At 43.9% G+C, this 72,089-nt stretch overlaps 2 protein-coding genes across 12 annotated transcripts; both read left to right on the plus strand.

The window, feature by feature from the left end:
• The first annotated feature begins 5,827 nt into the window (after window positions 1–5,827).
• On the plus strand, window positions 5,828–25,688 carry LOC118363482 (fibrous sheath CABYR-binding protein-like). 9 transcript variants are annotated; one of them, XM_052488355.1, is made up of 10 exons: window positions 5,828–6,376; window positions 9,659–9,759; window positions 10,393–10,498; window positions 15,787–15,807; window positions 18,166–18,341; window positions 18,522–18,804; window positions 21,536–21,978; window positions 22,020–22,481; window positions 22,775–22,823; window positions 23,060–25,688. In XM_052488355.1, the coding sequence occupies exons 1-9, from the start codon at window positions 6,301–6,303 to the stop codon at window positions 22,808–22,810; spliced, it is 1,704 nt and encodes a 567-aa protein (XP_052344315.1). In that variant the 5' UTR covers window positions 5,828–6,300; the 3' UTR covers window positions 22,811–22,823; window positions 23,060–25,688. The 9 variants fall into 9 exon arrangements, with proteins under 9 accessions (XP_052344315.1, XP_052344314.1, XP_052344310.1 ...); XM_052488354.1 differs by having other exon boundaries at window positions 5,830–6,376; window positions 18,166–18,804; window positions 21,536–21,672; window positions 21,715–21,978; XM_052488350.1 differs by having other exon boundaries at window positions 5,831–6,376; window positions 18,166–18,804.
• A 3,668-nt stretch (window positions 25,689–29,356) lies between these two features.
• Window positions 29,357–36,764, plus strand: LOC118363484 (ETS-related transcription factor Elf-2-like). 3 transcript variants are annotated; one of them, XM_035744387.2, is made up of 9 exons: window positions 29,357–29,788; window positions 30,398–30,481; window positions 31,919–32,126; window positions 32,858–32,971; window positions 33,163–33,279; window positions 34,232–34,321; window positions 34,503–34,695; window positions 34,994–35,230; window positions 35,357–36,764. In XM_035744387.2, exons 2-9 carry the CDS (start codon window positions 30,407–30,409, stop codon window positions 36,060–36,062), a joined length of 1,740 nt encoding a protein of 579 aa, XP_035600280.1. In that variant the 5' UTR covers window positions 29,357–29,788; window positions 30,398–30,406; the 3' UTR covers window positions 36,063–36,764. The 3 variants fall into 3 exon arrangements, with proteins under 3 accessions (XP_035600280.1, XP_035600281.1, XP_035600282.1); XM_035744388.2 differs by having other exon boundaries at window positions 29,357–29,575; XM_035744389.2 differs by having other exon boundaries at window positions 29,362–29,788; window positions 32,861–32,971.
• Window positions 36,765–72,089: the final 35,325 nt, after the last annotated feature.

The following is a 72,089-nucleotide window of genomic DNA, read 5'->3' on the forward strand; positions in this document are numbered from 1 at the left end:
TTTACCTGAGTGGGCCTGCAGTGGTGTAAAGTTACTAAGTAAAAATACTTTGATGAAGTACTACTTAAGTAGATTTTTGGGGTATCTGTACTTTACTTGAGTATTTATGTTTTTGAATACTTTTACTTTGACTCCACTACATTCCTAAAGAAAACATGTACTTTTTTACATTTTCCCTGACACCTAAAAGTACTCATTACATTTTGAATGCTCAGTCAGGGCAGTAATATGGTCCAATTTACACACTTATCAATATAATGGGTTGTCATCCCTACCACATCTGATCTAGTGGACTCTAAACACAAATACTGCATTTGTAAATGATGTCAGAGTATTAGAGTGTGCCCCTGGCTGTCCGTTAAAAAACATTTTTACAAGAACATCATGCGGTCTGGTTTGCTTAATATAAGAAATTACATTTATAGAATTTACTTTGTACTTTTACTGGTAATTGAATACTTTTCCCACCACTGTACATAAGTACATTTAAAACCATATACTTTTAGACTTTTACTCGGATAGTATTTTACTGTCACTTTTACTTCAGTCATATTCCATTACGGTATTTTTTATTTTTGCTCAAGTATGATTATGAGTACTTTTTCCACCACTGTGGGCCTGCAAAACTAGTTTTTTGTTGTTGTGCAAAACAAGTCACAAGCTTTTATGTCGTAGGTGCAGGATACATACATACAGTATACACCGTCCAACTAAATGCTTACTTGCAGGTTCCTTCTCGACAATGAAACAACAATAAGAAATAAAAGGTAAGAATATGAACATAAAGCAAATGGCTCAGTAGAATGGAATAAAAAAATAGCATAAGTATAACACAGGAAGGCACAATTTATAGTCCAATATTTACACCTGTAAAATATAATTACATTTAAAACGATAATTATCTGGCTAATAATGGGGGCCTCAAGGGGAAAAAATGTGTCAGTGTGTTAGAAATACCAGAGACGATTTCTAGTCCCAGTACACGCCTGTCTTCGGACATTTCTAGAACATTCCAGCAATGAAGGAACTGTAGCATAGCCTGTGGTTTATGAAAAGCCACCTGCCCATCCTCTATAAATCAAATTGACAGCTTTGAACATATATAAAAGACCACTGCTAGACCAATGCTAAAGGTAAATGAGTTGATACTTCCCTGTGGATCATATTTAACCCACTGGGGTTTGGCACCCCATTTCCTACCTTAACCCTTTCTTGGGGTAATCTGCGCACATGGAGGAATCGATCGATTGTGGAACGTGCATTAAGCACGTGGTGAACAAACTCCCCTTCAGATAAAGTTGAAAAATGTCATTAAAAATACTACCATAAATTGTCTAGGCTATACGTTATTGATACATGTTTGCCAATGGTAGGCTATGTGCAGGGGTGCCGCCAGGAATGTTGGTCCCCATGAAAAGACACCACATTGGGCCCCACCAACACAGGCCACACCAACCCCGCGCAATTGCTGTAACCACACACCTCCAGAACCCAATCGACCCATTCAAAACTTTAAATATCTCTACCTTTGCAGGCTTTCAACTCTCTTGTAAGTCTAATATTTACTGTACAATATTCACTGACAGTGAGCTGTGAAGATATAACACTGTACAGACATGCATGCAGCATCTCTGCACAGGAATTCACTATTTGATGCAAGACTGACAACCTCTATAAGAAATATGCTAAGGGCCATCTTTTACAGTCTAAATGTAATTTTAATGGTCAAATTCTTGAATGGAAAATTCTCTTAACATCAATGTATAACTTAAAATAAATATTACTTAAATATACATTAACCTCTTCAATTAAAATAAATTAACATTATCATCTATAGAATGATATAACAAACAAAATAATAAAATCAGTAGCAGATTTTTGAACTAAGTACACATACCAACTGGAAAATAAGCAGCTGTAAAAGTGGAAATGGAAAACAAAATGGAAATGAAAAGGGCTGATGGTGGTGCTAGAGGAAAGGTCAAGAGGTCATCAAATCAATAGGTTTCTTCCACTTGGGGTCTTGATTGTGCACAAAAAATTTGATGGCAATCCAGCCATTACTTTGAGATATATATTGTTCTCAGTCTTGTGCTCAGCCTGTGGGCATCATGTGTGTAGTGATCCAATATCCAAAACAATGCCATTTAACAGTTATCACTGGCCCTTGCTCAGACTTACTCACCAAGAGCCCAGCTCCGAGCCTTCTTGCTAGCAAAGTCACTGATCAAGTCTTTGAAGTCCAGCTTTCTAGCTAACCGACTTTCAATGGACAGCATGGCAAGTATGCAAAGCCTGTCCTGGGACATAGTGGACCTCAAATAGTTTAACAAAATCAGTTTTAGCTTACTGAAAGCTCTATCGCCACCAGCAAACAGTCACAGGCAGTGTGCAAAATATACGTAAAGCAATGCACACTTCTCCAAAAATGCTCTGCAGCTGCATCTTACAAATTGTCTTCAGTAGACCAAGATGGGACAAGTTAGGGGGGAAAGTGGCAGCATATACAGTGTTCAGGTGTCTTACTTAATTTTGAACCTCAGGTGTAAGATCTCTGGAATACTTCATGATCAGTGGTTGGCACACAGAAGGGATTTTACCCTCACTAATCTGCCCAACTTTAAGAACAGCAGAAAATTATTCTACAATTTTTGCAGTGGTGTGGAACCTAGTGTCCAAGTCACTTATGATGTTGTCCATAGCAGTAAAAAACACTGTGTTCTGAAACACCATTGCTGCACTGTCCTGATCTGTCTCCTCTTGAGAGGTCTCGCCATGGAATCTCTTCCTTTTCCTCTGGCGGCTGTGTTCCTTGCTAAATTGAGGTGCAACATCCATTTTCGTAGCAATCAGTGTTGCCTCAGACAGGAGAGACTCCCATCCATCTCTAAGAGCCTGCATCTCTTAATTTAAGGCTGATATTGACTGCCTCTGTGTCAAGAGACATTTTTCCTCACTGGAGAATCACATTCTTGTCCTCAATGCATTGCAGTACCTGCAATTATGCCAACTAACATGTCATTCAACACAATGCTGCTCACCTCCTTCTTCAGTTGAGAGTAAAGGCTGGTTCAGGGGTATGGGGAATGGGAGACAGGGCTGGTTCAGGGGGATGGGGAGACAGGGCTGGTTCTGGGGGATGGGGATACAGGGCTGGTTCAGGGGGATGGGGATGGGGAGACAGGGCTGGTTCAGGGGTATGGGGATGGGGAGAGAGGGCTGGTTCAGGGGTATGGGGAAGGGGTCGACATCGACAGGGCTGCTATGCCTGAAGCTGCATCTGTTGGGCCTGGCACCAGGCAGGAGCAGGGACAACTGATTTAGTATCAATAGCTTGCTAAACGTTTGCCTGCATTGATTAAATGTCGGCTTAAAGATGAGCGAAATGTAAACACTCAGAATTGTCTGTGAAGATATTAAGTAACTAATGTTAGGGGAGCAAAAGTAGCCTATTTCACTATGGACTAAGCTAACAGATTAATTTCCTTCCTTTGTGAAAAATTGGGTGACATACTGTCGCATTTCCTTTTCTCTCTATCTTTTCTTTCTTTTTGTTTTTTGAAGACAGATTTTTCTTTAGGAACCTGAGACATGATGCTCCATCGGCACTCCTTACTCGCAATTTACTGCTAAAAAGTATCGTTCGGGCCTGGTTTGGGGGCAGGACCGAACCATTTAATGTAAATAGAGGGGGGGGGGGCTCTCTGGATGCTCACTTTTAGCCAAGAAAACAAGAAATACAACGTTAGTTGTATTAGTACTTTGCAAATAAAATATGATGATAGGTTAATAATTTAATATTGATTTTTTTTAACCTAATGTTCTAATAATTTTTTAGGGCCCCTGTCAGTCACAGGCCCTTAGAATCGTCCTCGCTTCCCTTATACGGCGCCCCTGGCAATGTGTAATGCAATGCCCAAATACCAAATCAAATCAAATTTTATTTGTCACATACACATGGTTAGCAGATGTTAATGCGAGTGTAGCGAAATGCAGCATTTGAATATTACAATTAAGTTTGTTAAAATACCTGAACAGAGTGTCTGCTTAAATTGGTTTAAAGTGTGGTTCTAAGCTGACATGGAATTGTTTTAACCCTCCTGTTGTGTTAGTTTCTTGTTAATTAATTATGTGTTCCCGGTCCAAAATGACCGCCACATTATAGCTGATTATAAATCCATAATAATACATATATTATCACCTAATGTTGTGTTAGATCTTTTTCTATCAACTTAAGTTCTTGTGAAAATTACACGTTTTTAACTTCTATTTGCTATTTATGGCCTGTGGGCTTCATTGGTCTGAGCTCATACAACTCGTTTTTAAGCAAAAAAGCATCATGTATGAATTAGTTTGACTATAACACATACTCAGATTAAACATATTGTGCTATTTGTCACAGACTACTCCACTGTCCGTTTCCTGGCCTCTCTCCTCCTCACCGGTGTCATGATCAAAGATATGATCAAGAGCCTAACAAACAGTATATCGTTTGGTCATTGTGCTGCCACATAATGAATTATTAGCAAGGCCTCAAAAAAAGCTTTATATACCAGATCAGTGAGAAATGTTCTATATATTATTGAAACAATGTTGCAATTGTTTGTGAGAATGCCAACAGGTGTGGTTCCCGTGGGAGAAAGATTATATTGGGGGAAAGGTTCCCATGGGGGTTGACATGGAAGCCAAGAAGGGGAGTGAGGTGTGTGTGTGTGTGCTTTAACACACATGCATGTGGGGGTCTGGGAGAGGAAGTGTGTCAATCTGATGAATGGGCATGTGCCTGAACTCAATTTTATACACTAATTGTAGTCTCACCCATTAATTTCTAATGACCGGTCATTTTTGACCATGAACACCACAGGAACACAAAAGTTAAATAAAACCCCCAGAATGTAATGAAAATCATCAACATGTCATGGAACCCTATGACAATCAGATTCAATTGACTACATTTTTCAGAGAGAAAACTTGTAAATCAGTCCAATTTGACCGGAACACAACAGGAAGGTTAAGATGTTCATACTATGGACCATTGAGATATTTGATTTTGAATTTTAGGACCGCTTTAGGTATAAACATTTAATTTGGCCTTTACTAGTATAGCCCAGAGGAAAGCATTGAATAACACATTCATAAATGGCAACAAAAAAAATAGAGTAAAAATATATCATAGATTTTTAAGTTGTTGTCCTATAACTATAAGATATAAGACAGTTAAGGAAAACTTCCTTCATACTTCGATTTTTTTTAAAAAGTCAGATGAGTCCTGACACTACTTGTGAGAGTCTCCCCTTTCCATAGAGTGGGCATAAGAGTTTGTTGGTCAAACCGTTCGAAAGCTACAGACGTTTTTGTGAGAAAACCCATTTTCGGGATGACTCATGGTTTGACAAACACCGCTCAAGTTCTGTCGCCTTTCACCGCCGATATGGAAGTACGACATCGACAGATTAAGATTTATCCAATGCAAAAAAAAACAGATTTTTTTTTCTTTTGGAAAAGTTTTATTATCGCATTTCCTTTAAACCAGCTAAAACATATGTTGTACCTAATTTTTTACACATAAAAACGGCATAAAATCATAAAAACAGCATTTGAATATTACAATTAAGTTTGTTAAAAATTACGTTGTTAAAACCAATAAAAACAACCATAAATAAAAGTAATTTTTCATGTAAAACATCCAATTCTGTAAAATCAATGTAAAATGTGTATAAATTATTTAACAAAAGTAAAACATTTTTAAGAGATGAAAAACATGTTAAAAAGGTACTTTGTTAAAAGGCTGTCTTCGGTCCTTTGTACAGGAATTGGGCGAGACCTTATCAGACTCGCCTCCTCCTGCTCCTCTGAATCCATTTCCGTCCTGTCAGATACGGTATCTCTACTTGAAATTTACGGATTTTGATCGGGAGTTTTAAAATTACGTTACTTAGGTTGATGTAAAGGTGTGTCAATCGACTAAGGGGTTTGGGTGCGTAAACTGAACTCGTAAAATGGATGCACTCATAACAAGCGTACAGGAAAGACATTCCAAAAATGAAAGACACACCGATAAAACAAAATATATGTTTATGTTTATGTTCCACGTGCTTGACATTTGACCGTTTCCCTTGTGCGTGAGAAAAGGGGGAGGTGAAGAACCGTTTGAGAAGACACACATCCAGCGCTGAGCGCAAGCTAGATAGGGCTCTCCTTCGCTCCTCTCACACACGACCAGCTTACGCCATTCATTCTGCCCTCCCTTGCTCCGGCACACGCTGCATTCCTACGGTAGTTTTTGGATAGCGAGCGGCGATGTTTCTCTGCAGAGCGGCTTGGCAAAGATATGGGCCTTTGGCAAGGAAGGTAGCCCAACAGTTATCTAGAGATGGTGAGTATTTACATGATGGGTTCAAAATATGGAGAGATCTAATTAAATTACATTTGTACATGATACAAGATGGCAAATGTGTATGCATGTTGGTTTCTCATTCCTCTGTAGGGTAGGATAGGCTTCGGGCAGAGGAATATGCGTGCATTTCAGAAGAGAACATTTTGTTCTCATGTGTTTTGGCTTTTGAAACCGTCGCATCCCACATATGAAAGATGGCACCGGTGTTACAGGACAAGGGAAGTGAAGGTCAATTGGAATGTTGACCAATGATGCTCTGAATCTTTTCATTGTATTTATGTTGATCATTTTATTGGAGCATTGCTACATTTTAAAGGGAAAGTCCTGTTTTCCCCATGTTCAAGTAATCTCATGCTCAAAGTATCCTAACAATTTTGTTCCGAAATTAATTCGGTGTTACTATACAGACTCAGCGATGGCCTACTGTGCCAATAAATCGTTGAAATCCTCTCCAATCATTAGATTATGGCAGCTTGTCACTTCGTATTAAGGGCGATTGCACGGCCTAGGTGTTCACATGATCCATTTTAACCATAGTTATGAAACACGCAATTTGAAAGGGAACGTATCAATTAAATGAAGCTCGTTACATAACATTTGTGTGTTTTAAACACTAATAATATGTGACCTTCATTATGTCAAAGATGGCATAGAAATAGGGTTCATGCTTTTGCTCACGTGGTGTGATCATGGTCTCGATGTATAAGACTGGACAGAGGCACGCGTTTCTCGCCATACAGCTGCTCCCACGGGAGCGCGCACCAATGAACCAAAAAATGGTTGACCTAATCGGTGTTTCAAAGCCGAAGTCAGCATTCATTTGAAATATTTACCATGGGCATAGTTCAGTAAACCATATGCTGTACTCACACATATATTTAGGCTGACATAACGTCAGCTTCTGAGAAGGTCCATTTTCATATTTTGACCTTTATTAAATTGTCAAAAGCTTTACCTTACACTATGTGCCTTCACATTTTAGTAGAATGTCCACACCTTTTGCTTACTTGGTATTGCTCGTAATTTGCTGTAGCTCCTACAGAACGTGGTTTTGCTGCTCTTAGACAAGTGCCCAAGGGCTAGGCAACGATGGCAACATGACGTGCCGTGAGCTTTTGGCACAGCGTTCTCTTCATTGACACACACACTCAAAGTCGAGCTTGTCCGGTGTCCTGCTGTCAGACACCATTGGTGGCCTCTTATGAGATTACGCAACAACACCGGCCCCTGCTTTGCGTCTGTGCAGTATACAACCACAGATGGAACAATGAGCCAGATGTTTAATCGGATGTGTAACTATGAAGCATCCGGTTGCCATTTCTATTTACCACCACATTTAGTGATGAGATGAAGCCCAGTGGCCGGGAGTGGGAGAAGATGGAGCGAGATGTATTTTGGCCGACATTCTGTTAATTTTCTTACCGATTAAACATTTGATCTCAATAGTTGTCTGTTCCCAAAACTAGAATCTGTTACAAACAAGGTGGATTAAGTTATGTAGACTTTACCCTTTGACAAAGTTTTTTCTTTAAAGTGCGATGTTTAGGATTGCAAGGGTAAATTTAGTTATTACACACACTTCAGTTCCCTAACAGAAATATACAGACACATACTAGAACATGCCAATAGGATCTCGCTAGCTCATGCTTGGCTCTGCCCCACCCCCTTGCTTGTTCTGCCCACTATTATCCATTTGCTCCCTTTGGAAACAACAGGCTGTGGTCTATTTTGGGTTAGTTATAAAAAAAACAAATATTTGATACATTTCTACATCTACATGCAAGAAGGGGCCTCTTCTCATGGCAGTGGGGCCCTCCCTGCCCACTCTCCTCCCTTGACCAGTACTTAGGCACACAGAGTATCATAGTTTAATCTTATGACCCACAACCCCTCATACTCTCTCAATCCCACACCACCTTAACCCTGCAACTCCTGTGAGGGTTTAACAGATTAGTTGGTATAAATAACAGGGTACAGTGACAATCCCTATGTTGATGTTTTGAATGGAGAAACTCACGTACTATGTAGTTAGAACCCATTTATAATCAGCGACACTGTTATTTCCTAATTATCAGGATCAAGAGGAAATTGACACAAACGGGGACTAGTTATGTCTAAAATAAAATTCTATTGCCTTTTCCCCCGTTAAATTGTCAACTTTATTTGGCCCTAAAATTACTGGTCCCCCACTTTGCACACTGATTGTTAAAGGCATGCAGGCTCTCCTGTTAGTTTAGACTGTGCTTGTTTACTGTACAAGTGAAACTGGACACTTGTGATTCGTGGTTTTCCACACTGTAGCTACTTGACAGATTTATTTGTACTGTGGCAAAGCCGGAAGTCCGTTTCTGTGACAGTCTGTCTGTACGGTAGATTTCTGTCTTTGTGAATTTTCGTGTGTTTTGAATCCTGTCTGTGTTCTAAACCTGCATGCTTGTTGTGTGGTAAGTGTGTGCGTATGATTGTGTCCGTCTTTGTGTGTTGTGCGTGTCTAGTTTTTGTGTGCCTGTCTGCAGTGAGGGCATGGCACAAACCTACAACAGCATTAGCAGGAATCTGTGACTATGGCCGAAGTCTTGAAGTTGTAAACAAAGTGCCTGGCTGCAGTGTTCTCCTGCTGATGTAATGGCACTCAGGCAAAACACAATGAAAGTGAAAGAACTATGTCAAATGACACAACACCACCTTGTGCGGAGTATCATCAAAAATAATATGCGTCTGGAGAGAGTGTTTAATTATTTATTTTTTTAAACTTGAATATTAGTGGTGGGTCATTTCACCTGCTTTTGAATGTTGCTATTGCGCTGACCTGCTAGGAAAATTGCTTTAGGTAGAATTAAATTCAATTTGTATTTGACTTTCTTTTCTTTTACAATAGACTATTTAAAAAAGCTGCCCATTGTTACTCTGGTTGAAGGTCTACCAGAGGATCACTGAAGTCTATTTCAGTTGGAGGCAAATGAGCTCTGACAGGCACATTCCTGGACACCTAAACGCATTCCACCCAATCCAATAAACAGCCAGGGATTGTGCTTCAACAAAGCCTCTGTCCTCACGCTTCTGTCTCGCTCTTTCTGAGGATTGTTTTGATGCATTAGCTCTACGTCAATCTAATAGGGAGTCAGGGATATAGGGCGGGATCAAGATCAAATGAATCAAATCGAATATCCTGTTTACATCTACCATGTTTCCTTCTCACTGATGACCACTCTGAAGGCCGGGTGAGTTGTGCTATGACCTTTTTTTTTGTTGTTGTTGTAGTGTTGCCACGACGACAAATGTCATCAGTCCCCGGTGGTACTGGTGATAACATCGTCTACGCCCTGCTGTGTGGCGGGGCCTTCGCTGGAGCCATCGCATACGTGAGTCTACGCCTGGCCATTTTAATTTGATCTGTCTGAGTTCAGATGACGTATTTTAGAGAAACTATAATAGCAGACTGGCTTATTTCATAAACCTTTACAACTCTAGAATGTGCTCTGTTTTATTATGTGACATGGCTAAAGTTATTATTATTATTTTCGGTCTACAAAAAATGTATTGTTTTTCTCCCCAATTTCATGGTATCCAATTGGTAGTAACTGTCTTGTCTCATCGCTGCAACTCCTGTACGGACTCAGGAGAGGCGAAGGTCGAGAGCCGTGCATCCTCCGAAACGCAACCAAGCCGCAGTCACTTAACCCGGAAGCCAGCCGCACCAATGTGTCGGAGGAAACACTGTGCACCTGGTGACTGTGTCAGTGTGCGCTGCGCCCAGGTCGCCACAGGAATCGCTAGTGCACGATGGGACAAGGACATCCCTGCTGGCAAAACCCTCCCCTAACCCGGGCGATGCTGCGCCAATTGTGCGCCGCCCCATGGGTCTCCCGGTCGCAGCCGGGCTGGGTCAACATGGCTAAAGTTGCCCTCCAAAATAATTTTATATATTTCTCTGGTAGAGGTGAAGATATTACTATTTTGAGCGTTTAAAATGTTCTTTGTGTTTCTTCCAACAGACATACAGCACTGTGACCACAGACCACGCCAGATTCAATGACCGTGTAGCGGATATCAACGCTCGTCCCAAGACTGCGTGGTCGCCCAAACCATGGCCTCCCAAGAGTCAGTCTCAGCTCACCCACCTTCTTACCGCACAACCTCACCCACCGTCTTACCGCACAACCTCACCCACCGTCTTACCGCACAACCTCACCCACCGTCTTACCGCACAACCTCACCCACCGTCTTACCGCACAACCTCACCCACCGTCTTACCGCACAACCTCACCCACCATCTTACCGCACAACCTCACCCACCATTTTACCTCACAACTTCACCTACCATCTTAACGCACAACCTCACCCACATTCTTACCTCCCAATCTCAACTAACCCATCATGTCATGACAGGTTGTTGAATAAGACACGGTTTGGGTTTGGTCCTGACACTAAGGACTGACACACTCACTGTAAATACAGTTGGAGTCGGAAGTTTACATACACCTTAGCCAAATACATTTAAACTTAGTTTTCACAATTCCTGACATTTAATCCAAGTAAAAATTCCCGGTCTTAGGTCAGTTAGGATCACTACTTTATTTTAAGAATGTTAAATGTCAGAGTAATAGCAGAGAGTGATTTCTTTCAGCTTTTATTTCTTTCATCACATTCTCAATGGGTCAGAAGTTTGCATACACTCATTTAGTATTTGTTAGCATTGCCTTTAAATTGTTTAACTTGGACCAAATGTTTCGGTGAGCCTTCCACAAGCTTCCCACAATAAATTGGGTGAATCTTGGCACATTCCTCCTGACAGAGCTGGTGTAACTGAGTCAGGTTTTTAGGCCTCCTTGCTTGCACACACTTTTTCACTTCTGCCCACAAATTTTCTATAGGATGAGGTCAGGGCTTTGTGATGGCCACTCCAATACCTTGACTTTGTTGTCCTTAAGCCATTTTCCACAACTTTGGAAGTATGCTTGGGGTCATTGTCCATTTGGAAGACCCATTTGTGACCAAGCTTTAACTTCTTGACTGGTGTCTTGAGATGTTGCTTCAATATATCCACATAATTTTCATTCCACATGATGCCATCAATTTTGTGAAGTGCACCAGTCCCTTCTGCAGCAAAGCACCCCCACAACATGATGCTGCCACCCCGTGCTTCATGGTTGGGATGGTGTTCTTCGGCTTGCAAGCCTCCCCCTTTTTCCTCCAAACATAACAATGGTCATTATGGGCAAACAGTTCTATTTTTGTTTCATCAGAGTAGAGGACATTTCTCCAAAAAGTATGATCTTTGTCCCCATGTGCAATTGCAAACCGTAGTCTGGCTTTTTTATGGTGGTTTTGGAGCAGTGGTTTCTTCCTTGCTGAGAGGCCTTTCAGGTTATGTCGATATAGGACTCATTTTACTGTGTATATAGATACTTTTGTACCTGTTTCCTCCAGCATCTTCACAAGGCCCTTTGCTGTTGTTCTGGGATTGATTTGCACTTTTCACACCAAAGTACGTTTATCTCTAGGAGACAGAACGCATCTCCTTCCTGAGCGGTATGACGGCTGCATTGTCCCATGGTGTTTATACTTGCGTACTATTGTTTGTACAGATGGAAATTGCTCCCAAGGATGAACCAGACTTCTGGAGGTCTACAATTTGTTTTCTGTTTTCTGAGGTTTTGGCTGATTTCCTTTGATTTTCCCATGATGTCAACCAAAGAGTCACTGAGTTTGAAGGTAGGCCTTGAAATACATCCTCAAGTACACCTCCAATTGACTCAAATAATGTAAATTAGCCTATCAGAAGCTTCTACAGCCATGACATCATTTTCTGGAATTTTCCAAGCTGTTTAAAGGCACAGTCAATTTAGTGTATGTATACTTCTGACCCACTGGAATTGTGATGGAGTAAATTATAAGTGAAATAATCTGTCTGTAAACAATTGTCGGAAAAATGACTTGTCATGCACAAAGCAGATGTCCTAACCGACTTGCCGAAACTACAGTTTGTAAACAAGATATTTGTGGAGTGGTCGAAAAACAAGTTTTAATGACTCCAACCCAAGTGTATATAAACTTCTGGCTTCAACTGTAACTATTCATTGTCCACTGTTGCAATGCATTTTCAATTGCCGCATAAAAAATAGAAACCTGCTACACTCCCACCAGCTGCCAACCCACCCCATAACCCCCCTCTCAGTACAGTGGCCTAAGCCCTCTATTCATGAGTCATGGTTGGCACAGTAGCTCTGTCCTGTCTGTGTGTGAGAGAAAGAGGGATGTGATCCACGCTAGAGATTGTGGGATAGGAGGCCTGGATAATCCTTGACTTATTTCACCATGTCCGAGGAATGTCACTGAAGGACCACACAGACACGCTCATGCGCCTAAAGCCGTAGCATGGCTATTCAGTGTGTGTGTGTGTGTGTGTGTGTCCTATTTTCTCCTCTGGGAGAGCCTTCCTTCTGCAGTGGAAATCCTGCTGAGTTCATTAGAATAGACACACACACACACACACACACTGAGGATGTCTCCTGTCATGATGTATTATTAACTCTGACACAGACAGGCCAGCCCGCGGGTCAGGACAGCCCAACAGTATGTGTGTGGTCAGTAGTTTTGGCCAGACCACCATGGACTTCTAGCCAAGCAGGCCAGCCCCCCCCTCACATTCTCTGGCCGAACCAAGTCATTGCTATTCAGTGTCCAGGCAGCTGTCGGAGACCTGCGTATCCCACTATCACTCCTTTTCGTCTCTGCCAAAATCACTTCCTGCTAACAAAAACACTCTCCCGTCCAAGACTATTCTATTTATGCTTGCAGCTATTATGTCATCCAACTGCGGCTAGGGAGTTGGTTATTTATTGACACTCCGGGAGGACCATATCGTTCTACTGGTGCTGTATAAACACGAGATTAGATATACAACTGGCTTTTATTGTCCACTTGTAATGGATGTTTATTTTGGCAGACTTCAACCGTGACGCTAAACTCCAACTACACAGATATCATCACACAAGCGCATGGCTATCTCACCCATAAACGCTCATGCACGCTCATACACGTGTGAAAAGATAAACAAGGAAACAATAAACATGTCGTCCCCCACGAATTATGCAGCGCCCCCATGGGGCCAACTGAGATTGCGTGTGACTAACACATTCCAGTTAACTGCTATAGCTCCCGACTTGGGCAAATCAGTGTAATTTTGTAAATGATGGATCTCTATGGCAAGACTCATCATTCACCCAAGTTTTGTCCAAATCGGCCCAGTGCTGTCTGAGATATCACGTGTGACTGACGAACGAATGGACGTATGGAGACAGATCCACAGTCCCCTCCCTGATATCATCGTGGGGGACAATAAAACGCCACGCCAATATCATAACTGAGTACAGATCAGTCAGATATATACTACGGCAACCTCATTCATATAAACTCAGCAAAAAAAGAAAAACTCCTCTCACTGTCAACTGTGTTTATTTTCAGCAAACTTAACATGTGTAAATATTTGTATGAACATAACAAGATTCCACAACTGAGACATAAACTGAACAAGTTCCACAGACATAACATAAATGGAATAATGTGTCCCTGAACAAAGGGGGGTCAAAAGTAACAGTCAGTATCTGGTGTGGCCACCCGCTGCATTAAGTACTGCAGTGCATCTCCTCATGGACTGCACCAGATTTGCCAGGTCTTGCTGTGAGATTTTACCCCAGTCTTCCACCAAGGCACCTGCAAGTTCCCGGACATTTCTGGGGGGAATGGCCCTAGTCCTCACCCTCCGATCCAACAGGTCCCAGACGTGCTCAATGGATTGAGATCCGGGCTCCTTGCTGGACATGGCAGAACACTGACATTCCTGTCTTGCAGGAAATCACGCACAGAACGAGCAGTATGGCTGGTGGCATTGTCATGCTGGAGGGTCATGTCAGGATGAGCCTGCAGGAAGTGTACCACATGAGGTAGGAGGATGTCTTCCCTATAACGCACAGCGTTGAGATTGCTGCAATGACAACAAGCTCAGTCCTATGATGCTGTGACACACCGCCCCAGACCCTCCACCTCCAAATCGATCCCACTCCAGAGTACAGGCCTCGGTGTAACGCTCATTCTTTCGATGATAAACGCGAATCCGACCATCACCCCTGGTGAGAGACAACCTGAAGAGCACGTTTTGTCAGTCCTTTCTGGTCCAGGGACGGTAGGTTTGTGCCCATGGGTGACGTTGTTGCCGGTGATGTCTGGTGAGGACCTGCCTTACAATAGGCCTACAAGCCATTAGTCCAGCCTCTCTCAGCACATTGTGGACAGTCTGAGCACTGATGGTGGGATTGTGCGTTCCTGGTGTAACTCAGGCAGTTGTTGTTGCCATCCTGTACCTGTCCTGCAGGTGTGATGTTCGGATGTACAGACCCTGTGCAGGTGTTGTTACACGTGGTCTGCCACTGCGAGGACGATCAGCTGTCCGTCCTGTCTCCTTGTAGCGTTGTCTTAGGCGTCTCACAGTACGGACATAGCAATTTATTGCCCTGGCCACATCTGCAGTCCTCATGCCTCCTTGCAGAATGTCTACGACACGTTCAAGCAGATAAGCAGGGATCCTGGGCATCTTTCTTTTGGTGTTTTTCAGAGTCAGTAGAAAGGCCTCTTTAGTATCGTAAGTTGTCATAACTGTGACCTTAATTGCCTACCGTCGGTGAGTTGTTCGTGTCTTAACGACCGTTCCACAGGTGCATGTTCATTAATTGTTTATGGTTCATTGAACAAGCATGGGAAATAGTATTTAATCCCTTTACAATGAAGATCTCTGATCTCTGAAATGTCCTGAAAAAGGGACATTTCTTTTTTTTGCTGATTTTACATGCAGCAGGATCATTGTGTAGATCTCTCATCCATATACTCCATAGCCTATATTACACTGAACAAAAATATAAACGCAACATGCATCAATTTCAACGATTTCACTGAGTTATAAGGAAATCAGCCAGTTGAAAAACATTTATTAGGCCCTAATCTATGGATTTCACATGGCTGGGCAGGGGTGCAGCCATGGGTGGGCCTGGGAGGGCGTAGGCCCACCCACTGGGGAGCCAAGGCCTTTTATTGTCCCCAGCACAAGGTGCACCTGTGTAATGATCATGCTGTTTAATCACCTTCTTGATATGCTAGACCTGTCAAGTGGATGGATTATCTTGGCAAAAGAGAAATGCTCACTAACAGGGATATAAACAAATTTGATAGAAATAAGCTTTGTATGCCAATGGAACATTTCTGGATTATTTTATTTCAGCTCATGAACCATGGGACCAACACTTTACATGTTGCGTTTATATTTTTGTTCAGTATCTAATCCATATAAAACCCTGTAAATCTGTGACACTGTGCTTCTCTGTGTCTGTTTTCAGGCAGGGATGAGGAAGAGGAGGGTGAGTGCCTATGTGTGGCTCTACTGGCTAATGTCTTTCATTTTTATAATAACTTACAGCCTGTTAAATGACTCTCTTTCTGAATGACCAATGAAACGTTGTCTTAGACTAAGGGTACCTTGGCATGGATCTGATTATTCTCTCACTGATTGCCTTGAAATGTATGTTTCTCTATTGGTGCACTCACACCTAGATTTTTCTCTAGATACATCCACAAAACTGCATTTCACAGAATTCTGAGGACCAATGGTGGGGAAAAGGAGCGGATTCATGGGCTCTGAAATGAGTCTTCATGTATTTTATTTCAATGATTGAGCCAAATGCTGTGAAATGCCATGATGATAATCTACAGTATAGTTAGTAGTGATGTCTCCAATCATTGTAGGGTTCCTAAATCCTCATTGGTTAGTCACTGCAGAGCACCAATCACATAGCTTCTTACGCCCACTCTGAGATCTCCCTGTTCTGGTTAATAACTGCCTGAGCCATTTGTCTCATCTGCAAAAAAAATCAGCCAATTTATCAGCAATGAGTGCTTCCAACCTTCTGGCCTTAAATGCTTTCTATTTACATATAGTAGAACTGGCATAACGGTCTGAGACAGATGACCATTTATTTGAATTGACACCTGGATAAGGTGTCGGGTCAAGAACAGGTTCTGCGCTCTGATTTTCTGGACTTAGTTTTGGAAGTTTCACAACCCAATGCCTTAGCTTTCTGTCATTGGCAGAAAAAATATTGTTAGGGGACCCAAAGCATGTAGTTGATGGAAAATTTTCTGTTGACGGTAATATTTGGGAGGACCTGTTCCCTGTACACAATGTCTTGGTTTCTCTAGATGGTAAACTCTAGATGGCCTACTGTTGATGACTGATATAGACATTTTTATCGGAGTGATTCTGAAACTAGAAAACTCAGCCTCTCCTTTCTGGCCCCACCCCACCCAGCTTCTCCCATCTGACCCTAACCTGATCCTATTGGCTGAAATACCTGTTAATCAGAACAGGGGGCTCCCCTCCTTGACACTACTCCTTTCCTACTGTACGATCCACCCCAAAACGTGCCCACCCTTCAAACCCTCTTCTCTCACTGTTAACCCCCCCAACCTCTCGTAAACCCGTACCTCTTTATTAAAGAGTCTTTATTCCCTACCAAACTCGATGTCCACACTGACGCCACTCGTCAAACTGAAACAGGTGATGTCATCTTAGTGCCCCTTTACACCTAGAATGCTAATTCACTGTTGGCATTATCAGTCATTTTGATGAGATAAGCCTGTAGGGATTTGATGATCATAGTCTTTGATGTTAAATTTGCGTACTTCATAATGGTGAAATTGTAATCTGATTTTTAAGTCCTTTTTTTGAGGTTAAAGGTTCTCTTCCTCCTTTTTGCGCTAACGCTCTCCTATTTTTACTCTTTTCAGTGTAAAACTAAATTGGCTATACGTCAGGGGACTTTATAGCCTGCTGGACTCTTTGGATGAATCTGAAAAGGGGGAAATCTCCTACTTTCCTCCTTCTCCTGTATGACCGAACAAGTCCTGCTTACGTCCCATATGTTCAACTTCTGTCTGTTTCTGAACGTTTCTCCTCTGGACACTTCGTTCTATGTATTTGCCCCAATTTTGTATTCATTTGATGAACTGTTTTTGTGGCGTCTTCCAGAATGGAATCGTGTTGATGGATAAATGTGTAAACAGACCGACTGCCTCAATTTAAAATTAAATGCACACAAACCATCTGGCTTTTCTGTTAATGTTGGAATTTCCAGGTATTGGTTGCTTTGATGGGATGGTAAGATTCACCATCTTTATCCCCTCACTCCTTAGTCCACCCTCTGACCTCTAACCCCTGATCCTGTATACCTCCCTTATGTCACTTTAATTTTGCTCCTCTCCTTTTGTTGTTTTTCTCTCTTTCTCCCCTCCTTTTCTCTCTTGTCTCGTTGGGCTTTGCATGTGGTTCTGCAGTGAATTATCTTCTGTAGTGGAGTGAATTCTCTTCTGTGGAGTGTGGTATGAGCCGGAGGTGTGGTAAGATGAGTGGCATGGGCGTGTGTGATGCGTTGTGTGATTATTTCAGTGTGTGGTTGTGTACACGGCAGCTAAATGATAAGTAATGAATGTAAATATGATTTAAGATAAACACATTAACGTAGTACTTTATCAGAATATTCTGTTATATTACAGGCTAGTGTTATGTAGGCGTGAGTAGTGTAATTCACATGCCCTGCAAATACTCTTACTTATTTTGTGTTGTAAAGCTTACTCAGGCAGTGTTTCAAAGGCCCATGCCATCTTTACTGATTCATATATTTTTCTGTCTCTCTCTCTCTCTCTCTTTAAAAAAAATTCAGGTGAGGAAGCAGCAGCCTGGGGAGGAGAGGAGGAGGAGGCGGCTGAGGAGGGAGGAGAGGAGGAGGCAGCAGCAGAAGAGGCTGGAGAGGAGGCTGCAGTTGAGGAGGCTGTAGCGGCGGAAAACGGAGCAGAACCCGCAGAAGAGGCCTCAGTCGAGACAGAAGCAGAGGCCGAGGCAGTCTCTGAAGAACCGGCTGTGGAGGCAGCGGCAGTAGAGGCAGAAGCAGCGGCCGAGGCAGTCTCTGAAGAACCGGCTGTGGAGGCAGCGGCAGTAGAGGCGGAAGCAGCGGCCGAGGCAGTCTCTGAAGAACCGGCTGTGGAGGCAGCGGCAGTAGAGGCAGAAGCAGCGGCCGAGGCAGTCTCTGAAGAACCGGCTGTGGAGGCAGCGGCAGTAGAGGCAGAAGCAGCGGCCGAGGCAGTCTCTGAAGAACCGGCTGTGGAGGCAGCGGCAGTAGAGGCAGAGGTGGCACCAGCGGAAGCGGAGACTGTGGTGGAGGAGATTACAGAGGCTGTTGCTGAGGTCGCAGAAGAGGTCATCGAGGTGGCAAATGAAGTGGAGGCAGCAGCAGAGGATGTGGCCATGGAAGAGGCTGCTGAGGAGGCAGTTGCTGTGGAAGAGCCGGAGGAGGAGATCAACGGTACGGGCCCAGAGGAGGAGGCTGCTGTTGCTGCTGAGTAACGCACACACACCACAGGGAGGCACACGCTGTCCTTCACCACCAGCCCGAACACGCACTCCGATAGGCCAGCGACAACAGGGAGATTATGTGTACACTGTTCCTACACCATAGAGTACCACTACAGCGTCTAACACTGATCTCACCTGGTTCTAAAACCACTGTAGAGCTAGACTCCTCTGTCGTGAAGGTTATTCTCTAGAAGAGAACACTTTATTTACTAGTTTACTTAGAGGGCAGAGAGTAAATAATGGTATGGCTGGTTTTGTAAGTGAAAGTGTTTAAAGCTAGAAGACAGAAGCTTCAAGGTTTTTGTGTGGGGTTTGATTTTCTGTATTTCAAAATCTCCTGACTATGTACAGTATATTTGTTGTGAGTCCAGCAGATGGTAAAAGTGCTGAAACAGCTTTTACAAGTGAATTCAGTCAGAACAGCAGATCACCGCTGTGAGACCTTTTTAGAAAGTGGCAGTGATGTCATCCATCTCAACCTCATATCACAGTAAGGATGGAAATACACAATAGTGCAAATCACTGTGCCCCCTCCCCCCAATAGTGAAATGTGACGAAAAACCTGCTTATTTCCCCTTTCCCCCTCCAAACTACCTTTATTCACCCCTTCCCTCTCTCCCTTCTTCCTCTCAAACACTGTTTACAAAGCTCAACTGACCTCGTGTATCAATGCCCTTTAACCTCTCCCCTGCCTTCCCTCAGAGGCCCGATGCCGCATGCAAACACAAACAGGAAAACACCTCAAATGCGCCATTTGATTATCTTTTTTTTGTTTTGTAATGTGTAAGACCAGTCCACGGCCAACCAACCACTAATACTCAGGCTTTTTTGGGGAGATGTTACATGGATAACTGTACATTTTTAAGCCTCTTAACTTATGCTTCTCTGCCAGATATCACGGAGTTGGTACATGCCGATGTAACTTTAACTTTGTTTAACTAAACCCGCTGTAGCCGCGTGATGGCTTCTGCTCGCACAGACAACGCTGAAACCTGCTCTGTAGCTGTAACAAAACAAACGGTCGCCGCCGTGTGTTTTCATTCTGAACTGTAAAAGTGGAACATGGAGGGAATGACCTCGCAAGGTTAAAATGTGAGGAAATCAACCATGTGTGGTCATTCAGATGTGCTCTTTTTTTTAAAAACCAGCTAACGTAGTGAGTCGTCGTGTAAGTGATTCAGGGAATTCATCGAGCCATACAATAAAATTACTGGAAAGATCCCCTCCCGTGTTGAGTTTGTCTGGGTTTGGTTTGCTTGTGCTAATACGCTATGCTTGTAGGGTTTTCGGGTGTCCTACAAGGTCTTTCCAAAGCAGCAATGGTTTCCATCACGAGGACAAATGACAAGACGATACACTTCCGATCTAATATTATGCGGGTTGTACCATGAAGAACCTAGGGATAAATCCACCACACTGACACTAGGAGTTCATTCACCTCTGCACTGTTACCCCATGAGTCAACAAACAATTTACTTTAGCCCAGGACACATATCGAGAAAAGCTCCCTAGTTCAAGACAAATGTTTGAAATCAAACCATTATCCCATTTGGTGTGTGTTCCTTTGTGATATTTGTCAGGAAGACATTTTATTTTATTTGCGGTGGCCTCTTTTTTAAAACATTTTTATGAAGGATGGTGGACAACATGCAAAAGTACTGTCTTTGCTGTATGTTCTGACGACTTATTTTAGAATGTCTTCTATTCACATTGGAAATGACTCGTTCACCCTTAAAAGGCATGTTGCGTTTCATACGTGCACCATAATGGGAATGGTCATGTACAGTTAACTGCTATTCCACACACTGTTCCTTCATTACTTCTACTGCTTCCTGTGCCCTCTTCCATTCAATGCTTCTCCTGTCACTGCACCTTTTATTTCGATGCCATCTACACCCATGCCACTGCTACCCTGTATGTTGAAGTTCTGCAACAGTAGGCTCCATCCTAACTCTCTCGAAACCACCCACTGTTTTGCGGTCACTCAATGCTCTGGCGGGTACATTCTTGCCATAGCCTGACAGTCTGCATTGGTCCAATGCATTTCTACTTTGCATCATTCACCAACATGTGCAACAAATAGAGGTTTTAATGACTGGTCCAGCGGAACTTTTAGATATGGGACTTTTGGGGAGCAAGTGATGCATGCAATAGAGGTCAGTGCATGGTTGAAGTACACTTTGATCTGTACAATGTTGATGCAAACGCAACAAAAAATGCACGGGTGACCTAAAAGTAGTCTCAACACATTCGGATTGCCTTTCTATCTGAAGAAGCACAAGCTAACACCTATGTCTGTACAAATCGTTTTTTTTTTCTAACTAATGTCACGTTTTTACATGGCAAGCTGCCTTGTCGGTCTTCTCCCTGTGACCTCTGTCTGGCTAATGGCTACGTGTTGGTCTGGGTATTTTCCCTAACCCACACAGTGGGCTGAGACCGTAAGGGTTTTGGTCAAACTGTACTATTTAAATAAGAATGCGTCTTTCACCATCTCGTGGGAATTGTGCACAGACTTCTACAATGTTCACGTTGGCATGTCTAACTCACTCTGTTTTCCTGGATCTCATTCTATCACACTGGGTGCATATGTGCTATGTTTGAGTTGGAGATCAATTGTGAGTCAGTCTTTTTGTAACATGAGTGTGAGTGATGTTTGGGCGCTGGGTTCTGTCTTGCAGTGGAACCAGTCATTCTGGCAGCAGCCTCTGCTTTGGAGGTGACGACAGTCGCTGAAGTGGTCAAAGAAGTGGTTGTGCCTATTGTAGAAGAAGTCGAGGAGGCCGCCCCAGTGGAGTCGTCAGCTGCAGTGGAGGAGGCCCCAGCTGCAGTGGAGGAGGCCCCAGCTGCAGTGGAGGAGGCCCCAGCTGCAGTGGAGGAGGCCCCAGCTGCAGTGGAGGAGGCCCCAGCTGCCCCACTTGAGGCTGCACCCGTAGAAGAGGCCCCGGCTGCAGTGGAGGAGGCCACAGCTGCCCCACTTGAGGCTGCACCCGTAGAAGAGGCCCCGGCTGCAGTGGAGGAGGCCACAGCTGCCCCACTTGAGGCTGCACCCGTAGAAGAGGCCCCGGCTGTAGTGGAGGAGGCCCCGGCTGTAGTGGAGGAGGCCCCGGCTGTAGTGGAGGAGGCCCCGGCTGTAGTGGAGGAGGCCCGGCTGTAGTGGAGGAGGCCCCGGCTGCCCCACTTGAGGCTGAACTCATTGAAGAGGCTGTAGTGGAGGAGGCCCCGGCTGTAGTGGAGGAGGCCCCGGCTGTAGTGGAGGAGGCCCCGGCTGCAGTGGAGGAGGCCCCAGCTGCACCACTTGAGGCCACACCCGTAGAAGAGACCCCACCTGAGGTGGAGGAGGCTGCAGTGGAGGAGGCCCCAGCTGCAGTGGAGGAGGTCCCAGCTGCCCCACCTGTAGAAGAGTCCCCACCCGTAGAAGAGGCTGCGATGAAAGAGGCCCCAGCTGCAGTGGAGGCTGCCCCAGTTGTGGTGGTGGCACCTGTGGAGGCGCCCAAGAAGGAGTACATTGTAGTGGTGCTGGAGGGAGCAGCCAAGACTGATAAGAGGCCCAAAGTCCTGGGGGTCGGCCCCATGACCGGCAGGATCATCCCATCTCCAGACGATGATGAGGCCCCTGCTGCTGAGGTAAAAGGTAATTTGAGAACGAACAGCATGCAACTGATCAATAGAATGTTTGATTAGTTGGAATAGTAGATGAAAAATAGGACTAACACTGTCTATAAATGCACAGATTGTTGTATATTTTGTTCAAATAGATCATTTTCAATTACAAAATCACGAATGATGATGATGCAACAGCCGTGGCGGTAGTACTGGGAGTTGTATCTCACATTTAGAAATCTAGGTTAATAGGATACTGTCACTTCAGTGCTAGTCATAGTATTGTGATCTAACGTGATCTCACCGTCTGTCTTCAGGGCAAGCGACGGCTGCTTAGGATGCAGATGCAGTAGAACCACCTGACAGGTACAGAGCTTTACTACAGTCGCCTCCTGAAGTCACTTCTCTAAGATATTAGGAAGCAACATTTTCCTTTGTGGGTGTAGTGTAACGGAGTCTAACCTGAACCTGTAAGGGTTTTTCACTGGTGAATAGATGCCTACTTACTTGTGTAACTTTTGTCTGTCTGGTCTGTCATGCACCAGTCTTGATACACTGTGTATTTATGTCAAATGTTTTCTTCTTCTTTCTATTCGTCACAGTAAGCACTTGGAGCCCCTGGATGATATACAGTTTCTCTACCCTGAGGGAGAAGAGGGGATGTGCCTTCCCCAACCCCCCTTTCATTGACCTCTCCACACACTTTGACCTTTGACCCTTGATATTGAATATTGATCTGTAGTATAAAACTTGTCTTCTCGTCTTGGTCTAGGGAATTATCTGTGTATATATTCAGATAATGCCTGCTTTATGGAAAAATACATGATCTGGTAGGTTTTTCTAGATGTACAACACCCCTCAAAAATTCCCCTCCCCAAAAAAAGTCCCCCTCCGTCACACCAGGCAAGCTAAATTATAATAATCTGGGAATATTTGGCCATGAAAACATTCCTGGTTGACGTCAGGAGAATGTAACTGTTTGCCAAAGTTACACAAGTTTGCCAAAATACCTTAGACTAACTATTGGACTGAAATAGTTATATATTAACTTAATTTTGTAGCTCTCCATTAGAAGCTGGCAGGAACTGGGCCCAGCAGAATTTGACCCAATGTGATTGGTTGACGATATGACACACTGGTTCGCTAGCCTATACCCTACGTTTTGTCGGGTTGGAATGCAATCAATGTCAATTCTGATCAAATGAATGGGAACTCTAAATTGAAATACGCAGTGGTGGAAAAAGTACTACATTTTCATACTTGAGTAAAAGTAAAGATGCCTTAATAGAAAATTACTCAAGTTAAAGTGAAATTCACCCAGTAAAATACTACTTGAGTAAAAACATGTATTAAAGGTTTTAAATATATTTAAGTATCAAATATAATTGCTAAAACATATCAAAAGTAAAAGTATAAATCTTTTCAAATTCCTTATTAAGCAAATCAGTCAACACCATTTTTGTGATATCCAATTGGTAGTTAGTCTTTCCCATCGCTGGAACTCCCGTACGGACTCGGGAGAGGCAAAGGTCAAGAGCCATGCGTCCTCTGAAACAAGACCCTGCCAAGCCGCACTTCTTCTTGATACACTGCTCGCTTAATCCGAAAGCCAGCCACACCAATGTGTCGGAGGAAACAACTGGTGGCGGAAGTCAGCTTGCAGGCACCCGGCCCGCCACAAGGACTTGCTAGAGCACGATGGGACAAGGACATCCCAGCCGGGCCAAACACTCCACAATTTAAATAAAATATAATAAATATTATGGATAGCCAAGAGCACACTCTAACACCGACATAATTTACAAACAACGCATTTGTGTTTAGTGAGTCCACCAGATCTGAGGCAGTAGGGATGACCAGGGATGTTCTTTTGATATGTGCTTGAATTGGACCATTTTCCTGCCCTAAGCATTCAAAATGAAAGACATACTTTTGGGTGTCAGGGAAAATGTATGGTGTATAAAGTACAAAAAATATACTTAAGTAGTACTTTAAAGTATTTTTACTTTACACCACTAGAAAAACGGAAGAAATGTACATTTTTTTTGTGACTAAGTCAGGACACCTGAAAAGTGGCTTAAAAACAGGTCTGTCCTGTGAAAAAACAGGACATATGGTCACCCTAACACAAAGGGTCAACCTACTAGACCACAATGTTAATCACAATTAACTTTGAACACCGGTAGGCTTACACATGAACACATACAGGCTTCAGATAAATACATCTGATCGAATATCAACTTCAATAGGGTAAAATAACAATAGACTACATCACCAATACTCAAATGATCATTATTTTCTCCTTTTAGGGGAGCTCCCCTGTAATTTGCACCGTGGTCATGCCCTTGACTATCCTCCCCATGCCCTAGTTTACTTCACCTAAGAAACTTCACAATGGTGTTTCTTAATTCATCATCATCCAATGCAATACTACATCTGATGCTTAGCCACCAAAAGTCAACCACTAATTGCTTCAGGACTGGGCAGGACAAGGTAGGGTTTTGGTGTGACCAGCATTCTTGAACTATCCTCAGGTTTTTCCTCGTTGAGCCGATTTCAATGTGAACATAAGTATTTAACTCTCAAAGACATAGTGATCGGAGACTATTTCTGAATCACTGGCTTGTTTTTGGGAGACGAGACAGAGTAGACTACCTCGGCATTCCTCCTCTTTTCCCCCAGCTGGTGATCCACGGACCTTTTATTAATGCAGTCGGAGTATTAAATATGAACCAACCTTCTCAGTTGCAAGACAGACATGGGATTATTTTTTGGGAAATGAGCATGATGAGAGTCGGTCAGGTTTTTACATTCAGTGATGTCGCTTAAGCTAGACTAGCATATTTCATGATCTCGCTATTCAGCAATATTTCACAAGGCAGACGTTTGTCTCTTTACTTTCTCCCACACCCTCTGTTGTAGAGTTGTTCTCTCTGTTTCCACACCATGGCTATAGAATACACAGCTGTTGGATAGACAATCCATTTGTGAAGCTGTATCTGAAATAGAAAAAAGCCATTTGTTTGAGTGTATAATGTGGTTTCCGAGTCTGGTATAAACAGTCGTGTGTTGTTATATGAAAGTTGCATTTTTACTCAAGTCAGGCTTGTGTGGTTGCATAAGTTAATTTGATGGCTCAGTAAAGCGTGTTGCTATGTTTTTGTCTGCTTTTCAAATGATATGACTTATCAGTTTGTTAGATTCATGAATAAATGTTCAACTTTGTCAAAACCAGTTCAAATAATCGGTGGGCCAATACAAGGCGCTCACTGTACTCTACAGATTTGTTGTAGAACTAGTTCTCCTCACTTTCCTTCCCTCACTTTATATATTGGAGTTCTTGCTATATATAGGCATATTTGAAAAGGGACTGAGACCATTGATAAGTGAATGTAAGCTTATTCCTAATTAAGGAGTGGGATAATTCAATTAGTCTGTTCTAATGTCTGCAGGCACTTTTTGTATGGGATATACAGTGCCCCCTTGAACTTTGCGACCTTTTGACACATTTCAGGCTTCAAACATAAAGATATAAAACTGTATTTTTTGTGAAGAATCAACAAGTGGGACACAATCATGAAGTGGAACGACATTTATTGGATATTTCAAACTTTTTTAACAAATCAAAAACTGAAAAATTGGGCGTGCAAAATTATTCAGCCCCCTTAAGTTAATACTTTGTAGCGCCACCTTTTGCTGCGATTACAGCTGTAAGTCGCTTGGGGTGTCTATCAGTTTTGCACATCGAGAGACTGACATTTTTTCCCATTCCTCCTTGCAAAACAGCTCTAGCTCAGGGAAGTTGGATGGAGAGCATTTGTGAACAGCAGTTTTCAGTTCTTTCCACAGATTCTCGATTGGATTCAGGTCTGGACTTTGACTTGCCCATTCTAACACCTGAATATGTTTCTTTTTGAACCATTCCATTGTAGATTTTTCTTTATGTTTTGGATCATTGTCTTGTTGGAAGACAAATGTCCGTCCCAGTCTCAGGTCTTTTGCAGACTCCATCAGGTTTTCTTCCAGAATGGTCCTGTATTTGGCTCCATCCATCTTCCCATCAATTTTAACCATCTTCCCTGTCCCTGCTGAAGAAAGGCAGGCCCAAACCACGATGCTGCCACCACCATGTTTGACAGTGGGGATGGTGTGTTCAGGGTGATGAGCTGTGTTGCTTTTACGCCAAACAACGTTTTGCATTGTTGCTAAAAAGTTCAATTTTGGTTTCATCTGACCAGAGCACCTTCTTCCACATGCTTGGTGTGTCTCCCAGGTGGCTTGTGGCCAACTTTAAACAACACTTTTTATGGATATCTTTAAGAAATGGCTTTCTTCTTGCCACTCTTCCATAAAGGCCAGATTTGTGCAATATACGACTGATTGTTGTCCTATGGACAGAGTCTCCCACCTCAGCTGTAGATCTCTGCAGTTCATCCAGAGTGATCATGGGCCTCTTGGCTGCATCTCTGATCAGTCTTCTCCTTGTATGAGCTGAAAGTTTAGAGGGACGGCCAGGTCTTGGTAGATTTGCAGTGGTCTGATACTCCTTCCATTTCAATATTATCGCTTGCACAGTGCTCTTTGGGATGTTTAAAGCTTGGGAAATCGTTTTGTATCCAAATCCGGCTTTAAACTTCTTCACAACAGTATCTCGGACCTGCCTGGTGTGTTCCTTGTTCTTCATGATGCTCTCTGCGCTTTTAATGGACCTCTGAGACTATCACAGTGCAGGTGCATTTATACGGAGACTTGATTGCACACAGGTGGATTGTATTTATCATCATTAGTCATTTAGGTCAACATTGGATCATTCGGAGATCCTCACTGAACTTCTGGAGAGAGATTGCTGCACTGAAAGTGAAGGGGCTGAATAATTTTGCACTGCCAATTTTTCAGTTTTTGATTTGTTAAAGTTTGAAATATCCAATAAATGTCGTTCCACTTCATGATTGTGTCCCACTTGTTGTTGATTCTTCACAAAAAATACAGTTTTATATCTTTGTTTGAAGCCTGAAATGTGGCAAAAGGTCGCAAAGTTCAAGGGGGCCGAATACTTTCGCAAGGCACTGTATATGGTACCAGTCAAACGTTTGGACACCTACTCATTCCAGAGTTTTTCTTTATTTGTACCTATATATTTTTTTACATTGTAGGATAATAGTAATAGAAGACATCAACTGTGAAATTAAACATATGGAATTATGTAGTAACCAAAAAAGTGTTAAACAAATCAAAATATTTTATATTTGAGAATCTTCAAAGTAGCCACCCTTTGCCTTGATAGCTTTGCACACTCTTGGCATTCTCTCGACCAGCTTCATGAGGTAGTCACCTGGAATGCATTTCAATTAACAGGTGTGCCTTGTTAAAGTTAATTTGTGAATTGTCTTTCCTTCTTAATGCATTTGAGCCAATCAGTTGTGTTGTGACAAGGTAGGATAGGTATACAGAAGATAGCACTGTTTGGTAAAAGACCAAGTCCACATTATAGAAAGAACAGCTAAAATAAGCAAAAATAAATGACAGTCCATCATTACTTTAAGACAGGAAGGTCTGCCAATTCGTAAAATGTTAAAGACTTTGAACGTTTCTTCAAGTGCAGTCACAAAAACCATCACGTGCTATGGTGAAACTGGCTCTCATGAGGACCGCCACAGGAAAGGAAGACCCAGAGTTACCTCTGCTGCAGAGGATGAGTAATTTACCTTCCTCAGAAATCGGCACTTATCTGCACCCCAGAAATGGCAGTCCAAATAAAAATCTGTCCCTTGGTCTGATGAGTCCAAATGTTAGATTTTTGGTTCCTACTGCCGTGTCTTTGTGAGATGCAGAGTAGGTGAACGAATGATCTCCGCATGTGTGGTTCCCACTGCGAAGCATGGATGAGGAAGTGTGGGGGTGCTTTGCTGGTGAAACTGATTTATTTTGAATTCAAGGCACACTTAACCAGCATGGCTACCACAGCATTCTGCAGTGATACGCCATCCCATCTGGTTTGCGCTGAGTGGGACTATCATTTGTTTTTCAACAGGACAATGACCCAACACACCTCCAGGCTGTGTAAGGGATATTTGACCAAGAAGGAGAGTGATGGAGTGCTGCATCAGATGACCTGACCTCCACAATCACCCAACCTCAACCCAATTGAAATGGTTTGGGAGGAGTTGGACTGCAGAGTGAAGGATAAGCAGCCAACAAGTGGTCAGCACATTTGGGAACTCCTTCAAGACTGTTGGAAAAGCATTCCAGGTGACTACCTCATGAAGCTGATCGAGAGAATGCCAAGCGTGTGCGGAGCTGTCATCAAGGCAAAGGGTGGCTACTTTGAAGAATCTCAAATATAAAACATATTTTGATTTGTTTCACACTTTTTTGTTTACTACATGACTCCATATGTGTTATTCCATATTTGATGTCTTCACTATTATTCTACAATGTAGGAAATAGTAAAAATAAAGAAAAACCCTTGAATATATGTGTCCAAACTTTTGACCGGTACTGTATATAGGGGCTTGTTCTGTCATGTGAGTGGATGGCTTGCCACTGTGCAATGGCCTAGCATGGGCCAGAAACCGACTGTGAAACAACATTGCTGTTTTTCTGAAATAAAGAGGGAATCAAAAAGGAATATTTCGGTTGTCTGTTGCTTTACTTTTTGTGTCTCAACTTTGAAACCCCTCTGCCATGTCTGCTATTGAAAACCCAACACGGCACTAATTATGTCCTGTATGCACTACCTTTGTCATAGTAAACCCACTAAATTTGTCCCCAGGCTCAATTGGGGGATGAGAATATAAACTCGCAACCATAGGAATACAACACAATATTCAGACTGACGCTCATGTAGTTAGTTATGACACACCAGCAGTCGTCCAGTAATCACAATGGATGTATTCATGTAGCCATTTCTATTTACAGAAGTGTTCTGAAAAGGGCTTTATCGACCAGTGAGTTTTTGTATCGACTGGGGCCACAAGCCAGGGGCTCGTAGCTCTGACGTCATCAGTGCCAATGTGTCATTCGCTTTCGGGCTCCAGGAGGTTGACCTGACTCCCTCCGCGAAGAGACGGCGCGCAGGAAAGCAGTGAGATCGAAACATCCTGTAAAACAGAACTAACGTAAACAAATGCAATATACAGCATTTTATTATTGTTTGTCAGTAAAAATGTAAATTTTGCTACAGCTAGCTTGCAAACAGTTCCGAGTATTTCAATTGAGGAGCAAGTCGACGTCGGTCTGGTCAACTTGGATAGCTAGCAGTTAGTTTACACAGCTAACGTTAGGCCTAGCGTGAAGCTATCCACCGCAGGAAAAGCAACATACGAAGGAAGGTAAGGGACGTTATTTTTGCGAGATTTTACACAATACCATTATTGGATATGTGATATTTATCGGGCAAATATGGCCATATGATATCCAACTTTAGCGTTGCTAGCTAACAAACCATCTAGCTAACGTTCGCTATTTTAGTCTGTTGGCCGCTAACAAGCTAGCTATCGTTATTTAACTTGCTTCTATTTAATCTCTATAACACACACAACGTAGAACACACGCCTAACGGTATATACCAGTCAATGTACAGTTAACTAACGTTACTGGCTAGGTAACTAGAGCTAACGTTTGTAACAGTACAGGCCGGAAACGGCTCAAATTATGTAAACATTGGTGCACGCTTGTGAACGTGACGGCCGAACCAGCAAGTATTGGATTATACAGTGTGCACTGTTTGCTCCGTACTAGTCATGGAAAAGGGTTTCAAATGATCAATTTCGCACTATTATTATGTTGGATACATTTACGTTACTGTTAGTTTAGTTTCTCAGTTAGCAGTGAAGAAGATACTAGTACTTACTTTAGGGCCCGATACAGAACTATTCCTAGTCTGTGATGGGGAAGAGGGTGGCTCAGGTTCCCTTCCTGAAACTGTTTTATTCCCGTAGGAATGAGTGATGACCTCTGTTGTGGTGGCAGATGGTGGAGGGAATATGGTGGAGTACGTCACTGTCATGGAAGAGACTGAGCAGGTAAGATAGTATCACCAGGATTACCCTAATAGCCTGTCCGGTGAAGGAAAGTTGGCCTATTTGGAAAAAGTATATGACAAACAGTGGCACTCTGAATAACCTAAAATGATAACTCCCAAATTGTTTTTTCACAGTCAGGCTAACCCAAACTTCTGTGCAAGTAGGCTAATAATAGGCCTACTATTGAAACAGATAAATAGGGCTGTCAACTGAATCAGAAATTCAGAAAGTTATTTTCTTAATTTTGATTCAGGTTCTCTCTCTCATGCTAATAGAAAAACAAAATTGGATGTTCCAAGCCCACAATAATGCTTAAACCACATCAGGATACAAATTTGAGGTCTGGGAAAAATTGAAGAAATAAAGATTTGAGTCTAGTTACCCGTAATAGCACTGCACAGGCACCTAGCATTGTTTTTTCTGTAGTGCACATGCAATGGAGTTTGCAAAACAAATGGCCACTGGATTGATGCTAATAATCATGATATCATTCTGGGAGGTAGGCATAATCTACTTTGTAGGTAGTTAACATTTAATTAAGGTTTTTGCAAAAGCCTTTCCATCTACCAGAAGGCTGTTAGCATTACTATATTTTTTCCTGTTCCTGACTTGTTTGAAACCTGGGTGTTTTACTTCATATTCTGAGGCATGTCTTACCTTGCTTAGGCATGTTTAATCTATAGCCAAAACCTCACCATAGAAACGTGGAGGCAATTATTTTATAAAGACTTCATGTGCACTCGCCTGTTCTATTGGCTCTCAAATCAACTTTCTTTCATTGTTTAGCAGACAAAGGCATTATGCTAGTCATATTAGCAACCCATGATAGTTGTTGCATCTTTAGATCTACCCTCTTTCTACATTTCTAGCTGATATTTACATCTCTGTTCATGAAACCGCTTGCATGTGCAGTGCACATTTTAGAACAGTGTTTTCCCACAAATTTCATTTTGGAACTTTTGTGCGTAGGCATACCGCCATATGCACATTTAATAGTTGATCAACATTTTAAGCTAAACATTCTGACCTGTTCCATCAGCCTTATTAATTAATACAGCGTATACCTCCACTACACTACTTTGATACTCTTCGTGGGGATTAAGACATGAGTATACGCAATGACCACTGAAAAATAAGTCAGTATACGACGTATACCCACCACTGCCTGGCCCTAACCTTCCCTGTACAAAAAGGTATTTCACTTGCTATACCAGCGCAACCCAGAAGCCCATTCTAAATGTAAAGCAGTAGGACCACGGCTGATCTCATCAACATGAACAATATTGTGAAGTGAACCAATAAATAACTTGTTTGTCTGGTGACCACGGCATCTCTGTCCTGCAGTTTTGTGGAGTAAATAATTAAATGTTCAAACATACACACAATGGACTTTTCAGCTTGCGCCTCCCTCAATGTGTCTCTCTGTCCTGTCTCCAGAGTGAGGAGGGGGAGGTGGTGCAGGAGATAGTGGAGACAGTAATCGGGGAGGATGGGGAGGAGTATCCTGCTGTGGTGGTGGAGGAGGTTCCCAGTGCCCAGGTGGAGCAGTGCTACGCTGCCCAGGTGCTGGTCTACGATGACGGGACCTACCTGATGCAGGATGTGGGAGATGAGCAGGAGGTGGTCACAGAGGTGGTGGAGACAGGTGAGAGGGCTGCGGTGGGAGAGGTGGGGGTACAGGGTTGGCCAGTGACGTGTTTCAGCAGTGAGATGGAGGGTTTGGATTGTGTCGATAGAGAGAGACGTGCAAGGGTTGGATGCTTAATCATCGTTTTAGAGAGGTAGGCAAGAGGAGTGTGTGTGTGTTAGACATAACTTAGCTCCTTAAGAGTTGACATTGCCACAGAGTACTAGTGGGACAGTGTTGTTTCCATCCATGACCATCTCAAGAAAGGACATCTGGTGGTGTATAAGCTGAGCCCATTGGAAGAATGACAGAAGCCATTGATGCTTGAGGGAGTGGACAGTTTTATTGGATGTTGACCAATGACCACCCGAAAGATGAAACTACTTCTGTAGGCAGTTGTTGCTATGCACGATCAAACATGGAATGGGAGGAGGGTCGTAAAGGGGAAAAAAAGTGTGATAAAGGCTATACAGTTTACTACCCTTTTCTCAAAAGTACAGGTTTACTTCGCCCCACCCCTCATTTTTTACAGAAAGACAACAGCTGTCTTGCCCAGCTAACTGTTTCCAATGGGTATTGTTTGTGGTGTCTGTGGTTGTAGGGCCCCAGCCATAGGTCGGTATGGTTAAATAATCATTGAAATAAACTAGTTGAATGAACATTACATTGACTTGAAATGTAGAATGGATTTTCACTTCTCTAACCTCTCTCCTTCCTCCTCTTCCCTCATCGCTCCTGTGTTGTCGTAGTAGAGGTGTCATCACACGGGGGCACCATGTGCTTTGATAAGACCTTCGAAGCGGCCGAGGCCCTTCTTCACATGGACTCCCCTAGCAGTTTCCATGGAGACCGCAACAACACAGGTAACCACTCAACCCCTCCCATACTGGCCTTGCTGGGGACTAGGCATTACAAGTGGGTAGGACATGATGCCGACTGTTTTTTTAAATTTATTTTTGCCGTGTAACCTGTCAGTTACCATTTGCCAGTCTTGAGTTGACTCACTGCTCTGTGGTTGTAATAATGAGAACTATTGTTTCTGTGCGTGTCTCAGTGGAGGACGTGATGATGGAGACCGTGGTGGAGGTGTCTACAGAGTGTGAGCCCATGGAGGAGGACAGCTTCCCTATACCCCCCGACTACGAGCCTCCCTCAGCCAAGAAGAAGAAAGGTCTGCTTCCGGCACCAACCGAATGCTTTCGTACCATCTGTCTCTGTGTTGATCACCGAGTCCAACCCAGTAATAAAAGTTGTATATTATAAATCAAATTTTAGTAGTCAAATGCGCCGAGTACAACAGGTGTAGGTAGACCTTAGTGAAATGGAGCCCCTAACCAACAATGCAGTTTAAAAAAAATATGGATAAAAGTAACAAGTAATTAAAGAGCAGCTGTAAAATAACAATAGCAAGACTATATACAAGAGGCTACCGATACAGAGTCAATGTGCGGGGGCACCGGTTAGTTGAGGTAGTATGTACATGTAGGTAGAGTTATGTGACTATGCAGATATGACAACAGAGTAGCGGGGAGGGGAGGGTAGGGGCAGCAATGTAAATAATCTGGGTAGCCATTTGACGAGATGTTCAGGAGTCTTATGGCTTGGGGGTAGAAGCTGTTTAGAAGCCTCTTGGACCTTGACATGGTGCTCCGGTACCGCTTGCCGTGCGCTAGCAGAGATAAGTCTATAATGAGGGTGGCTGACTTTGACAATTTTTAGTGCCGTCCTCTGACACCGCCTGGTGTAGAAGTCCTGGATGGCAGGAAGTTTGGCCCCAGTGATGGACTGGGTCGTTCGCACTACCCTCTGTAGTACCTTGCAGTCGGAGGCCGAGCAGTTGTCATACCAGGCAATGATGCAACCAGTGATGCTCTCGATGGTGCAGCTATAGAACCTTTTGAGGATCTGAGGATCCATGCCAAGTCCTCTGAGGGGGAATAGGTTTTTTTGTGCCCTCTTTACAACTGTCTTGGTGTGCTTGGAGCATTTAGTTTGTTGGTGATGTGGACACCAAGGAACTTGAAGCTCTCAACCTGCTTCACTGCAGCCCCGTTGATGAGAATGGGGGCATGCTCGGCCCTCTATAGGAAGTGTACTAAGTTGTTTTGTTTGTTTCCTTGCAGGTGGAAGGAAGTCGAAGACACAACAGCCTCAGCCTGACACCAACTGCGCCATTGACCTGGGGATCAGGAAGAGACCCAGAGAGGGAAAAGGTACCCCACACAGCAGGGGCTAGGGTTTGTCAAGCCCATGAAGGATGCTTCTCTACGTAGAGCAACTCAAGCTAGCAACTCACACTCAAGCTAGAAACTCACACAGGCTGATTCAGGAATCAGCCTGTGTGAGAGGTCCTCTATGAATGATGTTGGTCTTCTCTCTCCCTCCGTCCTCCAGGAAGCACCACCTACCTATGGGAGTTCCTGTTGGATCTCCTCCAGGACAAGAACACCTGTCCCAGGTACATCAAGTGGATGCAGCGGGACAAGGGCATCTTCAAACTGGTGGACTCCAAGGCGGTTTCCAAACTGTGGGGCAAACACAAGAACAAACCTGATATGAACTACGAGACCATGGGCAGAGCACTCAGGTAACCACGGGATACCATTCTGTTTGATAGGCAATTCCTCAATATGGTTAGTGAGTAAGGCTGGCTGTTGTTGACCCAACATATCTTTACTACTTTTATGCTAAGGAATGACTAATGACATTCAAAATTTTGGCTAGAATGCCTGTTTAAAATGCATTCATTTGACCCTTTTAAAGTCCCCTTTTCAAAATACATGCTAGGCTGTGACACTTCTGTTAAATTACATCTTGGGTTGTATTTCCGCACGTATTCTGAGTGTAAGTGCAGTCGTCTGACTGGTAGGTTTGTCCCTGTCTAGGTATTACTACCAGCGGGGGATCTTAGCAAAGGTGGAGGGTCAGAGACTGGCTTACCAGTTTAAAGACATGCCCAAGAACATCAGGGTGATCGACGACGGGGATGAAGAGGGCGAGGAGGGTGAGGGGGAACCCTCTGAGGACCACCGGGCGGTCCAGACCCTGACCCTTGACCCTGCCACCTCCACCCAGACAAAGCAGAGCTACGTCACTGTCGTCCCCGCTGCGTCCGGCAACAGGTGAAGCATGATTAGTCATGAAATAATTATGCATTCTCTCTCTGTGTACATCTTCATACAAATGCACAGTGAACTCATTTGGAAGGTTCATGAATAAATCTGTTTTTGTTTCTGTCTGATGTACAGGACCATGCGTTTGGCCATGCCCATGGTCATGACGACGACGCTGGGTCAGATGACCATCAACTCCTCCACCGTCTTCACCACCCAGGCTCCCATCAACCTGGGCAACGCCCACGCCAGCGGGCCCAAGCTGGTGATCCAGACCCTGCCCACCATGATGCCCTCCGGGGCCAAGAGCGGAGAGAAGATCACCATCATCACCATCCCGGCGGCCCAGCTAGCTCAGCTAACGCAGGGCAACCTCTCAGCCCAGCTCTCAGGCCAGCTAGCTCAGCTCATACAGACCAAACCAGTCACCCAGCTCATACAGGCCAAACCAGTCACCCAGCTCGTGCAGGCCAAACCAGTCACCCAGCTCATACAGGCCAAACCAGTCACCCAGCTCCTGCAGGCTAAACCCGCCACGCTCCAGATAATGCAGAAACCAGCCCCTCCGCTCATACTAGCAAAGCATGTGAGACAGCCCCCCAACCAGCAGCCACCTGCGGCCTCCCCTGTAGGTATACCACAGCCCCCTCCCTCCACTGCCATCACCACCCCTGTACCAACCCCCACTACACCTCCTGTAAAAGAGGCCATCTCACCCCCCACAGCCCTCCCAGAGTCCACCCCATCCCCTCCTTCAGCGAGCACGGAGCCCTCCCAGTCCAGCCCGGAGGACCCCTCTGCCTCGGAGTCGGCACAGAACCCAGTGGCCCCTGAATCTTGAGAACTTGAGGCCCGAGAGCTACTGACTCCATATTGACACTGTTTGAAGTGGAGTCTTCACTTCCCATCCTTCTCTCACTGGGCAGTGGAGCTGTTGGACCATATAGAGTAGGAGAGCTCTGAACTGGACCTCAGTTGGAGCGCCTAGCTACCAGGAAGCTAGTCTTCAAACTGGAGCTGTAGTGACCTCCGTATCAGAAAACCAGGAAGACACGAGAGGAAAAGGGACTTTGTATACATACCCTTTAGAAGCTCGTTGGAACTCAAACAACGGGCAAGCCTTAGATTGTAAATTGAAAATCCTTTTTTAAAATCAAAAGCATAATATAAGGAAGGTCTTTGTGTAAAACCTTTTTGATACTCTGCAGCAGGTTACGTACGATGTATTCGAAGTTCGATGCAACTGCAGTTCTTTTGTATCATAGTTGGAATCTTTGCTTTGGCTTTTCATCTGACTTTGTTGGTTCCCATTCTCAGTCTCTGTATAGTAGTACAGTAGTACCCCACAGCACTGTCCCTCAACACTCAATGTTCTCTTGTGTTTCTTTTTTTTTACTGTTCAGGAATGGGAGCGAAAGGATGTTTGTGTCAAGAAAAGACAAATCTAGATAGTATATTCCACATTTATGCTATTTTCTTGTACTCGCTGTATTGATGTAGATTTAAACTGAAATGTATTATAAAAAACTAACATGAATAGAAACATCTTGTCTCAGTCAATGCTTGTTGGCACTGAATCGCTTTCAAATAGTTACAAATATTCAGTTGGATCTAGTTGGTCTTGTATACTGTAAATGTTTTGAAGCTGAGGTTCCTGTACGGCTGCAAGGCCTGGACCCTGACAAGCGTCTAAATGGTTGCTACACAAGTGGGCTGAAAGGTGAAAACGGTCCATCGGTCAAAACACCTGTATCCTCCTTAAACCAACCAGGTCTCGCAATGCTCACATTTGTTTTTACATAAAATAGGGAAAATTCGAACTTTTTCTGCGTTATATTCATCTCCAGTACCACCCCAACATATGTGAAGATGGCACATTGTTTGTAGTAATAAAATTAGTTGGCCATGCCTACTCATAATTGGTTAAAAATCACACAATATGGTCATTGGAAACACTTATGTGCCCACTTTCACTCCGTGGCAAAAGTCCCTGTGAATATATGCTGACATAGCAGTATATGACATCCTGCTGCTAATACTATTGTCTATACCAGGGGTTCTCAAACTTATACCAGCCTTGACTAGGCCATTCCAAGACATTTAAATGTTTCACATTAAACCAGTAGTGTTGCTTTAGCAGTATGGTAAGGGTCACTGTCCTGCTGGAAGGTGAATTTCTGTCCCAGTCTCAAATCTCTGGAAGATTGAAACAGGTTTCTCTCAAGAATCTCCCTGTATTTAGAGCCATCCATCATTCCTTCAATTCTGTTCAGTTTCCCAGTCCCTGCTGATGAAAAACATCCCCACAGCATGATGCTGCCACCACCATGCTTCACTTTGGGGATGTGGTTCCCGGGTTGATGAGAGGTGTTGGGTTTGCACCAGACATAGCGTTTTCCTTGATGGCCAAAAATCTCAATTTTAGTCTCATCTGGCCAGAGTACCTTCTTCCATATGTTTGGGGAGTCTCCTACATGCCTTTTGGTGAACACCAAACATGTTTGCTTATTTTTTTTCTTTAAGCAATGGCTTTTTTTCTGGCCACTCTTCTGTAAAGAACAGCTCTGTGGAGTGTACAGCTTAAAGTGGTCCTATGGGCAAATACTCCAATCTCCGCTGTGGAGCTTTGCAGCTCTTTCAGGGTTATCTTTGGTCTCTTTGTTGCCTCTATGGTAATGCCCTCCTTGCCTGGTCCTTGAGTTTTGGTGGGTGGCCCTCTTGGTCCTTGAGTTTTGGTGGGTGGCCCTCTTGGCAGGTTTGTTGTGTTGCCATGTTCTTTCAATTTTTTAATAATGGATTTAATGGCGCTCCGTGGTATGTTCAATGTTTGATATTTTTTTAATAAACCAACCCTGATCTGTACTTCTCCACAACTTTGTCTCTGACATGTTTGGAGAGCCCCTTGGTCTTTATGGTGCCGCTCAAAAAAATACATCCTAGATCTGAATGAAATATTCTTAAATACTTTTTTCTTTACATAGTTGAATGTGCTGACAACAAAATCACACAATTATCAATGGAAATCAAATTTATCAACCCATGGAGGTCTGGATTTGGAGTGACACTCAAAATTAAAGTGGAAAACCACACTACAGGCTGATCCAATTTTGATGTAATGTCCTTAAAACAAGTAAAAATGAGCCTCAGTAGTGTGTGTGGCCTCCACGTGGCTGTATGACCTCCCTACAACGCCTGGGCATGCTCCTGATGAGGTGGCGGATGGTCTCCTGAGGGATCTCCTCCCAGACCTGGACTAAAGCATCCGCCAACTCTTGGACAGTCTGTGGTGCAACATGGTGTTGGTGGATGGAGCGAGACATGAAGTCCCAGATGTGCTCAATTGGATTCAGGTCTGGGGAACGGGCGGGCCAGTCCATAGCGTCAATGCCTTCCTCTTGCAGGAACAGCTGACACACTCCAGCCACATGAGGTCTAGCATTGTCTTGCGTTAGGAGAAACCCAGGGCCAACCGCACCAGCATATGGTCTCACAAGGGGTCTGAGGATCTCATCTCGGTACTTAATGGCAGTCAGGCTACCTCTGGCGAGCACATGGAGGCCCCCCAAAGAAATGCCACCCCACACCATGACTGACCCACCGCCAAACCGGTCATGCTGGAGGATGTTGCAGGCAGCAGAACGTTCTCCACGGCGTCTCCAGACTGTCATGTCTGTCACGTGCTCAGTGTGAACCTGCTTTCATCTGTGAAGAGCACAGGGCGCCAGTGGCGAATTTGCCAATCTTGGTGTTCTCTGGCAAATGCCAAACGTCCTGCATGGTGTTGGGCTGTAAGCACAACCCCCACCTGTGGACGTCGGGCCCTCATACCACCCTCATGGAGTCTTTTTCTGACCGTTTGAGCAGACACATGCACATTTGTGACCTGCTGGAGGTAATTTTGCAGGGCTCTGGCAGTGGTACTCCTGCTCCTCCTTGCACAAAGGCAGAGGTAGCGGTCCTGCTGCTGGGTTGTTGCCCTCCTACGGCCTCCTCCACGTCTCCTGATGTACTGGCCTGTCTCCTGGTAGCGCCTCCATGCTCTGGACACTACGATGACAGACACAGCAAACCTTCTTGCCACAGCTCGCATTGATGTGCCAGCCTGGATGAGCTGCACTACCTGAGCTACTTGTGTGGGTTGTAGACTCCGTCTCATGCTACCACTAGAGTGAAAGCACCGCCAGCATTCAAAAGTAACCAAAACATCAGCCAGGAAGCATAGGAACTGAGAAGTGGTCTGTGGTTACCCACCTGCAGAACCACTCCTTTATTGGGGGTGTCTTGCTAATTGTCTATAATTTCCACCTGTTGTCTATTCCGTTTGCACAACAGCATGTGAAATTGATTGTCAATCAGTGTTGCTTCCTAAGTGGACAGTTTGATTTCACAGAAGTGTGATTGACTTGGAGTTACATTGTGTTGTTTAAATGTTTCCTTTATTTTTTGGAGCAGTCTATATATACACACACACACATATACTGAGAACATGTGACAGATCATGTGACACTTAAAAGTCCACCTGTGTGCAATATAATTATGGGACTTCTGAAGGTAATTGGTTGCACAAGATATTATATAGGGGCTTCAAAGCAAAGGGGGTGAATACATATGCACACACCACTTTTCCGTTCTTTATTTTTTTCATGTCACTTCACCAATTTGCGTATGTGTCCTCCGAAACACAACCAAGCCGCACTGCTTCTTTACACAATGCCACTTAACCCGGAAGCCAGCTGCACCAATGTGTTGGAGGATTCACCGTACACCTGGCGACCGTGTCAGCGTGCACGGCCCGCCACAAGAGTCGCTAATGCGCGATGGGACAAGGACATCCCTGCTGGCCAAACCCTCCCCTAACCCGGACGACACTGGGCCAATTGTATCCACAGTACATCACACGTCATGTATTCCCCCAAAATAAACTGTGGGTCTCCCGGTTGCGGCCGGCTGCAACAGAGCCTGGACTCGAACCCAGAATCTCTAGCGCCATAGACCACTGCGCCACTTGGGAGGCCCATGAGTCAGTTTTAAAGCTTAAACTACAGTTTATTTTGGGGGAATACATGATGTGTGCAGTACTGTGGTCACCAATATCCCTGTGAGTCTCCCAGGCCCATGTTGCCCAGGGTTATTGCCGTGTTCACATGCTAGTCGGAACGACTAACATGCTAATTGGTTGTAGTGGTGCCGCGTTCAACCAGTTAGCAAGTCGGACATTTGAGTTTCCTAGTTTCGACTAGCACATGAATGCTGCAAAAATTGCACAGAGACAATTTGTTTAACCTGTTTAGTAATATTCATATATATTTTAACATATCTGCCCTGCAGGTCCCCACTTTAGCTGCATTTTTGTGGTGGAAAAAGTACCAAATTGTCATACTTGAGTAAAAGGTAAAGATCTTTTCTATTAAGGTGACTTAAGTAAAAGTCCCCCCAGTAAAATACTACTTAAGTCTAAAAGTATTTGGTTTTAAATGTACTTAAGTATACAAATGTTTTATTAAGCAAACCAGACTGCAACCATTTTCTTTTTTAATTTATGGATAACCAGGGGCACCCTCCAACAGCATTAACAAACAAAGCATGTGTTTTTAGTGAGTCTGCCAGATCAGAGGCAGTAGGGATGACCACGGATGTTCTCTTGATAAGTGTGAATTTCACAATTTTCCTGTCCTGCTTATAAGCATTCAAAATGTAACAAGTACTTTTGGGTGTTAGGGAAAATGTATGGAGTAAAAAGTACATCATTTTATTTAGGAATGTAGTGAAGTAAAGGTGAAATTGGTCAAAAATATGAATAGTAAAGTATAGATACCCCGCAAAAAAACTACTTAATTAGTACTTTGAAGTATTTTTACACCACTGCTGCATTTAGACAAGCAGCCCAATTCTGATCTTGTCTTCACTAATTGGTCTTTTGACCAACCAGATCAGCTCTGAAAAAGAGCTGATGTGATCGGTCAAAAGACCAATTAGTGCATAAAAGATCAGAATTAGGCTGTGTGTCTAAACACAGCACTTGAGAACCCCTGGTCAACACTACAAGGCAGTGTTTCTGATCGTTGCTATTCTATAGACTAAATGGCCAACAAAAGGCTTTAGAAGTGAGGTGTGAGCATTTATTCCCAAAAGTCATTTGACTGAATGTTGATGCTCAAGCATTTATTCAGCCTGGGCGAAGGTGATACAGAATATTAACATAACTAGCTACACAAAGTATCAAACACTAAAATAAATACACAGGACATTTATTTATTCTGTACTCACTGGCCATCTAGCTGCCACAGCACGGAAAATAGCAGAGTTATATAATTATCCACAGGATTGATGTTATCCTATTCTTCAGTTTCCCCCTTTACATAAAGAAAAAATCAAGAGGGATAACATCACACCTGTGTCAGAAACTCTTTTCCCCTGGAGGTAGTCATGTTTCTGCAAGTGCTGGTTTTTAATATATACAAAAAACAACTACTCCCCGGTGTCAAGTCTAAAATCTAATCTCACCACCAGGTCAAGTAAAATAAGAATTCAGTTATCTTGTACCACAAACCCATCCAGTCACTTTTCCTTCATTGTTCTGAACTGTGACTCTACTGGCTGATACCTCTGTGATAGGCAGCCTACATCAGCCTATGGGGTTGCTCCCTGAAGCTGACATCACAGAGCAGTGAGAGGTGGTCGGAGGGGTAGTGGTTTGAGGGGCAGGCGGTCAGGTCCTAGCTCTTCCTCAGTGGGTATGTCCAGCAGGGTATCCACAGTGAAAGCACCGTGAGACTACCAGGTGTAGTCCAGGGTACTGCAGCTCTCCCCTGAGGGACGGATCTTCCAGGTAATGAAGACCGGCTCCGTCTGCCCATCTGCACACAGCAGCTTATAGGCTGAGTCCAGACCCAGGGTGCAGGAGATAAAAAGCCTGTACACGTCCTCCGAGGGCTTCAGCGTTAAAGACACTATCAGAGGCACCCCACTGTCCCACTCCCTCCCCCAGCTCTAAGCCAGCCGGCTGCGAGGTGATAGCCTTCAGGCTCTGCAGCAGGTCTGCCCCTCCCGGGCACCCCTCAGCCTCTCCCAGCTGCTCCTCAGGTGAGTCACGCCTTCAGGTGGGTCACGGCCATGCACAGCCTCTGGCCTGTCGCCCGGCAACACTGGGGTGGCAGGGTAGCCTAGTGGTTAGAGCATTGGACTAGTAACCGGAAGGTTGCAAGTTCAAATCCCCAAGCTGACAAGGTACAAATCTGTCATTCTGCCCCTGAACAGGCAGTTAACCCACTGTTCCTAGGCCGTCATTGAAAATAAGAATTTGTTCTTAACTGACTTGCCTAGTTAAATAAAGGTAAAATAAAAACACAGCGTTTGCACGACGGCCACCTGATTAGTAGGCAGCATCATGGATGAGAGATGCAGGTGGTGATGAGCGGCGCTAGAAGAGAGCACAGATGTTAGGGCCGTTGTTGCTGGCCACATCCAGGCAGGGGGACCAGGGCTTGGGCAGGAAGGTGCTGTGGCTGTCCAGGATGGGCTGGAAGATGTCGTGGTCCACTTCCTGAAGACACAGGATGTCAGGGCGGTAACTGAGGATCTGCTCCAGGTACTTCCTCTCAGCCCAAATCAGAACTTCTCGAGGACAACGCGCAAAGCCATCTTCGCCTAGAGCTGAGAGGAGAGAGAGCCGTTAGCAGGGACCAGTTTGGCTCAGTTGTAGAGCACGGCGCTTGCAACTCTCTCTCCATCTCAGGGTTCGTGGGTTCGATTTCCACAGGGAACCGGTACAAAAAACGACAAAAATGTATGAACTCTACTGTAAGTCACTCTGGATAAGAATGTCTGCTAAAAGACTAAATTGTAATGTGTAAATGTAGTTAGCTGACATTACCAGAGTAGACATAACCGTATACGGTTGTACAATTCTCCCCATTTCTGATCGTGAACGCTGAGCAGTACCATGCTCTACAGTCTTGAGACCAACCGAGTGTACAAAACATTAGGAACACCTGCTCTTTCCATGACAAACAGATGAATCCAGGTGAAAGCTAAGATCACTTATTGATGTCACTTGTAAAATCCATTTCAATCAGTGCAGCTGAAAGGTAGGAGATAGATTTTTGAGCCTTGAGACATGGCTTGTGTGTGCGTGCCATTCAGGGTGAATGGGCAAGACAAAATATTTAAGTGCCTTTGATTGGGGTATGGTAGTAGGTGCCAAGCACACCGGTATGTGTGTCAAGAACTGCAACTCTTCGTTTTTTACGCTCAACAGTTTCCTGTGTGTGTCAAGAATCGTCCCCCACCCAAAGGACATCCAGCCAACTTGACACAACTGCGGAAAGCATTGGAGTCAAAATGGACCAGCATCCCTGTGGAACACTTGACACCTTGTAGAGTCCATGACCTGATGAATTGAGGCTGTTCTGAGGGCAAAAGGGGGTGCAACTCAATCACAGAGTAAGGTGTGGTCCTAATGTTTTCTACACTCAGATGCTCTGGTGGTCTTCTGTAATCTGCAGTACTCCATCATCCATCAGAGGTCTATGTACCTTGAGCTAGGATGTTCCACATCATGACCCGTATGGATGAGGTGTTCTGCTGCTCATGGTTCTTGTATTGGTGCTGGTGTGTTGGGTCTGCAAGGTAGACCAGGTCCCTGTGTGGCCTGGGCCGGCCGGTTCTGGAGGGCATCCTCACACTCTCTGCTCAGCTGGTCCGAGTTGGCCTGCTCCGGGCCCTCTGGGTTCTGGTCCGAGTCCTGGTGCTCTGGGTAGTAGTCCTGCTGGGCCAGGGTACCAAAGAGCCTGCTTCTGCCCATCGGACACACTGGGGACACAGAGACAACATATTAGAGATACAAAACTGTACACAAACCGTGTGCGCACATAATCACACCTACATACAAAAACTCCCCTGACAGCTCATGAGACATTGTGAAACATGATTGCAGAGTCTGCGATGCACATGTCTCTGCGGTGCACATGTCTCTGCGGTGCACACATCTCACATGAAAGATCATGTCCGAAAACCGACTCAAATCAATCATCAGTAATCACTCAGTGTAGCATGGAATGCTCTTAGGTTGACCAATTAACCGTGACGCATCATTTTGCTCCGTTTACCACAATAAATGTCCACAGATTTAAAAAGGCTAGCAAATTCATAGGACACACCCTCTTGCCAACAGTCAGGCTCGGACTCATCCTCTGCGTACCTTGGAAGCCATTTTGTGAGTGAGCAGATAGAAAGAGGACAGAGAGAGAGAGTAGACAGGGACTGGATCTAAAAGAGAGACACAGATATGTGGTCTTACCCATCATCTCCATCCTGAGAATATGTCAGTGTGGTTTAGTGATCATCACCACTGTTTAGTCTTGTCTATCTGAGAAAAACAGAACTCTCTAGCTCTATTCTACTTTGATGAGCTCCTTCACAGTCTTTCTCCTCCTTCAGGGGTTTCTGATTTTCTCTCGCACTCAATTCGGACAATCTGACTCCTCCCAATTCAGTTCTCTGCTGCTTTCAGTTCTCTCCCATTCCCGTCTTCCCCAATTTCTTTCGCTCTCTCTCTGTCTCAGTCCCTCTAGGTTTCTGTGTTAGTGTGACATTCCAGCTGGTGACGGTGTGACAATTTAGACCCAGTAAGCCTGCCTTGAGACTGACTAGAGGATTAGAGGGGGACTATGAGGTCAGCATCATTGCTAGTCATAAGTGACTGTGAGGGTTTCACAGCTAGTCAGGTGGAGCTGACAGACAGATGTATCTGGAGACTTGAAAACCCCACAGGGGAGTGGGAGGTGGGTAGTAACACACACACACAAACACACACATGAGTCACATGCACACACAGGTTTAGAGTGCCGGGGGCATAGGTAAGGGAGTTACTCAATACCCAGAACAGAGTGTTCTAATGAAGGATTATGTTTAAAACTATAAACCTCTCCAGAGAGAGAAGAGGAGAGAAGAGAGAGACAAGAAAGAGAGGAGTGCCGTATTTATTTGCTACCATCTACTGACCTCTAGTGGGGTTCCAGTTTCCATTCTGGAGTTATTACTTTTTCTCCTCATCTAATTTTATTGGTCACAAACACATATTTAGCAGATGTTATTGCGGGTGTTGTGAAATGCTTGTGCTCCTAGCTCCAACAGTGCAGTAATCTCTAACAATTCACAACAATACAAACGAATCTAAAGTAAAATAATGGAATTAACAAATCTATAAATATGAGGACCAGCAATGTCACAGTCCAGGGTGGATGGTTGGGATGTATAGACATTAGGACCGTATGTGGATACTAAATATTCTGTCTGTAGAATATGTAGGATAGAATAGTGTTACACACACACACACACACACACACACACACACACACACACACACACACACACACACACACACACACACACACACACACACACACACACACACACACACACACACACACACACACACACACACACACACACACACACACACACACACACACACACACACACACACACACACACACACAATAGTTGAATAGAATGGCATTGACTAGAATATATACATGTGAAATTAGTAAAGTAGTATGTGAACATTATTAAAGTGGCCAGTGATCCCATGTCTATGTACATAGGGCAGCAGCGTCTGAGGTGCAGGGTAGAGTAATCGGGTGGCAGCCGGCTAGTGACAATGACTAAGTTCAGGGCAGGGTACTGGGTGGAGGCTGGCAAGTGATGGCTATTTAACAGTCTGATGGCCTTGATATAGAAGCTGTTTTTCAGTCTCTTGGTCTCAGCATCGATGCACCTGTACTGACCTCGCCATCTGGATGATAGCGGGGTGAACATGTCATGGCTCAGGTGGTTGTTGTCCTTGATGATCTTTTTGGACTTTCTGTAGGGCTGTAAGTGTCCTGGAGTGCAGACAGTGTGCCCCCTGCCCTGCGGTTGCAGGTGGTGCAGACGCCATACCAGGTGGTTAGACAGCCTGACAGGAAGCTCTCAATGGTGCATCTGTAAAAGGTTGATGCACTGTTGCGCTTTCTTCACCACACCATCTGTGTGGGTAGACCATTTCAGATTGTCAGGAACTTGAAGCTTTCCACTTTCTCCACTGCGGTCCCGTCGATGTGGATAGGGACATGCTGTCTCCTGTAGTCCTTCATTTAGATGATGTTGAGGGAGAGATTATTTTCCTGGCACCACTCTGACAGGGCTGTCTCGTCATTGTTGGTAATCAGGCCTACGACTATTGTTTTCTGCAAACTTGACGATTGAGTTGGAGGCTTGCATGGCCACGCAGTCATGGGTGAACAGGGAGTACAGGAGGGGCTGGGCACGCACCCTTGAGATGGGATAGGGCAGTGTGGAATGCGATGGCATCATCTGTGGACCTATTGGGGTGGTATGCAAATTGAGGTGGGTCTAGAGTGTCAGGTAAGGTGGTGGTGGTATGATCCTTAACTAGCCTCTCAAAGCATGATGACAGAAGTGAGTGCTATGGGGTGATGTCTTTCAAGCCATCTTTATTTACCTAGACACTTCAAGGATTTGATAAAATCTCAAACACATGACATCTTCTTACGACTATTCTAAGAGCTCTCTTAAATATTGTCACACACACACACACAGCCCTCCTATTCAAACCCTGGCTTCAGACTTACTCTACCCAGTGTTCAGGCAGTCTCCATGGCGCTAGACGGAGCTCTCACTCTCACTCTCAGACTCACTCACTCACTCACTCACTCACTCACTCACTCACCACTCACTCACTCACTCACTCACTCACTCACTCTCACTATCTCTCTCTCTCTCTCTCTCTCCCCCCCACTCCCTCAGTCTGTTTCTCTCTCCCTCTCCAGGAGTTCTGGTGGGAAGACCATTTCTTCTGAGCAAGATTGGACTCTTCTGAAATGGATGTAATAGAATGTTCCAGAGCAGGCGGATGTGACTGGACTGCTCAGTGTGAGAGTTTAGGGGATTCTGCCAGCTACTCAGCATTCCTGAATAGACCAGTGCCAGTCACACTCTCCCCCACTCTGCTGATCTGGCTGCCACAATAGCTTACTATAACTGTTCTGTGAGCACCACACGCACACACAGCATACAACCACACACACACAGATATGGCACACTACATAATGATCAAATTAAATGAGAGAAGTGCAGTTTGTCCTTAGTTAATCTGTGTGATAGGGGAGGGACTGAACCGAGTGGAGTGTGATTCAATAAACTGCTCATAGAGTACATACACACTGGAATGCTTCAGGGCCCCATTGAGCACATGAGTAATGAACTACTGCATGTACACTATGTGGAATATACATACAGTGCATTCAGAAAGTACTCAGACCCCTTCACTCTTTTCATATTTTGTTATGTTACAGCCTTATTCTCAAATGGATGAAATAAAACATCCTCAATCTACACAAAATACTTCCAAAGACAAAGCGGAAACAGGTTTCGTTTTTTGGGGGGCAAATGTATTAAAAATACCTTATTTACATAATTATTCAGACCATTTGCTATGCTACTCGAAATTGAGATCAGGTGCATCCTGTTTCCATTGATCATCCTTGAGATGTTTCTACAACTTGGAGTCCAGCTGTGGTAAATTCAATTGATTGGACATGATTTGGAAAGGCACCCACCTGTCTATATAGAAAGGTCCCACAGCTGACAGTGCATGTCAGAGCAAAATCCAAGCTATGAGGTTGAAGGAATTCTCCATAGAGCGCCAAGACAGGATTGTGTCAAGGCACAGATCTGGGGAAGGGTACCAAAAAATGTCTGCAGCATTGACGGTCTTCAAGAACCCAGTGGCATCCATTCTTCTTAAATGGAAGAAGTTTGGAACCACCAAGACTCTTCCTAGAGCTGGCTGCCCAGCCAAACTGAGCAATTTGGGGAGAAGGGCCCCAATTGGGAAGGGCCCCCACTTCAGTAAAGTGACCAAGAACCCGATGGTCACCCTGACGGAGCTCCAGAGTTCCTCTGTGGAGATTAGAGATCCTTTCAGAAGGACAACCATCTGTGCAGCACTCCACCAATTAGGCCTTTATGGTAGAGTGGCCAGACGGAAGCCACTCCTCAGTAAATGGCACATTACAGCTTGCTTGGAGTTTGCCAAAAGGCAGGTAAAGGACTGTCAGTCCATGAGAAACAAGATTCTCTGGTCTGATGAAATCAAGTTTGAACTATTTGGCCTGAATACAATGTGTCACATCTGGAGAAAACCAGACACTGCTCATCACCTGGCCAATATCATCCCTACGGTGAAGCATGGTGGTGGCAGCATCATCCTGTGGGATGTTTTTCAGCAGCAGGGACTGGGAGGCTAGTCAGGATTGAGGGAAATGATGAACGGAGCAAAGTACAGAGGGATCCTTGATTAAAACCTGCCCCAGAGAGCTCAGGACCTCAGACTGGGGCGAAGGTTCACCTTCCAATTGGACAACGACCGTAAGCACACAGCCAAGAAAAACGCAGGAGTTGCTTCGAGACAAGTCTCGGAATGTCCTTGAGTGGCCCAGCCAGAACTCGGACATGAACCCAATCAAACATCTCTGGAGAGACCTGAAAATAGCTGTGCAGCAACGCTCCCCATCCAACCTGACAGTCTGAGAGGATCTGAAGAGAAGAATGTGAGAAACTCCCCAAATACAGGTTTGCCAAGCTTGTAGCATCATACCCAAGAAGACTTGAGGCTGTAATCTGTCGTGGAAGATTCAGAATTTGTTGGTAACATATGTAAGATGTTTTATATTCATCAAATGTGTGTAAGTTACTTCTCATCAGAATGGTATTTTTGTATAATACTGTGGCGGGGTTGCAGTTATTTGTTCTATGTCAAGACTAAGTTGCATGGGCCGCAGAGAGGGGAGAGGTCAAAATGTCATCATGTGTAAACATATCTTTTACTCCCTACCTTTTTCTAGTGGGGAAAGGAGGGTGGCAGTGTCTGGAATCATTCTATGCTCCCTCTAATGTTGTTTCTATCTTAACCTATAGCCTCATTCTCCTCTCCGTGAGTTTGTCCAGGATTGGTTGTATTTAGGGTTGGTTGTATCTAAATGACAATTTGATATATGCCTGTTGATATGGAGGATTGGTTTATGATTCTGGGGTTTGAGAAAGGAGACAAAGCTGAACGATGAATTATGTCTATGCTGTCTGACTATGTGTGATCTTTGCTATAAAGGATCCCATTTTGCCATTGTGTGGGGACTCTCAACTTTTCATTAGAGATACTGAACTGTTGAAAGTCAAAATGCTATAGAGCTTATATAATTAAAGATGGACTTTGATAACTAACTCTGACTTGTGTGTGTGTGGTTTGCTCCCATGATTTGGTAAATAGAGGAAATTTCCACGACAAATCTCTGCCAAAGGTGCTTCAACAAAGTACTGAGTAAAGGGTCTGAATACTTGTGTAAATGTGATATTTTTACATTTTTAATACATTTGCTTTGTCATTGTGGGGTATTGTGTGTAGATTGATGAAAGAAAACATTTGAATCAATTTTAGAATAAGGCTGTAACGCATTTACTTTGAATAAATGAGAAAAAAATGAACCTGTTTATGCTTTTTCACTATGGGGTTGTGTGTGTAGATTGGAGAGAAACATTTATTCCATTTTTAACAACATTTTGAAAAAAGTGATGGGGTCTGAATACTTTCAGAATGCACTGTATGATGTGGCATCCGAGTGTTGGTGTTTCCAAAACACAAGGTTAAAGATACTGTAGCTGGTGATGCCAGTGGGTGGAGTGGATATTTTGTTTGACTCAAGTTATTCAACTACGGAAGAACATGATTTTTATCTCTGTAGTCAGTTGTCCATACATGCGTTACATCTCCCTAGAGGAGAGCAAAAAAAGACGAAGGAAATCGTTTCAACAATCGTTATGTAGGCCTACTCATTTATTCTGTAGAACTCAATTGCTCTCCATTTAAAAAACAGCACAGCAGGCCCTGCCTATCTATCTACAGGCCTACATTTCAATTGGAGAACAGAATCTCTCCTTAGGAATGTTGGTGACATCAGCGTGGAATGAGACAATCACATGACTGCTCCAGGCAATTATCGAATGAAGGATGGGAGTATGGAAGAGATTAGTCAGTCGGGTAGTCAAATGAAAAGATCATTCTCCTAATCCTAATTTTGAATACATTGAATGCTGATGGTTTATACATTTTGGCTGCCTCCCAACCCCAGAGGATTTACCCCAAATGCCCCTTGTACTCCTGCCCATGAATGGGAGGGAGATGTGGGGGAACAGCAGAAAATTGCCTGGCCTGGCCACCTCACTTTCAGAGTGTTTCTGAGTGTGTGTGTGCACATTCTTAATAAGGAAACCTCAAGTGGTAACACATTATGTAACCATAATCTCATTAAAACAGGCAGTGCGCCAGAGGGGGAAAAAAACTATTTTAGTTTCTTCCTTCCCCTCGTCATTAGATAATAGTTTAATCCACTAGTGGAATTAAAACAAAACACATTCCTTCCTCTGAGGATTTACCATTAGTGGGTGAATGTAGCTAGTTATGAAACCCCCTCAGCCCCACTATAGATCAGTGTACTGTTAGTTGTTTGGTTACAGAGAGGTACAGGGACTTCTATCACCGTGACCTGCTTTTACTGACTTGATGGAACCTAAAATAACTCAACCCCTCTCTGATTCTGATCTGTGCCTTCATAGCTTCAATCAGCCTTCACCTTTTAACCTCTGACTGTAACGACTCAGAAACACTACTTCAACGAGGCAGGAAACGGAGGTAAACTTTGAAAACAATGTCGCGGGTGAAAATGTATGGGTCGCGTGTTGCGGGTTTTTGGGCTACTTCTAAATTGCACCGCTGCCGCCAAAGCAATTTCTTACAAGTATATATTTAATTGTGACCTGCTGATTATCAGGCAGTGAGGCAGTGAATGAGTGAGAGGTGGGGAGGGGAGGGCTATCACTGGAGTCATTGCAAATCAATTTGTGCCTCTTGTGCAGAGTACCTGGAGCTTGCAAATGGGTTGAATAAATAGCCTATAACTTCAGTGTATTATTGGAGTCGTGTGTTATTATGCTATTATTAATAGCCATGTTTAGTTAATGAAATTGGAAGTTATCAATTGTGATCATGGTCACAGTTCTATCGCAATTGCCGATCAACTGTTGTTAGAATGCATTAGATTGAAAGTAACGGTCAATCAGATTGGGCTACAGGTTTTTTTTAATGCTTGGGGAACAACTAGAAGGCTCAGAGCGAGTGACGTTTCTTTGAAATGCTATTACCGCACGCTAACTAGCTAGCCATTTTGGTTACACCAGCCTCATCTCGGGAGTTGATAGGCTTGAAGTCATAAACGTCAACCGTGTAGTGACGTCCCAAGGATTCCCGATAGCACGGAGCTTTTTCATGCTCCCTACTCCAACGTGCTCACTCAATGTACTTTAGTGTTATGTCAACAACTGGAATTTTGGACAAAAAGCTTTCTACAAACAGCTTGACCCAGAACATGTCACGTGTTGCCCTTCCTGGTTTGCCCCTTTATGTGTATTTATTACTTTTATTTTGACTTTTTGTTGATCTTTTATTCAACATATTTTGCTCATCTTATTAAAATGTTGCATTTATTTCTATTGTTTTTTAAAAATTTCTATGTTTTGCTGTAGCTCCTTTTGTGCTTTCCAATTGTAGACTCCTCTCCTTGGCTGGTGTCCTTGGAGACTGGAGTTGTCCTGCCTGTCACACCCAGGCCTGATTAACTAATGGGCTACCTGACCTCCTTAAAAATGAAGCTTCCAGTTCGCTCTCGATCTGCTGCTGGAGGGAGAACACCAACGGTGAACAGCTGCTGCTGTCACCAACACCACAGCATCTACCGTCACCCGGTCCACATCTCATCCAGCCACCGATGACCAGCAGCCAGGGAGAGACCAAACATGTGTGAGTGTGGTTGAATACTTCTGTTCAGAATGTCTCCCTGGCCATGCATGTTTTCCTCTCCCTACTCTGGCCATGCATGTTGGACATGACAGATAACCTATGGCAGGGTGGGCAACTTTGATGGGGGTGGGGGCCACCCCAAAAAATCTGCTCATCATGAGGTGCTGCAGTTGCTCGTGGGTTTGCATACCCACATTTCGAGCAAAACGTTTTATCTGCCCTCCCTCTTGGCAGCGGAGAGATATTTTTTCAGTTTTAGAGTTCATTTTGTGCAATTGTACACATTTTGCCATGGGTGAGAGAAGATTTTGCAATTTTATAACTAATTTCATGTAATTCTACATTTTCATTATAAGTTTATGCAATTCTACACATTTTGCCATAGGGTGGAGAGAAATGTTGACAGTTTTTAATATGATATCTGAGTGAGACTGAGAAATCTGTGGGGGCTTCCAGACCGGTAATTCGACCATGATTACAACATTTAGATAGCTGGCCACTAGACTAATTTACCAATCTAAAAATGTTTAGCTGACATGGGCTTATTCAGTGGCTGACATAACAAGAGAAACTGCTGATGCGCAACCAAATTTTGAAATTGCACCTTGTGTATTTTACTATTCTAACTTGCAAGTTGAGACCCCGACTGAGTTTCAATTGTTTTTATTTTTTTCAATTGATCCGAGGGCCTGTACATCCCTGATCTATTGGTTTGCAATACTGAGAAGCCCAATTCTTATTGGATGATGATAAAGTGGAACTAACTTATCTAATGTTGTTACCTAACAGTAGAGTCTTCAGTAAAGTTTACTCCAGGTTAATTACAGACATGGGATTTGCAGTGCTGCAATCCTGCCTTGAAATACCTGCATTTATGTCATATTTTTATGAACAGCAGAATACGCTTAAAATAGGAGATAACAGGTTCCTTGTTGCCTGCACACTTTTTGTCTGTTTCAGAAATGGAGAGAACAGGAGCTAAAGTAGAGAAAAAGTGCTGCACATGTTGGCACGTAGGAGATGGAATATTGTGTGTGTGTAATGCTGACAGGTGCGTGGCTGAATTAAGACGAATGCCCTTGTCTCTTTGCTCCCGACACAGGGCTTCTGGTGGCAAAACTGATTAAGTCTTAATCTCGCTTCTTGTAGGGAGACAATGGCTCTGTAAGTACAGCTGCTTGGCAGAAAGAGACAGACACATTAAAAACAAATTAAAATAAGAACATCACCCCAGCGATAGTATCTCTCACCTCTCAGCCTGAAAAACAGGCCTATTAAACAATGAATTGGAAAACGAACACACTGTCTTGGTTATGCAAGTTGGGGTCTGTCTGTAGTGTACAGTACAGTATGTTTACCGAAAGGTTCAGATCCGTTTTTTCAATTTTCACCTAAAATGACATACCCAAATCTAACTGCATGTATCTCAGGCATTGAAGCAAGGATATGCATATTATTGTACCATTTGAAAGGAAACACTGTGAAGTTTGTGGAAATGTGAAATGAATATAGGATAACACATTAAATCTGATAACACAATAGAACATAACGAGTGACATCCTGTGCCAAGGTGGGCCACCAGTATTTCTTAGAGATGGATTGAGTAGTACGAGAAATACCTCGATGTCCAGCAACGACAGCTGTGTGTGCCAAGGTCAGTAACCGGTCCCTTATCCATGTAGGAATGTAGATGCGCTCAGGAGGACAGTTAGTGGGTGTGGGTTCCCTCCCCAGAGCCTGATGGATGTCCACATCTGCGTCCCCGACCACAGGGGCTATGACTCATGAGAATGGGATTATAGGTGCATTCTGGACAGGACCATCTCCTGAATTGTAGAGACAGGACAGGGAATTGGCTTTGGTGTTCTTTGAACCTGGGCGATAGGTCAGCTTGAAGTCAAACCTTTTGAAGAAAAGGGCCCACATTGCTTGGCATGGATTCAGCCTCCTCGCTGTGCATATATACTCCAGGTTCCGTTGGTCGGTCAGGATGATGAATGGTTCCTTGGCGCCCTCCAGCCAGTGTCTGTACTCCTCTAATTCCAACTTCAGCGCCAGGAGCTCACGATCACCGACGTCATCATTCCTCTAAGTTTCTTAGAGTAATATGCACACGGGTACAATTTATGTGGATTACCCTGTCGTTGAGACAGAACTGCCTCCATACCCACCTCTAAAGCATTCACCTCCACCACAAAGAATATTGTGGGATCTGGGTGTTTAAGGACTGGGGAGGAGGTGAAACACCCCTTGAGTAGACAGAAGGCCTTGTTGGCTGCTGGGCTCCACACCAACCTACGGGGACCACCCTTAAGGAGAGAGGTGAGAGGAGGGATGACAGAGCTGAAGTTTTTGATGAAACAGCGGTAGGAGTTGGCAAACCCCAAAAAACGTTGCAACCCCTTTATGGTGGTTGGGACCGGACATGACCTGACCACATCTACCTTCTTGTCGTCCATCCTCACTCCCTGTGGGCTGATTTTGTAGCCTCAGAAGGAGACAGCCCTCTGATGAAATTGGCACTTCTCAACCTTGACGAACAGGTGGTTAGCCAGGAGGCGTTTCAGGACTGCTCGAACTTGAGTAATGTAATCCTCCAGGGTAGCCGAGTAGACCAGGATTTCACCGATATACAGGACCCCCTGGCGTCTGAGCATGTCCCTGAACACCTCGTTAACGAGTGCCTGGAACACTGATGGACCATTGGCTAAGCCAAATGGCACCATCAAGTTCTCGTAGTGACCAGACATTGTGCAAAACACAGTCTTCCACTCATCCCCCTCCTGGATGTGGATGAGATTGTATGCACTCCTCAGGTCCAGTTTGGTAAAAAAACGGGCCCTGCGGAGCTGTTCGATGACTGCCAGCACCAATGGGAGAGGGTATCGATACTTCGTGGTGATTTCATTGAGTCCTCTGTAATCAATGCATGGGTGTAACCCTCCATCGCTCTTGGCCACGAAGAAGAATTCAGCTGATGCAGGAGAAGTGGACGTGTGAATTAAACCTTGTTGTAGCACCTCTTGGAAGTAATCCACCATGACCTGGGTCTCAGCCATCAACAGAGGGTAGATATGTCTGTGTGGAGGCGCTGAACCTGCAAGCAGGTTGATGGCACAGTCCCAGGGACGATGAGGAGGAAGATGGGTGGCGTGGGTATTGGAGAATACCTCCCGCAGGTCCTGGTATATCTCCTGGATGTTGGACTGAAGGGCAACCACAGAACTCTCAACCAACATGGAACCACAGGGGATGGGGATGCAGATCCTCCGGAATTTGGGTGACCAGTCTGTGATTCTCATCCTGAACCATGAGATGGTGGGGTTATGGCGTTGAAGCCAAGGGAGGTTGACGATGATCTTGTGAACTGGTGCGCTGGTAATGAAGAAGGGAATGTTCTCCTGATGCATGAACTCCACGGTGAGGGTGAGTGGTTGTGTGATGTGTGTACTAACCGGGAAAGAAGCGGAGAGCGGGTATGAGATGATGTTAAGAGAGACAAGGGTCTGGTCAATAAAGTTCCCCGTGGCATCGGAATCCACTAACGCTGTAGACACTGTACATGAGGGACAGTCAACTAGGGTGATGGACACCAAAAAGAGTTTAGCAGAGAGTGATGAAGATGGAACACTCACTTGTGCCCCAGGAGGTGGAAGATCAAGTGACTGTCCCTCTGCTCTTGTGGATCCCGGATTAGGAAGCACCGGACACCACTGGAGCTGGTGCCCTCCTTGACCATAATACAGACATAGCCCCAGCTGTCTCTGTCTGTGTCGGTCTGCCGTGGGGAGGTGTGTGACCTCTATATCCATGGGTTCAGGCTCTGATTCAGTGTTCACTGAGGGAGGGAGAGAAGCGATGACAGTTCAGACGCTCCCAGAGTGTAGGTTATCCAGATGGATGGCCATTGCAATGAGCGCGTCCAAGGAGAGCTTGTCATCTTGACAGGCCAGTTCCGTCTGGACCTCCTCGCGCAGACCTCTTCTGAATAGGGTACGAAGCGCCGGCTCCTTCCATCTGCTGGATGCTGCTACTGTCTGGAAGGTGAACGCGTACTCTGCAGCAGTCTGGTTCCCCTGCCGTAATTGAAGTAGACACTCACCCCCCTCCAAGCCCTCTGGGGAATGATTGAAGATACATTTAAACAGAGCCATGAACCCCTCTTATGAATCTAGCTCCTCCTCTCCTCTCTCCCAAATGGCTGTGGTCCACTCCAACGCCCGCCCAGTCAGCAGAGAAATAACTCTGGCAATCTTGGACCTCTTGGTGGTGGGCACTCCCCTCTTGTGAGTAAAGTAGAGGAGCCAGAAAGTAGAAGTAGAAGGCCACTGTATTTAGATGGGGTGCCATCATATTTATCCGGGAGGGACAAACGGGCATCGCTGACCTGAGCGGGTTGATGAATGGGCTGTCGTGCTGGGTCCACTGGTTGTAGAGTATCCTCTGCTAGTTGATGGCAAATCCTCCCGGGTATGTTCGAGACGTTGCACACTGCGAAGAACCTCTCCCATAGCCATCCCCAGTTGTGCCAGCTGTTCCTGCTGTTGATGTAGAAGGTATCCCTGCTCGTTGACCGTCTGGGAGATATTTTGTACTCCTGCGGCTTCCATTGTTTGAGTCACTATTCTGTAACGAAGACGCTGTGAGTCGAGAAGCAGGTGCAGGTGAAACATTTAATAAAACAACAAATATGGACCGCGACAACATAACAGTAACGTCTTTGAATAAACACAGGATCAATACTGACTGGGGAAGGAAGCTAAGGGAGTGCCAGATATAGGGGAGGTAATTAGTGAGGTAATGGAGTCCAGGTGTGCCTCATGATGACGTGCAGGTGCACGTAATGATTAATGCCAGTTGTGTGTAATGATGGTTGCCAGGACCGGTGGTTAGTATACCGGGAACGTCGAACACCGGATGGGAGTAGATGTGACACAATGTTGGAATGTTTACCATTTTAAATTTAAAAAAGAGCCCCTTAATCCCAGATTTGGGACCACACAGCCACTGTCACTGATTCCTTCCGAACCACTCATTGTTGAATTTGCGATTTCCAACTTGTTGTATAACGTTGATGTCCAATGGCCAATGAGCACCGATACGCTTTAACTATCATTTCTCTTCATTACTTCTCTTCATATGACAAGGATTAAAAAGGATTTGCCAGTAGATTGTTGACTTGATTCATGATGCTGACTGCTAGCTAAGATTTTGAAAGTATGATATTGACATGATCAGTCCAATCAAAGCTACTGTACATATAATGTGATTTGACGTCATGTTATCTGTAGCCAATGACCGTGAGCCTTCTTGGATGGGCACTTCTATTGTAATTCTATGGCAGCAGCCAAAGGACTAGAATTTTCTCCCCTCAGACTTTCCGGTGACGTAGTTTCCCCATGAGTGACAGAACACTGAGCCAATCACGGCGCTACGCTCCGTATTTTCTGCTGGCTTGCCCCACCACCACAGAAAGCACTGAGCTAGGCTGAAACACCTGCATTTTGTAGCTGCTTTACTCAAGAAAACAAAAAAGACTCCAGCTTTGTATGCGGCTTTATTAACTAAATTATCTATATATATATATATTTACATTGTTTGCAAACGGATAGGTGACACTTATCAATGCCAAAAGAACATGCAAAACAGGCAGCCCTGAATGACGAGTTGCCACCGAAACAATGGCCTGATCATGCCACTTACAGTATATGATTAGGGAGACAACCAGCTATAACAAGAACATGTTGTAAATGAGATTTCTACCTCGGTCTCACCTTCCCGTCCCCTCATCACAGGATGAGCAGGCAGAGCTCCGCTCCCCTCAGCATGCTAACAGCTTACAGTACCATAGCAGAGATTTCTGTAATTAGTGTCTTTCTGAAGCCTGTCTGGGATGGATTCCTGCTGAGCCGAGCAGGAGAACAGGAGGACTCAGAGGGCATACAGCAGATCCTTACCCTAACGAGCACGTTCCACAGTGCTAGCTCCAACAGAGAAACCTGCTACCCGCGACGTGTGTGTTAAGCGTTTGAACATGAAGAATGTGTTTCTTTTGAAAGGAAAGCTTATGGTTCAGCCACTCGGCGCTAATTATTGCTCGTTGGTCTGACACGAGAAACATGTATTCATTCCTCTTCTCCCATCCTGAAAGAGCTTTCAGATCTTAGGAAACATTAGGAAAAATAAGACTGTCAAGGAGGGGAGGGAGAGAGAAACTCAGGGAGCTAATTTATCTTCATGAAGTTTGGTTCTGTACCTATACACAGACACACATGCATAGTGTAGCTGCCTGCCACACAATTATACAAGAGAAAGATTCAGTTTGATAACAACTAAAATCCGATGTTAAACATGTTAAAAATACCTGACCTCTGGTTCTAGTGAGTGTTTTATTAATGACCAGTAGTAGCCTACTCAACATTGGAGCATTTCCTCATGATTTGTCAAGCCATTGCCTTGAACATGCTGATAAAGCATTAGTGGCACATATTTTCTGACTATAAGTGTGTGTGTATGTTTGCGCGTATGCAGGTTATGGCCAACGGCCATTGACTTGCCACATTGTCTAACACAAACCTTTGGCTTCATTAATCATTAATCATAAAAGAGCCCTCAGTCATTTTAATTGACTTTTAGTGGACTCCCCGTTTACAGACTGATACACAATGAATGTGATCTGACATTACTTAGACATTTGGTTGACTGATGTAGGCTACTAAAGTCAGCCAAAATGTGTGAAAAAGAGAAACAGAGTTTTAAAACCACTGAATGAAGCGCTTACCATGTTTATATGAGTAGATTGACTGATGCTTAGTGGTGGTTATATTTGCAGGGATAACGGCTATCACAAATCATATCTAAAACTGTTAGACTGGGTAATTTAGGGCTCCATTTAGATATTTGATCTATTATAGATGATTGATTGTGATCTGAGTGTGTGCCGCAGCCGACGTGCAGTTTTTAGAGATTATACAGGTTATATCTGTACTCAGCACTAGGGGGCACTCAAACCCCACATTTGACGACCCTTCCAAACAAGTGCTCAGAAAAACATGAAACAGTCTCTTGTGCCACCAGAAATGGGAAATAAATATGGTGTGCGCTGTGTCAAATCAAAAAGTAAGCCTAATGTCTTGATACGTGCAGTGTTGAACTGACAAGTACATTTGCCCTCTTGCAAGGTCGCGCTCGCAAAATAGGTTTTTAGCCTCCAATGGGTCTTACCTGGTTAAATAAAGGTTCAATAAAAAACCATGAACACTCCCATCTGATATGTAGTTCCAGGACGGAAGTTGAGTCTGTGGCACAATGGTAATTGGAATGAGTTCTCTCTGTGTCTGTCTCTCTCGCTCTCTGTGTCTCTGGCTCTGTCTATCCCCACTATGCAAAAACTGGTTGAATCAACGTTGTTCCCATGTTTCAACTAAAACAAATCTGTGATGATGTTGAATCGATGTGGGAAACTGATATAATTTGCAAAAAGTCATAAAATAAGGGCACTTTGTCTAATTTACTACCTTTAAAAAAGAAAAACATAGCTGATATGGCTGACTTGCTTAAACAAATATGGTTTCTACTGACAATTGAGATGTACAAACTATGGCATAAGGGGATGACGAGCGGGAGAGGAAATCCATAATTTCGATTAACACAATTAATAAGCAAACTAGGTTGGACGTAGTCAATATAACTATTTGTACAGCACTTTTGAAATGAACAGCGGCGGAATTCAGAACATGGGCTGTTCTTACAGTATTCTCCCTTTACACTAAGTCTGAACCGTAGGATAAATAAAGGGGAATATAAGCAGACAATGAACACTCATACAATATTCGATAGATATAACGTGATTTGATTTGATTTTATCTGTGGCCAATGACCTTGAGCCTTCTTGGATGGCAACTTCTAATGCAACTCTATGGCAGCACCCAAGGGGCTTGAATTTTCGAGCTCTCTGTATAGATTTTGCAGTGACGTAGGGTCCCGATGAGTGACATGACACTGAGCCAATCAAGCTCTAAGTGATTTGGAAAGGCACACACCTGTCTATATAAGGTCCCACAGTTGGTAGTGCATGTCAGAGCAAAAATCAAGCCATGACGTTGAAGAAATTGTCCATAGAGCTCTGAGACAGGATTGTGTCAAGACACAGATCTGGGGAAGGGTACCAAAAAATGTCTGCAGCATTGAAGGTCCCCAAGAACACAGTGGCCTCCATCATTCTTAAATGGAAGAAGTTTGGAACCAGCAAGACTCTTCCTAGAGCTGGCCACCCAGCCAACCTGAGCAAGGGCCTTGGTCAGGGAGATGACCAAGAACTCAATGGTCACTCTGACAGAGCTCTAGAGTTCCTCTGTGGGAGAAACTTCCAACATGACAGTGAACTTTGCAGCACTCCACCAATCAGGCCTTTATGGTAGAGTGGCCAGACAGAAGCCACTTCTCAGTAAAATGCACATGAAAACCCATTTGGAGTTTGCCAAAAGGGACCTAAAGACTGTCAGACCTTGATAAACAATATTTTCTGGTCTGATGAAATCAAGATTAAACTCTTTGGTCTGAATGCCAAGCATCACGTCTGGAGGAAACCTGACACCATCCCTATGGAAAAGTATGGTGGTGGCAACATCATGCTGTGGGGATGTTTTTCAATGGCACTGGGAGACTAGTCAGGATCAAGGACAATGTAGGAGTGTTTTTTTTATTTATTTCACCTTTATTTAACCAGGTAGGCTAGTTGAGAACAAGTTCTCATTTGCAACTGCGACCTGGCCAAGATAAAGCATAGCAGTGTGAACAGACAACACAGAGTTACACATGGAGTAAACAATTAACAAGTCAATAAAACAGTAGAAAAAAATGGGAGTCTATTTACATTGTGTGCAAAAGGCATGAGGACGTAGGCGAATAATTACAATTTTGCAGATTAACACTGGAGTGATAAATGATCAGATGGTCATGTACAGGTAGAGATATTGGTGTGCAAAAGAGCAGAAAAGTAAATAAATAAAAACAGTATGGGGATGAGGTAGGTAAAAATGAGTGGGCTATTTACCGATAGACTATATATAGCTGCAGCGATCGGTTAGCTGCTCAGATAGCAGATGTTTGAGGTTGGTGAGGGAGATATAAGTCTCCAACTTCAGTGATTTTTGCAATTCGTTCCAGTCACAGGCAGCAGAGAACTGGAACGAAAGGCGGCCAAATGAGGTGTTGGCTTTAGGGATGATCAGTGAGATACACCTGCTGGAGCGCGTGCTACGGGTGGATGTTGCCATCGTGACCAGTGAACTGAGATAAGGCGGAGATTTACCTAGCATGGACTTGTAGATGACCTGGAGCCAGTGGGTCTGGCGACGAATATGTAGCGAGGGCCAGCCGACTAGAGCATACAGGTCGCAGTGGTGGGTGGTATAAGGTGCTTTAGTGACAAAACGGATGGCACTGTGATAAACTGCATCCAGTTTGCTGAGTAGAGTGTTGGAAGCAATTCTGTAGATGACATCGCCGAAGTCGAGGATCGGTAGGATAGTCAGTTTTACTAGGGTAAGTTTGGCGGCGTGAGTGAAGGAGGCTTTGTTGCGGAATAGAAAGCCGACTCAAGATTTGATTTTCGATTGGAGATGTTTGATATGAGTCTGGAAAGAGAGTTTACAGTCTAGCCAGACACCTAGGTAAGTCCCTGAATGTCCTTGAGTGGCCCAGCGAGAGCCCGGACTTGAACCCTACACTATGAAATAAAGAAATTATATAAAGAATGATAGTAAAAAGCTTTGGAGCAAAGGCTCATTCATCACACAACCAACTGATATTGCCAACTACATTGAATTATTTTTTCATTGGCAAGATTAGCTCATTTAGGCATGCCATGTCAGCAACAAACACTGACACTACACATCCAAGTATATCTGACCAAATTATGAAATACCAGCATTGTAATTTTGCATTCCGTAAAGTGAGTGTGAAAGAGGTGAGAAAACGATTGATGTCTATCAATGACATGCCACTGGGGTCTGACAACTTGGATGAACATTTACTGAGGATAATAGCAGACGATATTGCCATTCCAACATGCCATATTTTCAATTTAAGCCTACTAGAATGTGTGTAACCCTAGGCTTCGAGGGAAGCAAAAGTCATTCCGCTGCCCAAGAATAGTAAAGACTCCTTTACTGGCTCAAATAGCCAACTAATCAGCCTTTTGGACAAAATGGTGTTTGACCATATACAATACTATTTTAAAGTAAACAAATAGACAAACTTTCATCATGCTTATAGGGAAGGACATTACACAAATGACTGATGATTATCTTAGAGAAATTGATGATTGAGGGGGCTGTTTTGTTAGACTTCAGTGCGGTTTTTAACATTATTAATGATAGTCTGCTGCTCGAAAAACGAATGTGTTATGGCTTTACACCTCCTGCTAAATTGTGGATAAGGAGTTACCTGTCTAACAGAACACAAAGGGTGTTCTTTAATGGAAGCCTTTCCAACATAATCCAGGTAGAATCAGGAATTCCTCAGGGCAACTGTCTAGGCCCATTACTTTTTTCAATCTTTACTAATGACATGCCACTGGTGGATGACTGAACTCTATACATGTCAGCTACTACAACAATTGAAAGAGTTGCATTTAGTTTCAGAGTGGGTGGCAAGGAATAAGTTATTCATAAATATTTCTAAAACTTAAAGCATTGTATTTTGGACAAATCATTCACTAAACCCTAAACCTCAACTAAATCCTGTAATAAATAATGTGGAAATTGAGCAAGTTGAGTGGACTAAACTGCTTACAGTAACCCTGGATTGTAAACTGTCATGCTCAAAACTTATTGATACAACTGTAGCTACACCTTATGGAACAGCGGTGACTGTGAAGCAACACAAATATAGGCACAAACACATGCATACATACACACACATGATAACATGCATACTATACACACACACACACACACACACACACACATGGATTTTCTACTGTAGGTATGTGGTAGGGGTGGAATAGGGGCCTGAGGACACACATTTTGTTGTGAAATCTGTGAATATATTCTTATGTTTTTAAAATCGTGTGAACTGCCTTAATTTTGCTGGACCCCTGGAAGAGAAGAAACTTTCAAAGTTCTTAATTTTTAGGATTCAATCAATGCAAGGGCGGTTACTTAAAATATATTTTGATTTGTTTAACACTTTTTTGGTTACTACATGATTCCATGTGTATTATTTCATAGTTTTGACGTCTTCACTATTATTCTACAATGTAAAAAATAGTAAAAATAAAGAAAAACCCTTGAATGAGTAGGTGGGTCCAAACCTTTGACTGGTACTGTGTATATATGTGTGACAGTGGCGCCGGAGGAGTGTGAGAGTGGCTCCGGAGGAGATCCCTGCTGTTTTACAGGCTCTTACCTTCTCTAGGGTAGGGGGCAGCATTGGGAATTTTGGATGAAAAGCGTTCCCAAATTAAACTGTCGGCTTCTCAGCCATAAAAGCTAGAATATGCATATAATGAGTAGAATTGGGTTAGAAAACACTCCGACGTTTCTAAAACTGTTTGAATGATGTCTGTGAGTATAACAGAACTCATATGGCAGGCAAAAACCGGATAAAAAATCCAACCAGGAAGTGGGAAATCTGAGGTTTGTAGTTTTTCAACTCTTTACCTATCGAATACACCGTGTCTATGGGGTCATATTGCACTTCTTAAGGCTTCCACTAGATGTCAACAGTCTTTGGAACCTTGTTTGATGCTTCTACTGCGAAGTGGGGGCAAATGAGAGGGGAATGAGTCAGAGGTCTGCCAGAGAGGCATGAGCTGGCCACGCGCGTTCACGTGATAGTTAGCTTGCGTTCCATTGCAATTCTACAGACAAAGGAATTCTCTGGTTGGAACATTATTGAAGATTTATGTTAAAAACATCCTAAAGATTAATTCTATACATCAATTGATATGTCTCTACGGACTGTAATGGAACTTTTTGACTTTTCGTCTGCACCTAGTGATCGCGCGTCATGAATTTGGATTACTGGGCTAAACGCGCGAACAAAAAGGAGGTATTTGGACATAAATGATGGACATTATCGAACAAAACAAACATTTATTGTGGAACTGGGATTCCTGGGAGTGCATTCTGATGAAGATCATCAAAGGTAAGTGAAAATGTATAATGCTATTTCTGACTTCTGTTGACTACACAACTTGGTGGATATCTGTTTGGGTTGTTTTGGTCTCTGAGCGCTGTACTTAGATTATTCCATGGTGTGCTTTTTCCGTGAAGTTTAAAAAAAATCTGACACAGCAGTTGCATGAAGGAGAAGTGGAGCTAAAATTATATGCATAACAGTTGTAAGTTTTAGCAAGGTTTATTATGAGTATTTCTGTAAATTGATGTGGCTCTCTGCAAAACCACCGGATGTTTTGGAACTACTGAACATAACGCGCCAATGTAAACTCAGATTTTTTTTATATAAATATGAACTTTTCTGAACAAAACATACATGTATTGTGTAACATGAAGTCCTATGAGTCTCATCTGATCATCAAACGTTAGTGATTCATTTGATCTCTTTTTGTGACTCCTCTATTTGGCTGGAAAAATGGCTGTGTTTTTCTGTGACTTTGCTCTGACCTAACATAATCGTTTGGTGTGCTTTCGTTGTAAAGCCTTTTTGAAATTGGACACTGTGGCTGGATTTACAACAAGTGTATCTTTAAAATGGAGTAAAATACTTGTATGTTTGAGGAATTTTAATTATGGGATTTCTGTTGTTTTGAATTTGGGCCCTGCAGTTTCACTGGCTGTTGACGAGGTGGGACGCTAGTCCACGTACCCTAGAGAGGTTAACCAACCAATGCTATTGTGCATGTTTTTTTCACATTATTTGTAATGTATTTTTTGTGACCGGAAAGAGCTTCTGGATATCAGGACAGCGATTACTCACCTCGTACTGGACGAAGATTTCTTCTTTAACGATTCAGACGCAAAGGATTTACTTCAGACACCTGACAAGGCCCACATCCCTGTCATTCGCATGAGAAAGAGACAGAGATATCGGGAACGTAGGTCAGGGAGCCTTGTAAGCATCCAACGGCGAGTGGGTAATCTGCCTCTACCATCAGTCCTATTAGCCAACGTACAATAATTGGATAACAAAATAGACGAGCTACGATCAGGAATTTCATACCAATGGGACATTAAAAACTGTGATATCTTATGTTTCACCGAGTCGTGGCTAAATGACGACATGGATAAAATACAGCTGGCGGGGGTTACGCTGCTTCGGCAAGATAGAACAGTTGGCTCCGGTAAGACAAGGGGTGGCAGTGTATATTTGAAAACAACAGCTGGTGCAAGAAATGTAATATTTTTAAGGAAGTATCAAGGTTTTGCTCGCCTGAGGTAGAGTATCTCATGATAAGCTATAGACCACACTTTTTGCCAAGACAGTTTTCATCTATATTTTTTTGTAGCTGTCTATTTACCAGCACAAACCGATGCCGGCACTAAGACCACACTCATTGAGCTGTATAAGGCCATAAGCAAACAGGCAAACGTTCATTCAAAGGCGGTGCTCCTAGTGGCCGGGGACATTAATGCAGGGAACATTAAATCCGTTTTACCTCATCTCTACCAGCATGTTAAATGTGCTACCAGAGGGAAAAAAGACTCTAGACCACCTTGACTCCACACACAGAGACGCGTACAAAGCTCTCCCTCAACCTCCATTTGCCAAATCTGACCATAATTCTATCCTCCTGATTCCTGCTTACAAGCAAAATCTAAAGCAGGAAGCACCAATGACTCAAGTGGTCAGATGACACAGATGCTAAGTTACAGGACTGTTTGCTAGCACAGACTGGAATAAGTTCAGGGATTCTTCCGATGGCATTGAGGAGCACACCACATCAAGTCACTGGCTTCATCAATAAGTGCATCGATGACGTCGTCCCCACAGTGACGGTACGTACATACCCAAACCAGAAGCCATGGATTACAGGTAACATCCGCACTGAGCTAAAGGGTAGATCTGCCACTTTCAAGGAGCGGGACTCTAACCCGGATGCTTATAAGAAATCCCGCTAGGCCCTCAGACGAACCATCAAACATGCAAAGCATAAATACAGGACTAAGATTGAATCGTACTACACTGGCTCCGACGCTCGTTTGATGTGGCAGGGCTTGCAAACTATTACAGATGACAAAGGGAAGAACAGCCGGGAGCTGCCCAGTGACACGAGCCTACCAGATGAGCTAAATTACTTCTATGCTGGCTTCGAGGCAAGCAACACTGAATCATGCATGAGAGCATCAGCTGTTCCAGATGACTGTGTGATCACGCTCTCCGTAGCCGAACATTCACAAGGCCGATTACCAGGACCTGTACTCCGAGCATGAGCTGACCAACTGGCAAGTGTCTTCACTGACATTTTCAACCTGTCTCTGACTGAGTCTGTAATACTAACATGTTTCAAGCATACTACCATAGTCCCTGTGCCCAAGAACACTAAGGTAAACTGCCTAAATGACTACCGACATCTGTAGCCATGAAGTGCTTTGAAAGGCTGGCCATGGCTCACATCAACACCATTGTCCCAGAAACCCTAGACCCACTCCAATTTGCATAATGCCCCAATAGATCCACAGATGATGCAATCTCTATTGCACTCCACACTATCCTTTCCCACCTGGACAAAAGGAACACCTATGTCAGAATGCTATTCGTTGACTACAGCTCAGCGTTCAACACCATGGTGCTCTCAAAACTCACCACAAAGCTAAGGACCCTGGGACTAGACACCTCCCTTCGCAACTGGATCCTGGACTTCCTGATGGGCCGCCTCCAGGTGGTAAGGGTAGGTAACAACACATCCGCCATGCTGATCCTCAACACAGGGGCCCCTTAGGGGTGTGTGCTCAGTCCCATCCTGTACTCCCTGTTCACCCAAAACATGCATGGCCAGGCACGACTCCAACACCATCATTAAGTTTGCTGACAACTCAACAGTGGTAGGCCTGATCACCGACAACGATGAGACAGCCTATGGGGAGGAGGTCAGAGACCTTGCAGTGTGGTGCCAGGATAATAACAACCTCTGCCTCAACGTGATCAATAAAAAGGAGATGATTGTGGACTACAGGAAAAGGAGGACCGAGCACGTCTCATTGACGGGGCTGTACGGGAGCAGGTTGAGAGCTTCAGGTTCCTTGATGTCCACATCACCAACAAACTATTATGGTGAAAACACAAAGACAGTCGTGAAGAGGGCACGACAAAACCTATTCCCCCTCTGGAGACTGAAAAGATTTAGAATGGGTCCTCAGATACTCAAAGTTCTACAGCTCCACCATCGATAGCATCCTGACTGGTTGCATCACTGCCTGGTAGGGCAACTGCTTGGCCACAGAGGGTAGTGCATACAGCCCAGGACATCAATGGGACCAAGCTTCCTGCCATCCATGACCTCTATATCAGGCGGTGTCAGATGAAGGCTCGAAAAATTGTCCAAGACTCCAGCCACCCTGTCAATGAAGATCTGTGAAGTTATTTGGATTTTTAGGAATTATCTATGAAAGACAGGGTCCTGAAATATATAATAAGCTAAAGAGGTGGGGCTCTGCCCTGAATGAAGGGTTGCCACTGAACATATAAACAGTTATTACAATAAAAAGTTAATCCCTGAAGCAGCTATCCTAACAAACACAGCTAGATAGTGTATACATAAACTCAGCAAAAAAAAAACTTTTTCAGGGCCTTGTCTTTCAAAGATAATTGGTAAAAATCCAAATAACTTCACAGATCTTCATTGTAAAGGTTTCCATCACTGTTTGCCATGCTTGTTCAATGAACCATACATCTTCTGAGGGGAGATTAGCGGGACACCTGTTGACAACATCCGATGAAATTGGACATTATTAAACATTTATGAACATACAAGTATCTGATATCATTTAAAAGCTTAAATTCTTGTTTTAGATTAACAAGAATTTAAGCTTTTAAATGATATGCATTGTCCGATTTACAATAGGCTTAACAGCAAAAGCATAGCATGCGATTGTCTGAGGACAGCGCCTCACATCAACATATTTTAAAACCAGCACAGGCTTCATAAAATCACAAATAGTGATTTAAATAAATCACTTACTTTTGAAAATCTTCCTCTGTTTGCAATCTCAAGGGTCCCAGCTACAACACGAATGGTTGTTTTATTAGATAAAATCCTTCTTTATATCCCAAAAGGTCTGTTATATTTGCGCCATCGATTTCAGTTATCCGCTCATTCAACTTCCAGACAAATGTGTCCAAAAAGCTACCGCTAAAATTTGTTCAAACAGGTCAAACTACGTTTCTATTCAATCCTCAGGTATCCTAAAATGTAAATAAACTATAATATTTCATACGGAAAGTAGTATGTTCAATAGAAACATAAAATTAGTAAGCGCATCCTCTTCCTCGCACGCCGACAGACTGATATTGTACCCAGTCTTTGTACAAAAACTCAAAATTCTTGCTTGTTTTTGAAGAAACAAGCCTGAAACCTTAAACAAAGACTGTTGACATCTAGTGGAAGCCATAGGAATTGCATTCTGGGAGATGGAATTGCATATGACCCATAGCTTCCCATTATAAGAGCCTGGAACGTAAAGATTCTGGTCGGTTTTTCTTTAGAATTTCACCTGCCATATCAATTGTGTTATAGCCTCAGACATTGTTTTAACATTTCGAAAACTTCAAAGTGTTTTCTATCCAGTGATACCAATTATATGCATATAACAGTAACAGGCAGTTTACTTTGGGCGCAACAGTCAGGCGGAAATTCAAGAAAATAGACCCGAGCTCTTAAATGAATGATCCTGTGGAACGGTCGTTAAGACACTAACAGCTTACAGACGGTAGGCAATTAAGGTCACAGTTATGAAAACTTAGGACACTAAAGAGGCCTTTCTAAACACCAAAAGAAAGATGCACAGGGTTCCTGCTCATCTGCTTGAACGTGCCTTAGGCATGCTGCAAGGAGGCATGGGGACTGCAGATGTGACCAGGGCACGTCTGGGACCTGTTGGATCAAAGAGTGAGGGCTAGGGCCATTCCCCCTAGAAATGTCCGGGAACTTGCAGGTGCCTTGGTGAAAGAGTGGGGTAACATCTCACAGCAAGAACTGGCAAATCTGGTGCAGGCCATGAGGAGGAGATGCACTGCAGTAATTAATGCAGCTGGTGGCCACACCAGATACTGACTGTTACTTTTGATTTTGACCCCCCTTTGTTTATGGACACATTATTTCATACCTGATAGTCACATGTCTGTGGAACTTGTTCAGTTTATGTCTCAGTTGTTGAATCTTGTTATGTTCATACAAATATTTACACATGTTAAGTTTGCTGAAAATATACGCAGTTTACAGTGAGAGGATGTTTCTTATTTTTGCTGACTTTACATACATACATACAGACAGACAGACAGACAGACAGACAGACAGACAGACAGACAGACAGACAGACAGACAGACAGACAGACAGACAGACAGACACATGATTGTATGTACAGTGTACTTATATGAGCAACAGTGTGTGAAAACCTTGTGAATACTTATTGAAAACGTTTGACCTCTGTCATTGCCAACAAAGGGTATATAACAAAGTATTGACCAAATACTTATTTTCCACCATAATTTGGAAATAAATTCATTAAAAATCCTACAATGTGATCTTCTGGATTTTTTTCCTCATTTTGTCTGTCATATTTGAAGTGTACCTATGATGAAAATTACAGGCCTCTCTCATCTTTTTAAGTGGGAGAACTTGCACAATTGGTGGCTGACTAAATATGTTTTTTGCCCCACTGTATGTGAGACTTTCGATTATTTTTCTCTCCGCTATTACACTTTGCCTGCATTGACTATTTCTTCATGTGTAGCGAGGTGTTAGATGAGTGAGGGTGTTGCCTGAGGGAGTGATGAAGAAAAGGAGAGAGACTCAAAAACAGAAAGCAGCCATTGGTGCCTTCTCTATCGCCTGTTGATCTGTGGTGTGGCATGACGAGACCGGAGTGGGCAGCCAAGGTCTCAGGGGATACTTTGTAACCTTTCCACACTGAGAGATGGATGGTTTCAGAATCCAAGAAAGCTCTCTGGAACACAACACAGTTGTCTGTGGTTGTCGTCTGTGATCTGAAAGACACTCTCGGGTCCTGCTATCACCTCTCTCCTCCACATTCGAAAAGCTTATCCTCTCCGGTCGTTCTCCTCTGGTTCAGGAGAAGTTCATGGCCCAGAGGCGTCTGAATGGAAGAGGAGTTGTTGTGTTGTAGCTCAAGGCTGGAGGTGACAGAGGTTCCCTTCAGGACAGATTCAGCTCTTCGTAAATACACTCAACAACCAACAGGTTTTTGATGAGTTTGACATCTAAAGCAAAGGGGTCAAGCACTCTAAAAGCTCAGGCAGAATCCACAGGGGATAACCTTGGTCTTTGTGTCCTATCTTTCTCCCTCCCTTTTTTACTCCCCTCCTCTCTGTGATTGATAGATTTTTAACTTTCGTGTGTGCAGGTGCTAACTAACACGACTCAACCATCAACCCTTCTTCTTGTACCTCTCTCTCTCCCATCTCCACTTCCCCCCTCTCTCCTTTCTCTCTCTCTCTCCCCTCTCTCCCTCTGAACATGGCCCCTGTTCTCCTCCTCCGATACAGAGAGCTGAGAGGACAGGAGGAACAAAGTGGGAAAAAATCAATGCTGGAGTAGATTAGCTTTGAAGAGTGTACATTTCAAAATGTGTGTGTGTGTGTGTCAGTAGTGGAAGTGACAAGGTGTGAGGGACGGCTCAGGGAGTGTTAAAAGGAGAGAATGTAAATACCGGAGTGTGTGTGAAAGGTGAATGAACTTAACAAAAGAGAGTGAGTGCTCGTTAACTCTTGACCACCGATGCTCTTTGGTTTCAGATGCTGGTAGTAGAGAAGGTTGTCAAAGAGGAGAATGCATAGCAGCAAACCACTTCTAACATGGCTAAAAGTAGGTGATGCTCTGAGGCACTCACGCACGCACGCATGCACGCACACACGCACACACATACAGTGTCCTGTAGGCTCTGTCTCGCCTCTGTTTGGTACTCAGGTTTGTTGTAGTGGTAAGTCAACCAGTAGAGTATGCATTTTATACAACAGCCTCCATTTATATGGGTTAATGAGAGAGAACTGAGTACACGTGTACTCACACACAATGCATGCATTTATGCATATGCACACACAAACAATGCATACATGCATCCATTCACACACTATGGTTAAATAACAACATTTTCTCTGTTTTACCTGCAGCCTGAGTAGGCTATTTATCAATCATCATTATTATTATTATTATTATTTTTTGGTCCCCTTTCACCCCCAATTTCGATCTTGTCTCATTGCTGCAACTCCCTAAAGGGCTCTGGAGATCGGGTCATGCGTCCTCCGAAACATGACCTTCTTAACACGCTTAACTCGCTTAACCCGGAAGCCAGCTGCACCAATGTGTCGGAGGAAACACTGTTCAACTGACAACCGAAATCAGCCTGCAGGCACCTGGCCCGCCACAAGGAGTGGCTAGAGCAAGATGAGCTAAGTAAAGCCCCCCACCGGCCAAACCCTCCCCTAACCCAAACGATGCTGGGCCAATTGTGCGTCGCCCTATGGGACTCCCGGTGACATCCCGGTGATGTTTGAAGCGTTAAGATTTCCCTACACTGAAACTAAGGGGCCGAGCCCAAACCATGAAAAACAGCCCCAGACCATTATTCCTCCTCCACCAAACTTTACAGTTGGCACTATGCATTGGGGCAGGTAATGTTCTCCTGGCATCCACCAAACCCAGATGTGTCTGTCGGACAGCCAGATGGTGAAGAGTGATTCATACTCCAGAGAATGTGTTTCCATTGCTCCAGAGTCCAATGGCGGCGAGCTTTACACCACTCCAGACGCTT

This window comes from Oncorhynchus keta, chromosome 30, assembly GCF_023373465.1.
Source record: "Oncorhynchus keta strain PuntledgeMale-10-30-2019 chromosome 30, Oket_V2, whole genome shotgun sequence".
Taxonomy (NCBI): Eukaryota; Metazoa; Chordata; class Actinopteri; order Salmoniformes; family Salmonidae; genus Oncorhynchus; species Oncorhynchus keta.

What these genes read in the sequence shown, in the direction of transcription:
- LOC118363482 (XM_052488350.1), top strand. Translation starts at nt 6,301, where the DNA reads ATGTTTCTCTGCAGAGCGGCTTGGCAAAGATATGGGCCTTTGGCAAGG. An exon ending in TCGCTGGAGCCATCGCATAC is followed by an intron (nt 9,760 to 10,392) that starts GTGAGTCTACGC and finishes TTCTTCCAACAG; the next exon opens with ACATACAGCACTGTGACCAC. An exon ending in GCCGGAGGAGGAGATCAACG is followed by an intron (nt 18,805 to 21,535) that starts GTACGGGCCCAG and finishes TCTGTCTTGCAG; the next exon opens with TGGAACCAGTCATTCTGGCA.
- LOC118363484 (XM_035744387.2), top strand. Translation starts at nt 30,407, where the DNA reads ATGACCTCTGTTGTGGTGGCAGATGGTGGAGGGAATATGGTGGAGTAC. An exon ending in GAGACCCAGAGAGGGAAAAG is followed by an intron (nt 34,322 to 34,502) that starts GTACCCCACACA and finishes TCCGTCCTCCAG; the next exon opens with GAAGCACCACCTACCTATGG. An exon ending in ACCATGGGCAGAGCACTCAG is followed by an intron (nt 34,696 to 34,993) that starts GTAACCACGGGA and finishes GTCCCTGTCTAG; the next exon opens with GTATTACTACCAGCGGGGGA.